Source organism: Ailuropoda melanoleuca, chromosome 14, assembly GCF_002007445.2.
Source record: "Ailuropoda melanoleuca isolate Jingjing chromosome 14, ASM200744v2, whole genome shotgun sequence".
In the NCBI taxonomy this organism is placed as follows: Eukaryota; Metazoa; Chordata; class Mammalia; order Carnivora; family Ursidae; genus Ailuropoda; species Ailuropoda melanoleuca.
This window is the reverse complement of record NC_048231.1, coordinates 6201259-6273347: the sequence shown is the minus strand read 5'-3', so window position 1 is coordinate 6273347 and position 72089 is coordinate 6201259. Positions and strand designations below refer to the sequence as shown.

The 72089-nt window shown below is 41.1% G+C and overlaps 1 protein-coding gene and 1 long non-coding RNA gene across 2 annotated transcripts in view; both read right to left on the bottom strand.

Moving 5' to 3' along the window:
- The window catches only part of SYNE2 (spectrin repeat containing nuclear envelope protein 2), a 267176-nt gene extending 248517 nt beyond the window's left edge, over nucleotides 1-18659 (bottom strand). Inside the window, 1 exon segment of the mRNA XM_002914161.4 lies at nucleotides 18408-18659. Coding sequence (XP_002914207.2) covers nucleotides 18408-18486 — 79 coding nt within the window. The 5' untranslated portion in view covers nucleotides 18487-18659.
- An 18051-nt stretch (nucleotides 18660-36710) lies between these two features.
- LOC117795960 lies at nucleotides 36711-68728 on the bottom strand. The gene is made up of 3 exons (XR_004620149.1): nucleotides 68510-68728; nucleotides 56941-57114; nucleotides 36711-37721 (listed from the first exon to the last, which is right to left on the bottom strand). It is a non-coding gene; the product is annotated as an uncharacterized LOC117795960 (long non-coding RNA).
- Nucleotides 68729-72089: the final 3361 nt, after the last annotated feature.

Below are 72089 nucleotides of genomic sequence, written 5' to 3'. Positions count from 1 at the left end.
GGTACTCTCCGATTCAACAAAGGAAACAAAGCCCAAATGAAATCTTCAGAAAAGGATTTAGAAAAGAAACTTCATGGCCTTTAACGAACTCATTGTTCACATTTAGAGAACAACTTGTCATCCTGGAAATCAGAACCCTTCAAATGCAACAAGGACCTTTTGCTGAAGAGCAGACAAAGATGTCCCAAGTACAATTAAACACCTTTGCAACCGCTGAATTAAATGGTTTAGTATGTGCCATTTTATTTATCCCTTGACACACTTTTCTCACATTTTCATACTGTCTTATCCCTGAAAAGCGGTATTAATTCAACAGGAACCAGAGCCAAATAGCTCACCCCATGGCAGGATAAGTAACCAATTGTTCTTTTCAAAGGCTGACCCATTAGGAAAAAAATAATTGAGAACCAACTGCTTTAAAGCAACTTAATTTGAGTGGGTGAGATTTTTTTTTAACTGCTGGATTTTATTTTGTAATTTCTGGGGTAAGTTTCTAATAAAATAATAAAACTCTTCTCAAAATGGCACATAGAGAATAGAATCAGCAGCTGTTAGGGATAAAAAAAAAAAGCGAAAGAATTAAAAAGTATAATAAAATCTGTTATAATGATGGATTTCTCCGTAAAATGCCAAGGAATGGAGAATGAAAAATTCCCTATCCTGATTTTTAAAGCAAATAAGAAATATGTATAATGTAGAAAAATGTAGTCAGTGAATTTTATTCAGGACCAGGCAGATATCCTTGACTATCATACTTGGAAAATATCTGACAGAATTTGAGAAGACAGAATGGGCAAAGGTTTTCTCTAGATGTCATTACCATAAAAATACATTTAATCCCTGAGTTCGTTCTTATTCAATCTGCCTTTTGTGAGCTGGCAACACATACCCTTAGCTGGAAGGCACCTTAAAAGAAAACAAACTGAGTTAAGCTCAGTTAAGAAGTATGGATTTTAAATTCATTATAAGGTTCCCAGGGAAACTACTGTGGCTACAAAGGAGCAGTAAGTTCATCTGAAATGTTGAGTCCCCCAAAATTAATTAACTAATTAATTAATTAAAAAATGTTGACTCCAGGGGCGCCTGGGTGGCACAGCGGTTAAGCGTCTGCCTTCGGCTCAGGGCGTGATCCCGGTGTTGTGGGATCAAGCCCCACATCAGGCTCTTCCGCTATGAGCCTGCTTCTTCCTCTCCCACTCCCCCTGCTTGTGTTCCCTCTCTCGCTGGCTGTCTCTCTCTCTGTCGAATAAATAAATAATATTTTTAAAAAAAAAAATGTTGACTCCAGCAGTCCTCCCCGGTAGTGGGAGTTCAAAAGCAGTTACCTCAGACATGAGAATCCTTAGTTTACGTTTTCACTTAAACACAGAGCAATGCGTTATTACCATGTGGCTTATCCAGGAATGTCCTCTCCTGCATGAGTTCAGCTGAGGAAGCTTTGCAGTCTCCTTCTATCCAGGAATTTCTTATTCCCTTTCTATTACTGGTTTATTGCTAACAGGTTTACTGCACTTGGCTCCAGATTCACTCTTTTGATCTGTCACTCCCCTCATTAAAATCTTTTGATCACTCCTTAATTCCTTAGTGAATAAATTTGAAATTCTTAGCCTAACCTTCTAGGTCATTCATAGTTTAGCTCCAAACTAATTTTCCTGACTCATCTCCCATGACTTCTCTACTGATGGCCTACTTTTCTGGCAAACTGGAAATCTACAATTTCCCAGTTAAGTTTCACTCAAAAAAATGATTACTCTTTTCTGCATTGCCATGCTATGTATCCTCTGGAATGGCCAATCCTTCCCATCTCCCTCTGCATTTATAAAAACCCCAGCACCCAGCACAATGGACATGATGGGCATTTACTCGACATTTGTTAAAATAAGACATACTCTGTTCTGGGGCGCCTGGGTGGCACAGCGGTTAAGCGTCTGCCTTCGGCTCAGGGCGTGATTCCTGCGTTAAGGGATCGAGCCCCACATCAGGCTCCTCCGCTATGAGCCTGCTTCTTCCTCTCCCACTCCCCCTGCTTGTGTTCCCTCTCTCGCTGGCTGTCTCTACATCTGTCGAATAAATGAATAAAATCTTTAAAAAAAAAAAAAAAAGACATACTCTGTTCAAATGTCCCCCTTCCTAAAGAGAAATAGATATCTCTTCTGGTTCTAGTCTCCCACAATGCTTTATTGGATTTTTTGTTGTTGTTATTAGAAAGTGATATATAATACTCATAAAACATTTTCCCAAGCAGTACTCAAAATTAAAAGTTAATCTTAACTTCCCTCAAACCTCCCATTTTCCTTTCCCAGAGACAACATTAGTTTCCTGTGCATCCTTCTAGATAGATTAAATATAAAGAACATAAATTCTAAAAGGGCAAGGATTTGTTTGGGTTGGTCACTGGGTCACAAGCTTCTAGAACAATATCTCACAAGTAGGCACTCAGTCAATATTTGTCGAATGAATGTATGTACACGTAAATTAAATGAAAACACATGACAACTTCATTTTTTAAGTTGGTCATTCAAAAAGCAGAGATTTAGCTATACTAGAGTTAAAAAGCATCTGCTAAGCTATAAAAAATATTTTAAAAGGAGATTATAACCCTTTCCAATTATCAGAAAGTAAGAAAAAAAAAATCTGGCCAATAAAAAGAACAAAGTAGATACAAATGTGCTGATATGGATATATTTTTAATTGAAAAAAAGCAAGTTGTAAAATAATATGTTTACTCTTATGTTATCTGTATTTTTTTTAAGATTTATTTTCTAAGTAATTCCTACACCCAACATGGGGCTCGAACTTACAACTCTGAGATAAAGAGTCACATGCTCTATGGACTGAGCCAGCCAGGCACCTCTCTATTTGTATTTTTATTAAAGGATAGCTGTATGCATGGCCCGACAGCCTCCTTCTACCTTATGATAATTACCACTTGCTGTTCATATACTCTAGTCACGTAAGGGCGTGTGGTTTCTCTCCTACTCAATATATGAACCTTAAAGTTAAACATTTATGCTTTTGTGGCTTTGCTTCCCCTTAGCACAGTGCCTGTAGATAATAAGTACTCTATAAATATTTGCTGATTGAAAGACTTAGCAAGTATTAAGAGTATGGAAAATCAAACTGTCTTACTGTATGGAGAAGTAGAATTTACTGACAATAGTTACTAGGCCTATGTCTTATCGTAGTCTTGTTTGAATAACCCCTGAATGATTTCTTTCTTCGATGAATAAAATGCCTTGAACAAAAGGACAGGTACTATAATGAGACCCTGGTGCCATTCCTTAAAACAGCACTGCCAACTCACTGTTCGCTGGGACAGAAATGGTAAGGATGATTAAATTCAAAAGATAAGGCGACACGTTTTAGCCATGTGTCCCAACAGCCATCTCAAAGAATCTTAATCAAGCTGTTATCGAATAGAAAGGGAATTAAAAATAATAAGGCTACCTCTCTAATTGTTTCTCATGGAGATGATAACAAACAGAAATAAATGAAGAAACAAATTAAGGGATAAAAGCACACAGGCATGCACAATCAGAATAAGAAAAGCCTAAAATATTCGACGAAGAAACAGGGAAAGGTGTGTTACTGAACAACAAAAGGGGAAACTATTAACTAACAGAAAAAGCAGGGGGACAATTTACTACACATTTTCTTGCAACCAACCATAAGCAAACAAACAAACCAGCAAGAAAGAAAAATAAATAGTACCAAGACTAAGAGCTCACTTACTGAATGAGAAGAGCTGAGTTTAGAAGGTAACTCCCAACTAACGACAAGGTTGCAAGCACAGCCAGCAACCATCTCCTAGCCTCAACACTGTCTTTTCTGAAAAAAGATTTATTTGAAAGAGAGAGAGCAGAGGGAGAGAATCTCAAGCAGACTCCCCGCTGAGTGCAGCGCCCGACACAGGGCTTGATCCCACGACCCATGAGATCATGACCTGAGCCAAACCCAAGGTCAGACACTTAACTGACTGAGCCACCCAGGTGACCCCTCAACACTCTTTACATCAGCAATCCTCCCCTGGAGAATCTGCTTTGGCACTACAGAAAAAACAGCACTCACCCATCAGACTCAGCATCCCAGAACTAAAATCACACCCTTCCTCCCTCCCTCTCCCCACACCAGTGCCTCCACCTCAGAGATTTAAACACCACCATCTTTCATCATCCCCAAGTACAGCCTACTACAAATCAGGCCAAATCTGCTCCCGCGGAGCTCTGGTATCCGCTTCCTTCCTACACGGCTAGGCTCTCCCAGCCCTCCCGCCCCATCTGCCATCAGCCATGGCCTGCTCCTCCCATGGGCAACCAGGTCTGCTGGGCTCCCTTTAATCCATTCTCCGCTTCGGCCAGTAGATCTTGCCTTATTCCCCTTTCCACTTTGATGGTTTCTCTCTGCTCTGGAGTTAAGAAGCCATGTCAGTAAGAGCTAAGGAGGTGCTCTGTGGCCCACCCCAGGGCACTTGTCCAGCCTCCACACGCATGGCTCTCCTCCTCTCCTTCGCACACGGAGTTCCAGCCACTCGGTCTTCTTCCTGGACCCTCACCAGCTCTGTTCCCTCCTGCTCAGCCCTTTGTATCACCACCCCTCCTTTCACCTAGTCAACCTCCACTTTCGCTCAGGTCTCAGCTCAGTGGTTCATCTTGAAGGAAACCTAAGTCAATCTCCCTTTCGTTATTGGTTTTCATAGAGCCATACTCATACCCCGGAACCATTTATCGCTTGCCTCAATCACTGACAAGGTTAAGAGCACTGGCTCTAGAGCCAGACTAGCTGGGTTCCCCTATCTGCCATTTATTAGCTGTGTGCCTCAATCTTCCCGACTGTAAAATGGGGATATTAGTACTTACCCTCAGGGTTGTAAGGGGGATTAAATACTTATACCAACATAAATCAGAGGTCAACAAACTATAACCTGGAGGCCAAATCTGACCCACTGCCTGTTTTTGTAAACAAAGTTTTATTGGAACACAGACATGATCATTTGTTTGTATATCGCCTGTAGCATGAAAGTAGCTCATGAACAAATGAACCTCAAAGACTAAAACAAATGAACCTCAAAGACTAAAATATTTGCTACCTGGCCCTTTATGGAAAATATTTGCCCATCCCTGCATAGACTATGATTAGTCTAACACAAATAGATACTAGCTATAATATAGAAGAAACATGAAATCATTATGCTAAGTGAAAGAAGACAGTCACAAAAGACCACATCTATATGAAATGTCTCGAATAAGGAAATTTATAGAAGCAGAAAGTACACTAGTGTCTGCCCAGGTCGGGGGGGAAGGAGGACGGAGGGTTTAGGGAGTGACAGCTAAAGGGTATAGCCTTTCTTTTTAGGGTAATGAAAATGTTCTAAAATTAGAGATGAAGGTTGCACAACTCTGTGAATATACTAAAAACTATCGAATTATACACTTTAAGTGGGTGAGTTGTCTGGTATGTGATTCACGTCTCACATTATATCTCAAAGCTGTTCCAAAAAATATTAGCTAATAATATCTGTAAGATTATTTGATTAACGTGTGCCTTCTCATTAGCCTACTGGCTCCATGACAGCCTGGCTCTAATTTTGCTCCTCATTTGCCTGCAGCATCTACCACTTGTGGCAGGAATTCAGAAAATGTTTGCTGAATGAATAGTTAAATGGCTGGGGGAGAAGGGTGAGGGGGTATTGTGGCTATATTTCCCCAGTCAATGTAGACATTTAAATACTGAATTTATTGGGGACATATGTGACATACAACAAACAAACAATTTCTACTTTGGGCCTTAGCGTGTGGAATCCAGCCTCTTCGTGTTGCCACCCGAGCAAACCACACCCTGTGCAACACCTGAGATTTTCACACAGCGGCTTTTGTTTCCAGCCTCCCCGGAACACAGCTCCTGGCTCTCTGTGTAAGCAAACCTCGTATTTCTAGCACATGCAAATGAGCCCACAATACAGATAAAATGCCTAGAATTTGGGGTGCTATTTGCTCTCCTCTTTCTCACCGTCTTCTGACTCATCTGAGTTGCTCAATAAATATTTGTGGAATGAACAAATCAAAGAAATGACTCCATTTCTTTCAACACGTATTTCTTACTCCTTACTACCTTTCATCTACTATATAAAACTGAGTGCTTTTCTTTTGAAAATCACGACCTGTGAGCCTGAGCCCTGACTTCTAAACATGAAAGAACCAGATCACACTGATTACAAATCTGTGGAATTACAAATCTAGGATTCTTACACTTTTGAATGCCAGCAAATTACTTAGGGTCATCGTTTGAGTTCAGAGTTCTAGGTCCCAACTCCCAGAGTCTCTGATTCAAGGGACTCACACAGCTCACTTTGAGAAACATCTCTGTTACTGGACTGATTTACACGTGTGACTTATTCTTGAGCCAATACAAGGGAACAGGAAAGGCTTAGCAAAAATAGTGATGAAATCATAAACTCTGAGATATTAATATAATGTAACTCAATATAAATCTCTGATAATATATGGATATCCTCACACTTGAAGGGGCTCAGAAGACTTGCTGAACCAAGTTGTGTCCAGGAGGAAGTAGGAATTCAGGGAAAGGAACAATTACATCATTTCATTAAAGGCTTCCAATGAAGTGGTCAGGTAGGCATTTTGTGAATGAGAAAATTGTAGCTCCCAGAAGATGAAAATTTTTTACTCACTCGTTCAATAAACACTTATTGAAAGTACACTATGTCCTATATACTACACTCTAGAGCTCACATTTGGTAGGAGATTCAAATCCAGACGTGTCTGATACCAAAATCCACGTTCTTTTCATCATAATTAAAATTCAGCTGAAAAGTCAGATCCATGGCCCCTCCAGGTTACCACCCTATCTCTCTCCCCCACATTAAACCCAAACTTCTTGAAAGTATTGTCTACACTGTCCTTACCTACCACTCACTTCTCAACTCACTAAAAAAAAAAAAAAAAAACTAGCTTCTACCCCAAGCACTCCATCTAATTCTCAGAGAGGCTACCTGTAATATTGCCATTGCTCAACCCCATGGGTACTTCTCAGAACATACTAGATATCTTGAAACTTCTGGTGCTGTTTACCACCCTCGCCTTCTTGAAACATTCTCCTTCTTTGGTTTCCATGATATCACACTCATCTGATTTTCTTCCTACTTCTAGTGACACTCCTTCTCAGACTCTGTTATAAGCTTGTTTTGCTTTTACTATCTCTGTAATGTTCTCTTCTTCTACTTTCATCTACTCCATAGGAACAAATTACTGTTTATATGCTAATGACTTCCAAATCTATATCATCAGCCCAGGTGTCTGCTTCTCTTGAGCTTTGGGGGAATCCCCACTTACTTATTCCACAGACACTTCAAACTCAACACTGCCAGAAGGGGTCGCCATCTCTCACCGAATCCCTCCCCAACCAAAGGTGTTCTGCATTTTTTGTCTGTGAATGCTTCCATCATCCACTCTTTTGCCAAGAGTAAATCTGAATCATCTTTAATACTTCCCTCTCCTCACTCTCCTATACCCAATCAAAAAGCCCTAATGATTGCCTCAATAAAGCTAAAAATAAGATAAAATTCAAGAATTTAAAACCCTTACAACTGCACCAATTAGATATCTCTTGATATCCATCTCTCCATCCTCACAGGCACCTCCTAGATCAGGACACCATTATCTCTCAGCTGACCTGAGGTAACAGACTTCAACTGGTCATTCTGTCTCCACATTCACTCCCATGAGATCATACCCCACACTGCAGCTCAGGTGATCTCTTAAAACCAGTTCAGAATATGTCTCCACTCACAACCCTTCAATGGCTTCTCCTTGGTCTTCAGAAACTATTCCAACCTCTATATATTCCCATGACCTTTTACAGCCTCCTCTCTTCACATTCCCCTTCAAACTGTAATCCTCGGTCTCACCAAGCATCCATTTCCCTGAATGTGCCCTGTTCGGCCCCATCTTCCACCTCTAATATGCTACCACTGCCTGGAGCGCTCTCCTCATCTCCATCCTGTCCACGTGCTAACATACTTTGGGTCTAAACTTACAAATCACTTCCTCTGGGAAGCCTTCCCTGACCCCTGGTGGGTGTCCCTACTGGTGGGTGCCCATACTCTGTACTTCCAGAGTACCACGTCTTCTCTCCCCTGCAGCACACCCAGATCATCCTGTGTTAGTCTATGCCCTTGGCTGTCTCCCTATAATCAGAAGGTACATTGTGGGACAGCACATTCTATGCGTCATCCCGCGTGTTCGGTACAGTGTCTGCATTCAAAAGCACTTGTCACATAATGAATGAACAAATAAATGAATTGGCATCTAAGGATAAATTGATAAATTAACCTATACTTAGAAAAAGCATAACAAATAATGGAGTATCTCTTACCTTAAAAAAGCCCTGTTTCTCTTCAACAAGTACCCAATATCTCTGCTCCCCTTCACAGCAAAATTTCTTCTAAGTGTTGATTAAGTCAATTGTCTCTACTTCCTCGCCTCCATTCTCTCCTCAACCCACTCCAGTCGGGCATCTGTCTCCACCACTTGAGTGTGGCTAACCCTGTTAGAGCCACCAACTAACTCTATGAGCCCAGTCCAGTGGCTATTTCTCAATACAGTTGATTTCACCCCCTTCTTTTTTTTTTTAAGATTTTATTTATTTATTTATTTGAGAGCATGCGCAAGCAACAGCAGGGAGGAGGGGGCAGAAGGAGAGGGAGAAGCAGACTCCCCGATGAGCACAGAGCCTGATACAGGGCTCAATCCTAGGACCCTGAGATCATGACCTGAGCCAAAGGCAGACGACTGAGCTACCCAGGCACCCTTCCCCACTTCTTGAAATATCTTCATCTAGGGGTTTCCAGGTCATCACACTGGCCTGGTTTTCCTCCTTTGGCCTTCGCTACTCTTTCTCAGTGTTCCGTGCTTTTCTTCTGCTTGACCTCTAAACACTGAAAAATCCAAAAGGTCTGCTCTAGCTACACACTCCACAGGTGATCTCTTCCAGGCCACGGTTTTACCTGCAAATATACCAGCCACATACTGATGGCTCCCTAATCTATACCTCTCCCTGGGACTCTGGATCCTCACATCTAACTGTCTGCTTGACATGTCCATTGGGGTATCAAATGAGCATCTCATATCAATCACGGCAAAAATAAACTCTTGATCTCCCCAAAACTTGTCTATCAGTCTTCCTCATCGCAGTAAATTATATAGCCAACTACTCAACTGCTCAAAGCAAAAATTTAGAAGTTATCCTTGATCTCTCTTACTACTCATTCCATACATCCCAACATTCACAAGTATCCTTAAAAAAAAAAAAAATCCATGATTCTTTATCCGATTCCTATCACCCTACTACTATCCAACCTACTCTGATAGTTCACCTGGACAACAAAAGCATTGGAACTGGCTTTGCTGCTTCCCCTCCCACCACTCAGATAATGCCCTCTCTACCCAGCAGCCAGAGTGATATTTTGGAAAATGTAAATCAGACCATGTTACTCCCCTAACTAAAACCATCCAATGGTTCCCCATTCACACGCCTTCCCTGAGAGCTGACAAATCCCTGCCTAATACAGCCCTGCCTTGCCTTGCTATCCAACACCATCTCATGCCCACCCCATTCCAGCCACCCCAGGCTCCATTATCTTTGAGCTTTTCCTTTAGTACTGCCTCAGCCTGAAATGCTCTTCCCTTGTTCTTTGCTTGGCAGCTCCTTTGTGTCACAATTATTCCTTAAATGTCTCCTCCTCAAAGACCATCACTGACCACCTGATGTAAACAAAGCACGCAATCCTCACATAAACACATTTTTAAGTCCTCTCCATAGCACAACCCATGGGCTGACATTTTTCTTATTTATTCTTTGTCTCTCTAATAATTGAAAGACAATCACCGTGGGTGTATGAAGCTTGTTGGAGTTGTTCACCTCAGTATACTCTCAACCCAAAATAGTGCCTGATACAGAGTAGGGTTACAGGAAACACACACTCATGAACGTATCAATGAACAGATTCACCTGTACTCATAAAAACCATAACTGTGTGATGAATTGATTAGTGTGAATCCACCCATACTTTTGAAACATTTTGTTTTGAAGCATCAAACCATGCTAGAAGTTCTCCCATGTAAACGTTCAGACTGAGGCAGACACACACACAGCAGAGCTAGTTCCCACTCTTAATAATCCTACTTAGCTGGAAGACAGGGCAAACAATGACTATGTTTTGGAAAGATCTTAAATATTATTCAAATCTGATAAAGGCTGTTTGTGTTCTGATTTGAGCCAGGTGCGTTCCATTTTATAACACTTAGCTGCTGATGCGACTGGTAGACCCTGTGCAATAAAGACGGAAAAGACCAAGGCATGACCAGTGAGTGCTGCTCCAGCCTGGGGGCAGTGAGCAAGCGTGCGTGGCCATTCTTCCGCCATTTTCTTTCTGTGCTCATTCAACATGCATCACCGCACAGGCTGTCAATGACTAGGACAGCTTATTTACCCAGAATCTCATATCTCTCCCCCAAAAACACACACATTTAGAACTTGGAACATTTCATTTCTCTGACAAATCATTCCTGTCCTTTTATGTACTATTTTTAAGTGGTTCTAAAAATACCTGGTGGTAGTAACTTGCAGTTCTCATACATATATTGAGAACAACAAATGCAGTTACCTTTTATCAAAATTTCCCTGAATATTTTAGAAAAACACAGCCATCAGCGAAACTGTAATCACCACCGCTGAAATCAGATGGGGGAGGTCATCTCTTGAAGATGCACATTTAGAATAACCTCTAATTTTTAGAGTGTAAAGTCACACACTAACCAACCCACCAAATGGCTATAAATTAATCTCTTATATTGACTTCTTACTTTCCCATTTTCAAGGGGAAATTATTTCGAGTTTTATTTTTCCTAATACACTACTTCACGTTCTGAATAATTACGCTCCCTCCCGAAACACACGCATACGCAAAAGCTCAGAAAAACTCCTGTATCTCCCATGGGGCTAATTAAAAAGGATTCTGATTTCTATAAGGCATGAATGCGAGCTTTGTTAACCTACTTGAACAGGACTCAAAATGACCCTGGATTTATCTTGCCCTAGTTTTCAAAATGTAACTGACCCAGAATAAAGTAAGCTTATCCCCACACTCCTGGCAAAAACAAAACCAAAGTTCCCAGAAGCCAAAACTGTATATATACAACCCAAGAAAAAAAATTTTCTTCTCTCTTAAAGAGACTATACAGTGCAAATACTATGGCTTGCAGAGCTATTTTATTTTTCACTTAATCGGAACATTTTAAGACTATAAAGCTTTTAGTATCAAGGCAAGTAATCTTCCAGGACAACACAGCAAAAGACACCATCAGCTACTATGATATCACGAACTCTCTGGAAGCTTTTGTGTTGGGACAGTACAGCACTGATAGTCGGTGAAGAACCATAATTTGATTATTGTCTCTGGGTATAACAATCACCTAATTCCTAAAAAAGACCCAGAGATGATTTGCTTTTATTCCTAATAACTGAGCAGTCTGAACTGGTTACAGAAGCAGAAATACTTCCTCATAGCGCATGTCCTTCCCTTATTCCTCATTCACCATTTCCATCAAAATTCCACACGGGGGGCCTGGCTGTAAAAAGTAGAAATTCCACCCAGAAGCCTTTTATTAATCCCATTCCTCTTTCTCAGACTTTACATGGTTTCATTCACTTGCCATCATAAAGTAAACAGAATTTCCCTTAGAAACACAATACTAAAACACTTCTGAGCCCACAAACACCATAAACACACCTCCCTGCCCCAGGTCTAAAGAGATCCATGTTTCCATCCTCTCTCATTGATTTTCCTGAACACTGAACAATTCTTCTAATTCAGGGTGCTTTATATTTTCTTTATATTTGAAATGACCACTCATTTATTAATTACACAGTTGTTTACTGCAAGCCTAAAATATGTCAGAAATGTCACTGGCACTAAAGATGCAGGAGTATCCTAGGCAGGGCACCTAATACACACTGGAAGGAACTCAGAAGGCTATTAAAGCGGGGGACGTCCAAAGACGAGAGGAAACTCAAGGATAAAAAAACACTCACAAGAGGTTCAGCAAGAAGTTTAGGGAAGTTCTTACGAAAATGCTTGATTTTTACAGTGAGAAGGACAGATAACTCACTTTGCAGATAATATTATATAGAATACACTTTCATTCTTCACCTCCCTACACCTGAAATGTGCAAAGATACTCCAGACAGCATATGCAGTCATATTTTGGTTAAATTTTATGTTGGATCCAAAACTGGGAGCAAGATGACTTCGTTACATAAGAGTAATTAAATCTGCATCCCCAGCCCGTTTTCCGACTTTCACGTGATACAGACCAGCGGAAGCTCAGCTGGATCACACACTTCTTGAAGGTCCAATCTATTCACACCGTTGTCCCCTTAACGACAAGCCTACTGTGCATGGTCGGTGTTGGTGTTTACTGAGCAACCGAATAAAATTAAACATTACATCACATTATTATGCTTATTGTCTAGCCCGATGCACATGAATAATGTCTAAAAATATCACATAAATTGAAAGCCTCCCTTAGATGGATACTCGGTAAACAATGAATAAATGTCAATGGAGTAATAACCTAACCACAGGGACCGGTGTTCCACTCTCAAGCCCTACCTAGTAATGTCTGTCCCGAAGGCATAGAGTTTTTTTAATCTTTTAAAATACATCATCTGGAAGATAACACTAAATCAAACATATGAGCATTGTTCGAAATGACACAGGAACTGGGCTGAACGTGGTTTTATACAGGTTCCCGCGGATGGTGAACCACTCACCTGCGTTTTGGCAGGACGGCCTGCAAGTTAACTCCTTGCCCACCCAGCAGTGGCAAGCGTCAGGGAAGACACACTCCTTCCTAGTTCTTTGTCTAATTAAAGCTAATGCTCTGTATTCAAATGCTATTTTCCGAAAGCACTGACCTACCTCATTGCTGAAAACAATTTGCTCTTGTTACGTAAATTGGTCATACCCCTTTGCGGCCAACAAATTATTCTATTTACACGTTCTAAAGAAATCACTGAAATCTGAAATATATCAAGAGAGTGTGCAAAACAGTTCAAGAGCGCCGTAGCTGCTGTTTACAATAGCACCGGGTGAGTCAGCCTAGCCCGGCAATTTCCCTTACTACTAATCTGACTTTTAAATGGGACCTCTACCTGTGTCGTGATTTCACTCTTTCCATGACAGGAAGTTCTCCGGAAAGAGCTTCCTTGTAAGCGGTATATTTAAGCACATCAATAGAAAATAACATCCCATGGCCGCCTTCTTTGATGCTATTCAATACTTAGTGAAAACACACTAAACAGAAAGAGAGTTCATGTGGACGTGATCGCTGCTATTGCTATTACCCCAAGCAGCTCAGCTTCTAGACCTAAGAGCCTCTCTGTTAGGATCCATATTCAGCAGTTTCAGAATCCCGCCGAGTCTTCCACCCTGATAATTTTCACATCTGTCCCTACTTTCGGATTCACTGCTTACCTCTAATCCAGGCAGATGTTACCCAACACCAGCTGTTTGCAAACCTTTCCAACTGGTTTCTCCAACTCCACTCTCTGGCCCGCTTCAAGTCTTCCTACACCGCAAAGCCATACTGACCTCCTAAAGTACAGCTTTGACCTCCAACCATACTCTCCCTCCCAAGACGGGGTAGCTACCCGCTGCCTAAAGGCAAAAATCCCCAGACTTCTTGGGCGTGAAGTCAGCTCCCTCAGGGATCTTAATCTCAGAAATACTACTGAAGAAATTCCTACTTTGGTCTCAAATTAAATTGAATGGCAAAGAAAGTCCCTTCCAACTTGAAAATTCTGTGATATTCATCCAACTTTATCCCTTACTGCTGCTTCCACAAACATATTTACCCAATACTCCGAGGAATTGTTCCCTCAACACATCTTTCCTCACCTGAAGAGCTCAGCCCAGGTGTTTCATACAAAATATGTATTTATTATTTTCTTAGGATAAAGAGGAAGGAAGCACCTGTTATTTTGCTAGATAACAAAGCCAATGGAAAAATTTAAAGAAATTCTATAATGGACACTTTGGTAAAGCAAATAATTTTTAAAGATAGTTGTTTATTATTTTCATAGCCTAAACTTTCATGTATCATTTTATTTAAAATGTGGACCATCTGTAGTAGTACAAAATGCACTAAACTAAGATAAATTCCATTTTTACATTAATCTGCTCAAATTCACCAATGCCATTTCTTTCCCTTCCCAACAATCCAATCGTTTCAATGCTATGCTCCTTACTAGACTGAGAACATAAATATCTCCCTACAATATGGGCCTTCAAAAATCCCTTCATACCATTCATAAGGACATTTGCTCAAAGATCACACAAAAAATGAACAAAAAGCAACATGAAGTTGCTTGTTTGTTGTCCTGCTCTATGAATCCCAGCACAGCACTGCCTGATTTCCTGGGCCTGATTCATCGTAGGCCCTGCAAACACGGAAATCTGTTTTCATAGCATATCAACGATGACTCACTACGTTTCAATGCAGACATCTTAATTTTTTCTTCAGTATATTATTCCAAGTCAGGGTATGGCATAATTATCTTATCTTAGATATGTTTGGCTAAAATAAAGTAGGCGTTATAAATTAAATAGGTCTCTGTCTCTAAAAAAATGTTCTGAAATTAGAAGAAAAAACCTTCCTTACGAGCAGTGACCCTGAACCTATCATATCACGCAAAATCTCTTTTCTCATATTACTCTAAGGATCATTAAGCACATGTGAATTTTGTGAAGTACAAGTCTGATAACATAATGTACAAAGCCAAATGCTTTTAAGACTATTGCCAACAGCCTGTCGTTCAGGAGTAGCTAAGGTACATAATACCGTCCATCAATTGTTTGTCCAAATAGCTATAATCCTGCTATGAAACCAAAGTTACCTTTAGAAATATATACAAGTTCCTTCTTCCCTCCCTCCCTCTCTTCCTTCCTTCACTCTTTCTTTCCTTCTTTCTTCAACTCAGGCTGAAAGAATTATAAATCTGCTAATAATAATATAGAACTTAACCTTGAGAAATCTATTCATTTCACAGTTAAGCCATCATTCTATAGTCATGGGAACTTCCGGGGTGACATCCCTGAGTGTACCTGGCTAATGTGAGCAGCACTTACCCGGTGTAAATCTGACTACATTACACTATTGGCTTTCCACCCCTCCCCCCATAGGGCAATGCGCCCAGCACCATGTTCCCCTAAATGGGTCATAAAGACAAATCATTCGCATTGGTAGTGCATGCATATCACATTCCCATTGCCACACAGCCCGTATTCATCTCTTACTGTAAAGCAGATTGTATTAACCTAGTATAATTCAAAACATGCTATAAGAAAACACTCATTTCTCAATGACTTGCAAATTATTTTGAGCTACTTGCAAACCTGAGATCATTAATGTTACTTGAAGATGCCCGTCCACCTAAAGGATGTAAAAGTTTGCTACGGATTAAGATTTAAGTAGATTTTCCGAAGACAGCGTTAGGGAAATTCCTTTTTCAAATTGTTCTTTGAAATGTGTCTACATGTGTTGGCACGTGAGGGGTATGGTGCAGTGGTAAGAAAGCTACCCTCCAGGTCAAACCCCAGCTCTGCTGCTCACCAGCTATGTGACTCTGGGAGAGTAATTCCATCTTCTTGAGTCACAGCTTCCTTCTCTGTACCTTGAAGATAAAAATATCTGAGGATTGAATGAGATCATGTGCCTAAGATTGCTGTGTAAGCTACACCTTGTGACATAAAAGTCTTGGAGTGAACTGCAATGGGGAAGAAAACATTATGAAATATAATTATAATGTAATTATAATACTATAATATAAACTTACAATACTATAAGCGCTAAAATAAGTACCTTGGGAGAACAGAAGGGAGTGTGAATCTCAGCCAAAGAGAGAGCAGGGTTCAGGAGGAGGCCAAGCCTGGCTGACTTTGGGATGGATAAGAGGTGGGTAAGGGGTAAGCAAGGTGGACTTCTTCCAGCGGGAGGAGGACGAAGGGGGCCTGCGGGGGGACAGCCTGAACCAAAGCAACAGGCAGAGGGAGTATGGCCCTTTGGGCAGCCAAACAGCTAGACCACGGGGTGCTGATGGGGGTGAGGCAGGAGATGAGGGCAGAGAAGAAGGAGCACTAGCCTGTGAACCACACCGAGAAGTCTAGATTATCCTCCATGTGATGGGAAACCACGGACTAGAATTGTCAAAACAAACAACAACAACAACAACAACAAAAAAAAAAACGGTAAAAACCAGACTCTGGTTGACAACTTTCTTCTATACGCTAAGCAGTTTCTACTCTAGCGGTGTGCTCCCAGACAAGAAACCTTTTGGGACAAAGATTTCGACTGTAAATCTATAAAAAGAAGTTACAAGGCATTTGTTCAACCCCTTCTCTGTGTCAGGTACTGAGCTAGGCCCTTCGTGTGCATTATGCATAATTGTTCCTCTTCAAAACACAGGTGCAACGTAGGCATTACCATCCATATTGTAAATATGAGGAAACTGAGACTCAAAACAGGTGAAGTCTTTTGTCCAAGTTCAAAAAACTAGTAAGTGCCAGAGCCAGCAACAGAAATTAGGTTTACCTTACTATTTACTGATGCGCTCTCTTCCTGATATGTTTCAGGTCACATGAGTTATTACTCACGTGCAACCAAAACTTCAGAGAAAAACAAGAACATCAGGGCTTTCTTTCCAGTTCAATGAAAACTGTTTTAATGTAATTTTATTTGAAGTTCCAGTAGACTTAACGTACGGTGTTACATTAGTTTCAGGTGCACAATACAGGGACTCAGCACTTCCATGCGCCACCCAGCGCTCCTCACCGCAAGCGCCCTCCTTAATCCCCAGCGCCTCTTGTACCCATCCCCCCACCCGGTTAAGTGAAAGTTGAATTCCAGTCACTTACGGATATTATATGACACTATAAAAAATGTACTCACCGAAAATTTTTTAAATTCTTACCTCAAGTAACTACTTCAACACATCACACGTTTCTTAGTCTACACAAATTACATGATATTTATTTTTAAAAGCCTGATACATGTAGCCATAGCTTATCGCAATAGCTCTTGACCCCAAAGTCAAGAAGCTAATCATTCAAAACATATTTTTAATTAAAAAGAAAGTATCAGAAAAGAAAGTCATTTTGGGACCGTTGTCATGAATGACTCAAATACAAGGAATGTACAGCAATGGCAACCGTAGTTAGTAATACCGTATAGAATACTTGAAAATTGCTAAGAGAGCAACTCTAAAAAGTTCTCAACCTAAGAAAACAAAATCTATAATTATGCATGGTAATGGATATCAACCAGACTTACTGTAGCGATCATTTCACAGTATATACAGATATTAAATCATTATGTTGTATGCCTGAAACTAATAAGATGTTGTGTGTCAATTACACCTCAATAAAAAATAAAGTAAAAAATGAAATAAAAATAAACAACTCAAAATCCATGGCTTCTAAGTAACATTCTAAGAATGGCCTATAAAACTGTACATAATCTTGGGGTGCCTGGGTGGCTCAGTTGGTTAAGCATCTGACTCTTGATTTCTGCTCAGGTCATGATCTCAGGGTCCCCATGCCAGGCACTGCACGCAGCATGAGGTCTGCTTGTCCTTATTCCTCCGCTCCTCCCCCATTCTCTTTCTCTGTCTCTATCTCTCTCTCTCTCTCTCAAATAAATAAATAAATAACTGCACATAATCTTAAAGATTACTTTAAAATACACCGCCTCATAAATATTTTCAAAGGCTTACCATGGCCTTATTTCTTCTACACTAGCTAACTTTACTCAGCTCCAAGATTTGCCTTATCAACAAGGGTGAAAAGTCTAATGAATTTTCAAAGTACAAAACAAGTATTGTCAAACGCATGAGAAGTACTAAAAAAAACCCAATACAGAGAGCGTTGAGTCTGCATAGATGCACAGACGATTCACAGGACTGAAGGGCTTTCGCTTATGATCATACTACTTACTGTTCTTTTCTTTTTGGGCAACATAAGGATGCACATCTAAAAGAGGCGATGCAAAAAGATGCAAAATAAGTGCAAACAATTCTAAGCAAACCACGGTTAACTGTTTTCAATACAAATAAAATACATACACTCAGATTGAGACACCGTGATACCAAATTCCTTCCAGGTATCTCTGACTTTCTTAGAGAGCTGAGGCAGCAATAAAGACATTTACATATACTGAAAAGCTCTACAATTGGAAAACTACCTAAGAGAGACAGAAAGCAGTAGATGGAAAGATGAGGGTAAAGTTTCCCCAGCTACTACAGGTGTTACCCCCACCCAATCTTCCAATCGTAATTACCTTGCAGTGAAATATGGCGATCGTCGATGCCCAAGGAAACCTGTTCATCCTCGGTGGGCAGCACAGGACTAGATGCCATCCTTTGACTCAACGGAGATTATATCATGTCCATCTCAGTTAAAGAAGGGAACTAAAAGTAAAAGGAATAAATGCTCGTTAGTGACTCTGCAAGCCTGCATTTCTAGTAAACACGCATTGCCGGAGAGCAACAGCAAATGAAAACTGCCCTTCGAAAGAAGCAGTTTCTAGTGAGTATTTCCGTAGTTCATGAGGAACAAAGTGACTACGCCTTCTTTTTTGAATCATAATCAAGATTTTGCCCTGTGACCTATCCGAGTTGCTGGCAGGACTCCCAACGAGCTAGTGCTGTGGATTCTTACCCTGGTGGGGAGAAGGAAAGCTCCCCAGTGAGATTCCATAACTTGCTTAGAGGGAGTAAAGTTGACACAAACTGACATCTTAGGCGTTTGTATGTATTTTATTGTTGCCTTCAACCTGCAAGGATTTTCTTTATCACTTTTTATTTAACTTAGTTCCTTTCTGCTCCATAAATGTTGCCATTCACTGGAAACAATAACTGAGCTTGCACAGCTGGCAAAGTGAAACTAGAAAAAAAGTATATCAAAAAGAATGTTTTGATGAGGTTATCTATTATATTGAACTATTTTCCCAAGCACTTACTTTTCCACACATTGCTTTCTCAACCCCCACTTTGACTCTTAAAGAATCCTTCCAGGGGCGCCTGGGTGGCACAGCGGTTAAGCGTCTGCCTTCGGCTCAGGGCGTGATCCCAGCGTTATGGGATCGAGCCCCACATCAGGCTCCTCCGCTATGAGCCTGCTTCTTCCTCTCCCACTCCCCCTGCTTGTGTTCCTTCTATCTCTGTCAAATAAATAAATAAAATCTTAAAAAAAAAAAAAAAAAAAAAGAATCCTTCCAGTAAGAGTTTATTCTCGCCCTGCAGCTCTACTGCTTCCTGTATGTATATGCCACTATTTGTATCCTGGCAGCTGGAAACACTTGACTTTTCCCACACAGATGATGACTCTCTTATCAAAATAAACCTAACCAAATATATAAAAATAAAAAACGTATTAGGGAGTGAATAGAAGAATGGATAAATGTACGGATACCTGATCAAGCAAATATAGCAAAACATTAGTGGCAGAATCTATACGTTCAGTATATTACGGGTGTTTACTGTAAAAGCCTTTACCTTTCCTGTATGTTAGAAATTCTTTATAATAAAGTATTGGGAGGGAGACAACTAAAAATACATAAGCCTGAGGCTGACAGCTAGATACAATCAATCATACCCAACGGACCATTTTATGCAAAGAATAAAAATTATCCAACAGTTAATGCCAGAGCCAGACTTCAAAAATCTTCTGGCCCTTGAGTGAAGAGGTTGCGGCATTGGCGGGTTTCAGGCATTTCCAGCTCCAGACAGGATGATCAAGGTTGTTTGCAACGATCGGCTAGGGAAGAAGGTCCCCGTTAAGTGCAACACTGATGAAAAAAATGGAGGACCTTAAAAAGCTGATCGTAGCCCAAAATGGCACCCATTGGAACAAGATCATCCTGAAGAGGTGGTACATGATTTTTAAGGACAACATGTCTCTGGAGGGACTACGAAATCTAGGATGGAATAAACCTGCAGCTTTAATACCAACAGAGAGTGCCTTCCGCCTGCCTGTCCTGCTCTCTCCTCTTCTCCCATCCTCACCCCCATGCTGGTATGGATGCCTGTTTTTAAAAACTCATGTTACTATCTTAGAAGTTGTAAAAACAAACAAACAAAAAACAACAACTTTCAATTTTGTTTTCTCCATTCTGTTTATCATCCAAATCTCCTCTATTATCTCTCCCATGGATCACTGTTGTTAAAGATTTTTACCTACCAAATAAACTATTAATAATTGATTTGTTTTAAACTTGGAATGAAGATGAATTGGAGCCTGCCTGACTTAACAGTGTTACTGCACTGAGTTGATATGCTTCCAACCCAAATGAAAAGGCTGTTCAAGTGAGCCTGTGCCGCTTGATGATTGAAAAAGGTACAAACGTTCTCAACTTTTGACATATTGTGGACCTCAACTACCCCTTCCCATACCCAAAGGCTCCTGAACCCAAACTGAAGACAAAGCACTTTTCATGATGACAGGACAAAAACTGAACTCCAGGATGAGTCTCCTAAGGGTATCCTCTATCCAGTGCCAAGACTATATTTTTAAAGGGGGGATAACAGCAATGGTAGCAAACACTTACACAGCACTTACTATACATGTTCTAAGCACTTTGCATATACCACCTCATTTAATCCTTACAACAACTGTAAGAGTTGGGTACGCTAATTATCCCCATATTTGAAAAACCAAAACAAAATGTCACATACAGTTGTCTATGGACACATAGCTAATAAATGATGGAACTAAGTGAATCCAGGTAGTTTTGGCTTTAGTCTATGCTCTTAACCAATACATGTTGGTCAATACCTCACAGAGCTAGCTAAAACAGCCATATTTTATTTATTCTTTTTTTCATTCATTTACCCAACATGGGTTTAAACATGCTAGCTCCTGCTCTCAAGGAATTCAATCTTTTTTTTTTCTTTTTCTTTTTTTTTTTAGAGAGAGAGAATGCTCATGCAAACAGGGCCGGAGAGGGATGGGGGGAGAGTAGGGAGAGAGAATCTTAAGCAGGCTCCATGCTCGACACAGAGCCCAATACAGGGCTTATCCCCACAACCCTGAGATCATGACCCAAGCTGAAATCAAGACTCAGTCCCCCAACCAAGCCTCCAGGTGCCCCAAGGAATTCAATTTTCTGAGAATGACAAATGAACACAATACTGAGTGAAATCCTCTAAGAAATGTATGCAGAAGGTGCCGCGGAAGCAAAGGAGAAGGCACGTCCCACACTTGAATCCGGAGAGAGATGTGACTGTGAGGAGTGCACTTATTATAAAACAGCATTGCACTCCAAATGACCCCATTAGCATTATTCAAATAATACCTTGAATTTAATAAGAATGTCTCTGAGAATCACTCATTGCCATTCACTGTTAATCAAATATAAGGTATTAAATGGAGAGGAAAGACTTTAAAATAAAAACAGAACAATAGAGAACAAATTGATAACCAAAGAATCAACTGTTCCTGTGCTAGACGGGTAGGTGAGATTCATTACATTGTATATGAAAGTTGAAGAAAAAGAATGTATTAGTTAAAGAAGTCTAGACCTTAAAATAACTATATTTGACCCTTGAACATGGGTTTGAACTGCAGAGGCCCACTTGTACAAAGATATTTTACAGCACTAAAAATATATTTTCTCTTATGATTTTTTTAACATTTCTTTTTCTCTAGCTCACTTGATTATAAGAATATAGTAAACAATACATATAACATACAAAATATGTGTTAATCGACCTTGCTATCAGTAAGGCTTCAACAGCAGGCTATTAGTAGTTAAGTCTGGGGAGAGTCAAAAGTTATACATGGATTTTCAACTGTGTGTGTGGTGGGGGGGAGGGAGGTCAGCGCCTCTCATCCCCATGTTGTTCAAGGGTTAACTGTATTTGCCCAGGGGGTTTCTGTTTTTAACAGAGAAAATTTATTAGCAAACAAGTCAATAAAATATAATAATTTTTATTTACTGAGGAATTTCTTAGAGCTTCTAAAATATGTCCAGCAAAAGTAAAACTAAACTGGGATGCATGGCTCAGCTGTTAAGTGTCAGCTTTTGGCTCAGGTCATGATCCCAGGGTACTAGGATCGAGCCCTGCATCAGGCTCCTTGCTCAGCAGGGAGCCTGCTTCTCCCTCTGCCTGCCGCTCCCCCTGCTTGTGCTCTCTCTCTCTGACAGATAAATAAATAAAATCATTTGAAAAAAAAGTAAAACTAAACTTTAAAGACTGAATCAGTTGGAAGTGTTAGATTATTAACCCAAACATTGTCTTAGTATAATTATTTCTCAAAACATGCTACAAAGGTCATAAGGACCTGACTGAAGACAATTTATGATGGTATTTCCAACACAACTGTTTTTGGTGAGAAACAGTCGACATCTCCAAAGAGGAATTTACTTGCAAAAAAGAGCCCTTGAAAAACTGGAACAAAATAAAAAAGGAAAGCTTTAAGAGATTTCTCAGGATCTGAATTGAGAAGCTAGAATGGGTGTGAAAAAGGAAGGTGGAAAGGGGAACAAAGGCATGTCCACGGGCTCACAGGAGTCACGAGGGTCTAGCAACCAAACTCCCCAAGACCGTCTCATTTGTGTCCCAGCGTCCCTGTGCAGATAGCATTCTTCCCTGTGCAGACAGAATCGGCACAGAAGAGCCCTTCACAGCGGTACCTCATAGCTTGACTGTTCCTTTTCAAATAAAAGCTACACCCAATTAAATGAAAAATCCAGGGATTAGAATGAAAATAATGGACCATCTTCAGGCACATACCCAAAGACTGGGTATGGAATTAATGTAGTGGCATTAAAGACTCTAAAATCAAGTGGAATGGTGTGGTATTGCATTTTATAAAATTCATATAAATTAATAGGCACACTTTTATAAATGGCTTAGCTATTTTGAAACGACTGTGGTTTGTTTAGGCAATAGATCTTAATAGTCTTCTGGTGTCTCTAAAACCTTGAACACTAGAGAATTTCCATTTTTTAAAGAAATGTTGGGGGGCGCCTGGGTGGCTCAGTCCCTTACGCTTCTGCCTTCCACTCCGGTCATGATCCCAGGGTCCGGGGATCGATCCCCACATATGGCTCCCTGCTCAGTGCGGAGTCTGCTTCTCCCTCACCCTCTGCCCCTCCCCTGCTTGTGCACCCACGCTCTCTCAAATAAATAAATTAAATATTAAAAAAAAAGTTGGCATTTACTTTGGATTATTATGATTAGAATTTTTTTTCAACACAAAAATAAAATTTGGAGAGATTATTGAACAGAATTGTGGATGGTTTTGATTTCCTTCCTTTTGCTTATCTGCATTTTTGAAATTTCAAATGGTGAATGCGTATTTCTGCTACAATAAGAGAAACATGTTTGCTTTCATTTTAATGGAAGGACAAGGAATTATTCAGTTCAGGGTCAGTTCTCCAAATGATCTGCTATGAAACATGCATATCTATGCCTTTATAATGAGGGAAATACTCTCTTGACACAAATTAAATATTAGAAAACTTTCATGGCTTTGTCAGAAATTTCTAGAAAAGATTCCTAAAACTCTTTTTCATAGCTCAACAGGTCTCTTATTTTTGAGCACTGGAAAACACACTGTGTCAGCAGGAGGAAAGGGATCTCTACTTCATCTTCAGAGGCAGGTCAGAGGGTATAGCATGGCAGGACCAAGTAGGTACACTCAGGGACTTCTTACACAGGATGATTTCCTAGTCTTTATCTGCACTGCGTTATTTATGATCCACCGTGTTATTTACGTTAATTCCAAAGGATGTCCCTTTGTTAGTCGAGTTACAGAGCTATTCCTAGCAACTGACAGTTACAGCTTTGATCTGCTTACAAGCTCACGGAAGAAAGCTGGTGGCACGTACACAGTACGTTTCTTCATCTTTTTCCCATCAACTTCTCTCAATTCTGTTACCGCCTACCCTTTCATCATCACTGAACCAGAAGCTATTGGCACAAATTCGCAGACCAGGTGATTTGTTTAATTGAAGTACAGTTGACATACAATGTTACGTTAGTTTCACATGTACAACACAGTGATTCCACAAGTCTACACATTATACTGTGCTCGCCACAGGGGAGCTACCGTGTCAGTACACAACCTATTATAACACTGTTGACTACACTCTCTCTGTTGTCCCTCTCACTGCCCTGTACCCATTCTGTGCATCCCCCCACATCTCTCCCCTCTGGCAACCATCTGTTCGTTCTCTGTATTTATGGGTCCGTTTCTGCTCTTTGTTTGTTTGCTTAGATTCTACATGAAGGTGAAATCATATGGTATTTGTCTTTCTCTGACTTATATCACCAGCATAATACCCCCTAGGTCCAACCATGTTGTCTCAAAAGGCAAGATGTCATCTTTTTTTTATCACTGCATAACATTCCATCGTACTCTGCACCACATCTTTATCCGTTCATCTGTTGATGGACACCTGAGTAGCTTCTGAATCTTGGCTATTGTAAATACTGCTGCAATAAACGGGTGCTTTTTTGAATTAGTGTTTTGGTCTTCTTTGGGTAAATACCCAGTAGTGGAATTACTGAATCATACGGTGTTTCTATTTGTAATGTTTTGAGGCACCTCCATACAGTGGCTGCACCAGTTTGCGTTTCCACCAGCAGTGCGTGAGCTTCCCTTTTCTCCACATCTCCACCAACACTTGCGATTTCTTGTCATATTGATTCTAGCCATTCTGACAGGTGCGAGGTGGTATCCCATTGTGGTTTTGATCTGCACTGCCCTGGTGAGGAGTGACGTTGAACATCTTCTCATGTGTGTGTCGGCCCCCTGGATGTCATTGGAAAAATCAGACCCAGTAATTTTTAAGCTTCGTGCTGCTATCTCTTTTCGGGCGCTTTACTTTTCTTTTCTTTTCTTTTTTTTTTTTTTTAAAGATATTATTTATTTATTTGACAGATAGAGACAGCCAGCGAGAGAGGGAACACAAGCAGGGGGAGTGGGAGAGGAAGAAGCCAGGCTCAAAGCAGAGGAGCCTGATGTGGGGCTCGATCCCATAACGCTGGGATCACGCCCTGAGCTGAAGGCAGACGCTTAACCGCTGTGCCACCCAGGCGCCCCATGGGCGCTTTACTTTTCTAATGACCACCACAAAATGTCGGCACAATCAATTCTAACTATTCACTACACTTTCGGAAAACAAATATGTAGCAATTCCCCGGATATAATACTGCTGTGCTTGTTAGCTCACAACAAAGCAGCATCGCGCACCAGCCAATAGCAGCTGTGCGCTCACCCACCCACGCCAGCCGCGGTAACAACATTCTGGCTGAATGTAGCCACTTCCTAAAAGAGCCTTGTGTTGGCCTTGACCAAGTCCCAACTGCTCTGAACTGCAGTGTCCACGCTACAAAATGCAAATGATAGTGTGTATCTCATAGGGTAGCTGTTGGAATTCAATTAAAAAAGCTCATGAAACTTAAAAACCACAGTAACAACTAACATTTACTGAGTGCTTACTGGGATAGATGCACGACAGTATATAAATGGTATTTACTATGATCTGTGAAAAGAATTTATCAGGATTCTAGCATTTCTTTTTTTTTTTAAGATTTTATTTATTTATTTGACAGAGAGAGAGACAGCCAGCGAGAGAGGGAACACAAGCAGGGGGAGTGGGAGAGGAAGAAGCAGGCTCATAGCGGAGGAGCCTGATGCGGGGCTTGATCCCATAACGCCAGGATCACGCCCTGAGCCGAAGGCAAATGCTTAACGACTGAGCCACCCAGGCGCCCCATGGATTCTAGCATTTCTTATCAGCAGTAAAAATTAAAACCTCATCACAATAGTAAAATGAAAAGTAAAAAAAAAAAAAAAAAAAAACAACTAAAGGATGACAACTTCCCAAACTATGAACGCTGATGTGTTAAATTAGCACAGATCTAGAAAGCCTGCACTAAGTGATTATTTTTCCTTTCCATCAGTACCTTCTAACCTTGAAATTCTGCCCTTCTAACACACACGGAAATTTTCTAAAGATCATAATCCCCCCAGCAAACTCTTCCTGCTTTTGTTACCACCAGGATGCCAATCTCCCCAAAGCCCTGGATATGTCTTTAAGTTATAAGTATGGACAATGGTTTGGGTTCCTTCTTTCATATACACACACACACACACACACACACACACACACACATATATATATATATTCATTCCTTTAGTCATCACCTGTGTCCATGACTTCATTATTTTGCCCCTAAATTGCTACCAAAGATTCCTTGCTTTCCTATTAACTCCTGCTTCCCTATCTCTGTCTTTGAAGAATCCCTAAGAGGAGTGGAACATGGTGGCAAGAGATAGAGCAGAAGTTGAGGATGAAACATAGGTCTAAAAACAAACAAAACAGTATGTTGGAGATCAGGGCTGATAGCAAGATTTTAGACAAGTCTCCACAGCAACAGTAGGACCCCCAGCTCTTCCAAAAGCACCAGCAGCCAGACCTATTCTCCAGATCCCTAGCTGTACCCACAGGTGGGGTTTCAGAGGATCCTGTCCTGCATCAGGATCCACCCCCCCAGAAAAGACCTCCAGACACTGATATATGGGATTCCTAAATGGAAAGGTCAGTTCCCTGCCACATCACCCTACTGTGAAATTCCATTAATTGGCTTTTTCATTCCTCACTCTTAAATATGAGCCAAAGATTACCAGACATCGAGAGAAAGCTTCCAAGAATGAAAGATATCAAAACAAACACGAAAGAGGAATCTAGAGGCAAATGTAGGAAAGAAAAGAAAACTTAAGAGAAAAAATAAAAACTGAAATTGATCATAGTTGACTTTTTTTTTAAAAAAGGACCCCATAAAATGAACTTTATTTTAAAACTCATAAAAGGCTTCACAATATCAGTTACAAATAGAATCACCATTTCTTCCATTTTACACCTTCACATGACAATGTACATATAACAAGAGATATATTTTAAAGGTTTTGTTTTGCATACCACTAACACATTTCACTAGCTTTTTCTTTACTCATTGGATTTTTAATAATACCAAAGCAGCAAAAGAGTCTTTCCTTTGCTGTCCTACCTGCTACTCCCTTGCAGTGTATTCAATAAACTTCTATTTCCTTAAAAAAAAAAAGTACCCAAGCAAAAGTCATATTCTATCAGACAGAATTAATTTTAGAAAGCCCTTATGAGATCAGACTTAGTCTTGTTTATAAACATCCACACCCACACACATGCTGAAATGAAGAGCAAAATGCAAGCAAACTACCTTGGCAGGAACAAACGTTTGAAGATTTTAAACATATCCCTCCTGAACGGCAGTCCAGTTCACTTTATTTCCTCCAAAGACAAAAGCCAATTTCACCCTCGGTGACGCCAGTGCACGGAAGCTCAGTATGAATTCACGATTCCACCGGAATCTGTAAGTTACCAAGGCTAGCTCCCCGTTTGGGACCATAAAAACTATAGCGTTAGTAGTAGTGAAATGGGCAGCTGTCTGAGGGTTCTGAGCAGGGGGGGAGACATGATTTGACTTATGTTTCAAAATGATCACCTGGACTGATATGTTGGGAACAAAACATGGGACTAGGAATGAAATTAAAAGGTTATTACAGGATGAACGGATGAAGGGATGGGTGGATGATAATAAATGAGAAGGCAAAGGTGGTAAGATGTTAAGGGTGGAATCTAGGTGTCAAGAATAAGAGTATTTGTGTAAAATTCTTTCAACTTTGTTGTACAGTTGAGAATTTTCAAAATAAAATGCTAGGAGAAAAACACATTACAGAAATCCAGATGATGCTAGCTGGGACCAGGGCTGCAGGAGTAGCAGTGATCAGTGGTCAAATTCTAAATATATTCTGAAGATGGGACCAACAAGATTTTCTGACGGATTTGATGTCATGTGTGAGAGAAAGAGAAGAATAAGAAATGACCAAAATTTTTGGCTTAAGCATGAGGAAGGATGGAGAAGCCATGAATTGAGGCAGAGAACAATGAAGGTGGGACAGGTCTGGGGACAATGTAGGAGTTCAGTTTTGAAATTTTAGATGTACATCACACAGCATAGCTTCAGTTCCAAGGGAAGGTTCCTGCTCTATTTTGAATTCAGGTAATTTGGGCATATTCCTTTTCCCTCCCCTCAAAGTAAATGCTTCCTGCCTGGTGGAAAGGTAAACTATGAACACCAAGTCAGGACCAAGAAAACGGAGCTGGGCAAGGCAGTAAGAGAGAAACAGGGTATTATGAAAAAACAAACAAACAAACACTTTTTCATGTCCTATTTTAAAAGATCAATGAAAGGGTTAGAATATAAAATAAGGACATCTCCTATAAATGAAAAAGAGAAAAATAAAAAAGAAATATAAAGCTTAAAGGACCAATCCAGTGGGTCTAACATCTAAGTGAGAACATAGAGAAGGAAATAATCAAAGAAGTAATACAAGAAGATTTCCAGAAGGACAAGTGTTTCCATCTTATAAGAGCATACTAAGTGTCCCCAAAAATGTTTTTTAAAAGACTCTCTGCAAAGCACATTATCGCAAAATTTCAGAAGAGCTAGGATAAAGAATCTCCCAGAGAGAAAAAAAAATAGACCACACCCCAAGAAGAAAGAATCAGAACAGCATCAGACTTTTGTAGAACTATACTGGACAACAAAAGAGAGAGAGGAATACATTAAAAGTTCTGAGAAAACCTAAACATAAAAGCTAAAACTATAAAACTCTTAGAAGAAAACACAGAGCAAAAGCTTCCTGACACTGGATTTAGAAATTATTTCTTTGATACGATTCCAAAAGCACAGGCAAGAAAATATAAATTGAAGAACATTAAGATTAAAAACTTCTGCACTTTGGGGTGCCTGGGTGGCTCAGTGGGTTAAACGTCCGACTCTGGATTTCAGCTCAGGTCATGATCAAGCCCCGAGTTAGGGTCCACACTCAGCAGGGAGTCTGTTTGAGAGTCACTCTCTCCCTCTGTCCCATGCCCCTCTCTCTCTCTCTAAGTAAGTAAATCTTTAAAAATAAATAAATAAAAACTTCTGTGCATCAAAGGATACTATCAACGGAGTAAAAAGGCAACCCATGGAATGGGAGAAAATATTTGCAAATCATATACCTGATAAGAAATTAATATCCAGAATATATAAAGAACTCCCATAACTCAACAACAAAAAAATAACCCAACTAAAAAATGGGCAAAGGACTTGAGGGCAACATCATCAATCATAAGGGAAATGCAAATCAAAACCATGATGAGCTACCACCTCAAAGTCCTTAGGATGACTACTATCAAAAAAAACAAAAACAAAAACCACAGACCATAGCAAATGTTGTTAGGGATGTGGAGAAATTGGAACCCCTGTGCACTGTTGGTGGGAATGTAAAACGGTGCAGCCACTATGGAAAACGGTGTGGAGGTTCCTTAAAAAACTAAAAATAGAATTAGCATATGCTCCAGCAATTTCACTTTTGGGTATATCTACAAAAAAAAAGTGAAAGCAGAGGTTCAATGAGATATATATAGACCCATATTCATGGCAGCATTATTCACAGTAGCCAAAGGTTAAAGCAATCCAAATGTGCATCCGTGGATGAATGTATAAACAAAATGTGGCATGCACATATGATGGAATATTATTCAGCCTCAAGAACGAAGGAGATTCGGACATATGCTACAACATGGCTGCCACGGAAGGAAGGAAGCCAGTCACCAACAGACAAATACTGCCTGATTCCACTTACATGACATTCTGACAGCAGTCAAATTCACAGACACAGAAAGTAGAATGGTGGTTGCCAGGGGCTGTGGGAGGGGGAGCAGGGAGTTAATTGTCTTAACTTTCAATTAATTTTTAATTATTTAATGCGTATAGAATTTCAGTTTTGCAAGAAAAAAGAGATCTGGAGATGGATGGTGGGGATGGTTACACAACAATGGGAATGCACTTAATACCCCTGAACTGTACACTTCAAAATGATTAAAGTGGTAAATTTCATGTCGTACGTATTATTTTACCACAATTTTAAAAAAATCAGAAGATGATTTTCAACCTGTAATCTACATCCAGCTGAAGTATTAATCAAGTGTTAGGACATAAAAAAAAAATCCTTTCCAGACAAGCCAGTTTCCAAAAAATTCATGTCCTAGGCACTTGCTCTTAGAAAGCTACTGGCAGACTTACTCCAACAAAATAAGAAAGTAAAACAAGAAAGAGAAAAGCAAGTATTCCAATAAAGGAGAAAAGTCAACTAAAAATGAGAAAAACAGACACTAGATCTCAAACACAGGAGAAAAAGGAAAGTTCCCACATGACAGCCACGCAGATCGGTGCAGAAATCAGCAGGGCTCTGATGGAGAGGTCTAGGGTGGGTACTGGCAGGAGCAGGACATTGAAAGAGAGGACGGGCAGACAGGAAGGGGTGAAGAGACAGAATGAAGAGCACCCAGACTGACGTCTCTGTGAACCTGAAGAACCATGCCAGTGGCCATGAAGCTAGAATTGCTGCAGGTACAGCCAGAACGTATTTGAATTAGTGACTTTGAAGATGGGGCAGCTCCTGGTAAAACAAAATTGCAATTTTAGGTCTGAGAAGCTTTAAGAAAAATAATTATACCTCCATTCGTTCCATAAAGAACTTAGGGTTTACAAAGACATGTTCACCATCCTTCTAGGTGGAAATGCGGAGAAGTTTGGGAGAGAAGGGTTTAGGAAGCTCTCATCAGATGACCTCATTTTTCTCAGGAAAATAAGTGAGGTCATCTCTTGGGAGCAGGGGGAGCGAGGGTGGGGTAGGGTCCTTGAGAAATTAACGGTGCTTGGAACAGGCCACAGTCGAGAACCTGAACAAACCGACTAGAGACATACAAGGAGCTAGAGGGCAGGGCAGGGGCACTGAGGCGTGAACAGCGTTGGCTGCAAATGGACCCAAATGGCATTCTGGGTGGATGCAAGGTTCTCCCAGGAGGACTCAGCATCTGACTGCGGCTCAAGTATGAGCAGCAACTGTTGGTGACTTCAACTTCTGCCAACTAAACAATGCTCTAAAATTGCACAGAGAGGCACCTGGCTGGTTCAGTCGGTGGAGCATATGACTCTTGACCTTGGGATTGTGAGTTCGATCCCCACATTGGGTGTAGAGATTACTTAAAAATAAAATCTAAAAAAAAAAAAAAAATTGTACAAAGACACAAAGAGACCTATTCAAGGTTGTTCATGGCAGAACCATTTACAACAGAAAAAAGTAGAATTAATCAAGTCAGGGGGTAAACTGTGGTTGATTCATGCAAGGAAGACGATGCCACAGCTGAAATGAATGACCGACCAGTATCAGCATGGTTATATGTCAAACTATAATGGGGCGGGGCGGGGGGAGGGAGCAAGTGCAGAAGAACTGATATACTATGAAGTCATTTATGTACTTTATATACATTTTACACACACACACACACACCACACACACACACACACGGTAGAAGAACAGAAACAGGGCCAGAAATGACACCCGCCAACTGCATGCAGAGTAAGGGCAAAGGAAGGGGGGGCGGGGGCNTATATGTCAAACTATAATGGGGCGGGGCGGGGGGAGGGAGCAAGTGCAGAAGAACTGATATACTATGAAGTCATTTATGTACTTTATATACATTTTACACACACACACACACACACACACACACACACACACACGGTAGAAGAACAGAAACAGGGCCAGAAATGACACCCGCCAACTGCATGCAGAGTAAGGGCAAAGGAAGGGGGGGCGGGGGCGCTTCAGCTCCACAGTTCATACCTTCTTTTACCCAAAAATTAAACATTGAAGTTGGGAGTGCATTTTGGATGTTAAAACAGCTAACATTTCAAAATTCTAATAGAATTCCACTAAAGCTAGAGAAGAGAGACAAAATGCTTGAAAGAGCCCTAGATTCAGAGTCAGAATAATCTGGCTTTAGTCCCCGCTCTGCCACGGACCACACGGCCTTGGATAATCATCAACTTCCCCCAGGTCCCGTTTCTTCAGCTGTGAAATGAGGATAATGATTTTGTCTGAGCCAACTCATAGCCTCTCAGGCTCTTGCCAAAGACTCTAACCCGAGTTCTCGGCTGCACGTTTTAAAACAGTGGATTACAAGAAACAACAGTCATGGAGGAATGCCTGAAAGACCAAGCGTCCACCCATTCCTGGATGTTGTCTTTGGATCCTGTCCAGCCTCAAGGAACCATGAACTTGAACTGCATTGTCATAGCCCCTCCGAGAACTGCCTCCATTAAAATGCACTCTAGTATAATCCCGTAAGCCCTACCCGGCCGGATGTTACCGGGAACAGGCGAGAGAAACGTACCATGCCAATTCTTCCCCAGAAATTCAGGAGTACCGGGCCTAAGACACACCGTGTTCCTTTTATGAGAACACGCCGTGGCGCATTCTCTCAGGTCTCTGGACCAAGAAAAACTGTGACCCTGAGCATTTATTCTTTTCATCTAATGACCATGTTATTTTTATAAACAAAAGTTTCCCTCTCTTTTCTGGCTGGCATAGCCCAGCTCTAGCAATTACAAATGACTTTATGGAAACAAGTTGCCTTCCCACTGGCTTTATTCAACAACATCTTTTTTTTTTTTTCCTTTTTTGCCTTCACTGCAAGGTCCTCCTCTATNTTTTTTTTTTTTTTTTTTTTTTTTTTTTTTTTTTTTTTTTACATTCTGTTTAATTCTATGTTGTTCTACAGATTACTTCCAACTTTCTCTGGGACACAAGAGGGTACGAATGAGCGAGTTAAATGAACTCAGACTTTCTGTACAGGCAAGAAAGAGCATGTTGCAAATCACAAAATGAGATGCAAATGCAAATTGTTCTCTATTGGTGAAAAAGGAAAATTCACTGTGGAAAATGAAATTGTATGTGCCTTCAATAAATGAGACTTTTTAACTACTTCTGAATGCCAAGTCACTTGAAGATATCCGTATTCCAGTTGTAAGGTCTAGGAAGTTCACATCACCTGTAGTCTCAGAGCCATGGAAACCCCCAATTGATGAAGACTCTTGGCTAGAAGCAATAGATTCACAATGCCTCCAGTCGGGCGTGGAACAGTGAGAGAGAGAAAAAGAAGGTACTGAGGGGCATAATAAAGGCTTACTATTATTCACAAGAAAAATATCTTCCCGAGAATTCTTGGCCCTCAAGAATATATGTTTTTACTGACTGTACTCCTCATGAATATATTCTTACTCTGCCTCTCCCCTCGCTCCCCATTCCCTCGCCCTCGATCTCCTCTCTCTTCTGGATCAGCAGTCTGGGTGTTCTGATCTCTCTGCCCCTGCCCTCTCCCATTACAGCAAGGCAAACACAGATTGAATATTCCGTAAAATGCCAGCACACTAATATGAAAAGAGCCACCTTAAACAACACACACATCCTCAAGAAGCTGTTAAAATCATTGTTATCTTACAAGAATTGCTTAAACTCTCCTAGTGAAAAGAAACAAGTACTTGGGTTCATTTGCCATTCAGTAAATTGGCTTCAGGTGAATTGGCCTTCTTTCCCAGAGAAGTAGCTATGTAACTAACACATCACTTCTGTCTGGTCCCCACTCCAGGAATATCCTCTGCCCTGCTTGACTCCCATCGTTTAGTTCTTGTTAGCCCCCTCCTGGCATCTATGCTGGAGCATACTGCAAGCATCCTAGCATCGATCTGGAGGCTGTGGGCCCTGAACATCACTTGAAATGCCAGCTAACTGGAGAAACCGTTCCCTTTGAAACTCCACTGTGGACCCCCCCGTCCCTTGGAGCGGTTCCCTCAACCCTGCATCTTCTGCAGATTTTAGACAGTGAGCCTGGGGAAGGGACTATGTCTTGTTTACTGTTTATCATCAAGCGCTGTGTGTGGCATATAGTGGGCACATAATAAATGTTTGAGGAAAGATTAAAAGAGTGAACAAATGAAGGAACAAACTGGAGAAATGTAGTTGGGGAAGCTGTTAGCTCCAGCCCCGCTTAGAATTTAGGACTAAGAAATAGGGGTGCCTGGGTAGCTCTGTCCATTAAGCACCTGCCTTCTGCTCAGGTCGTGATTCCGGGAATCCTAGGTTTGAGCCCCACATCGAGCTCTCTGCTCAGCAGGGAGTCTGCTTCTCCCTCTCTCTCTGCTCCACCCCACTCGTACTCTCTCTCTCAAATAAATAAATAAAATCTTGGGGGAAAAAAAAAGAACTTAGTACTAAGTAATACTCCACTATCTTGGAGGAACAAGTTGGGTTTTGGTTGTTGTTTTGTATTATTTTTGTTGCTTTTTTTTCCTGAAAATAAGAGCCATACAGTTCATGTTCCCTTTTCATTTGGTGTCCAAAAACACAAAGCTCACTGCGAGGTCAAACTGAAGTAATTATGTAGGCCCTCCTATGTCTGTTTTTCCCTGGACTTGGTCTTGTTTTTCTGTTTTTACTTTTTATTGACATATAATACCTCATCTTACACATAGTTGTTGTGGTCATCTCAAATCCTTCATGAATAAAGTAAGGAATGAACAAATTAAAAAACTAAACCAACAAATAAGCAGGCAAATGAAAACGCAGAAAATACACTTTACAAGAATTTTTTTATACACACTTTAATAAAAATAAAAGTGATTTCGAAATTCAGGTCTTCCCAAGTCACAGGATTTTTTTTTTTTAATTCCAACGTCCTCCTTCAATATCTCCACTTGAATTTGCTCTCTTTCCTTTCATTTTTGACAAGATTTTTTTTTCTCACCAAATGCCCAGAATTCTTAGCCATAGAAAACTGCATTGCCCTCCAATGTCTTCTTGGATGTATTTTAAGGTCAAATGCCTACTTCTACTGGTCATGATTCTTTTCCTTGGATTTTCAAGGTTTCAGGGAACTTTAGTCCCAAACTCTCCTGGGGAAAAAGGGATTGAGGGACCAGAGGAATTCTGTTAAGTTTACAAAGTTCAACTAGTGTTGCTGAACTACAGTCAAATGGCTGCATGTTCATGGTAAAATTCTTGGAACAGAAATGAAGGAAATGTTTGGGGAAAGATGTGCAGGATCTCATTGTGACCATACAAGCATTTTTGTCTGGTGGTTCAAGTAACGTAACTGCACGTGCATTTTTACGCTTGTTTCTGTTGGGTAGCATTTTCCCAGTGATGAGGGATGTGCTGTCTTTAAAATTCCAAACATGAGTCTTTCCAAGATATTTAAAAGAAATATTTCTAAATGTGAAATGTTTGCTAGCAAATACAACAGCGAAAAATATGTTGGCTGTTAAAATGAGAAGTTTGTTTCTGAAATGTACTATTTCTTTAGAAAAATATTTGTCAATTTTAGTGGCAGCTGCAAAGTCGTTTTCACACTCAGAACTTAATTTACTATTACAAACGGGCAAAGGTAGAATGATTGGATTTTTCCTTTTGGACTGTGTACTACTGCAACTGACCCAATCACACACGCCCTTATCACCAGATGCACCAGCTGCTGCTTGGCCAGGTACCCACGCTTTCTCTTTAATTGTGTTTGCTTACAGAGGAAACCAACGAAATCCACCTTTCTCAGGTAATGGTCTGATTTGTCTTATAATGGCCAAGTCCCACCAGAGCCCTCAATCCCATGTATATGGTTGCTAAGTTTTTTATTTAACCTAGAAGCTTTCGGGTCCAATTTTCTTCTCACACCCAGGCTTAAGATAAATATTATCTAAACATGAAGCAGAGTCATGGAAAGTTGAGAGTTCCAGATGGGATTGTATTCATTCATTCATTCATTTAACGAATACCGGTTGAGTACTTACTACCTGTCAGACACTGTATCAGGCACTGGGGATGCAAAGATGAGTAAGTGTAAAAGATTTTCCAGAGACAGGAAGAGCATGTTTAAGGAGCATAAACAACAGCAGGAACTAACTGCCTGGGGGAATCCAAAAAAAAGCAGGCTTGTCATAACAGGCTTACACAGAAAAGGACCAATTTCCAGCATCCTACCCTTAAGATTTCCCTGCTAAAGCAGGTAGGACCTAGCAAATGTAGGCTGGTGGATGAGAAGGCTGACCAGGACAAGTGAATCTGTTCACATTATAAATCACTAGTAAGTGCAAAACTAAGTGTATTCCTCCAGTCCAGCCCAACAGAGTCAAGGGTTAAAAAATGGATCAGTATTTTTAAAGGGTGAAAAAAAAAGATCCTTTAAATCTAAATTTTATACACCATAAGGATAAAAAGTCAAACTATAGTCCACATTTATTTTCTACAGAATGGGCTATACATTTTATTTACTTTTAAGAGAATTTTTTGTACTATGTAAGTACTATGTGCTTATTACAGTGATTTTTTAATAATACAGAAAACAAAACAATGAATAAAATCTATCCATAAAGTTTTAGACTCTTTCTGTCTCCAGCATAGGTTTTTTATTTTGTTTTTACAAAGTTGTTAATTATACCATGAATTTGTATTCTGTTAAACATTAAGCATTAGCATTTCCATGTTATTAGTCTCCATAAATGTTGTTATAATGCCTACATTGTATCCTGATGGTATATAAAAACTTGAACTGGAAAAGAACAGCAAGGGTTAGTCTCCTCAACTTCTCAAGAAAACCAAAAAAAAAGAGAGAGAGAGAGAGAAAGAAAGAAAAAAAATTCTGTTATTGTTTAACCTCTGTTCATTTATTATTGGTCAATAAATTACCCAAAAAGTATTAACGTACAGCTTGCATGTTTCAGGCATATGGGTTAGCAAGATAATCGATCCTTAAGAATATGGACTCCGAGACCAGAGGGAAACACGTTTCCTCACCTTCCTTGATTCCTGGCTATTGTTACCACTGAGCTCCAGCTCTGTTCTGGGCAGATTAAATCAAATAATTACGTGAGTCATATCACCAGACTAATGTCCAGCAGGGCAGGAACGGTGAGTGGTCAGCAGTAATAAGGACCCAGGCTCATCTGAGCCAGAATATAACCAAGTCTGGCCTGAATATCCCCTCCCAGCGTAAGAGAAGCAAGGACTAGCATACATCAGCTGCTGCTGGTTATCGAGTGAAGGACAGCACTTCCCACGCAGGCCTGGGGCACCAGAGCCACAGCAAGTCTAGTCTGGGAAGCTGAATGGTCTTGTGAGGAGGCAATGCCACGTCACAGAATTATTCCTGGACTAGGGGTTTAGCAGACCTGAGTTCCAGTCCTCCTTTTGGCCCAAGCGCAGAAAATGCATTTTACATATTTGAACCCTACTCTTCTCACCCATAACATAAAGGTGGAGCTAGACGTTCTCTAAGAGCCCTTCCAGGTGGGTAAATCTGTGGTTTTGCAATGTTACAAAAAGCAGGACTCACTGTCCCCAAAAGTACCAAACTCAACCATCTTACCACTTCTCAAGCATTATTTCAAACACCAGGAATGAAGAAAAACCAGTTCCTCGCTGCTCTAGGAGTTATATATACCCTTTCAGTTCAGTTACGGAGGTATTCCGGGTAGTAATCACTCTCCAGTCTGGCTGGCAATGCCAACGAGCCCGGAGGCGGGGGAGGGGTCGCTGAGAGTCGGCTTCCTCCTGAAGGACAATCACCGCGTTCTCTTCCATGGCCACAAGCTGACCACCTATCCCATGGACCCACAGAGAGCAGAGAGGGTCTGATCAGTTCAAATCTGCCTTCCTAATAGAAAAGTGCAAAGATTCACGTTAATGACTGACGGTCATTACATATTTTCATTATACCGCATTCTCTGATGGTATGAAAACAGAGGATAAATTCTTTTATTATCAAAAATTATTTTCATTTTTTTCTCAAAATGATTATCATTTCCATGCTGTTAGGGTTTTCTTTATAACTTCTTTAATAGAGAATAGTCCGTGCCACTTTTTTTAAAGATTTTATTTATTTATTTGGGGGAGAGACAGAAGAGAGACCGCGCATGAGAGCACAAGCAGGAGAGGCAGAGAGGGAAAAGGGGACTCCTCCCAGAGCAAGGAGCCCAACCCAGGGCAGAGGGAGAGGGAGAAGCAGACTCCCCACTGAGTAGGGAGCCCGACACAGGGCTCGATCCCAGGACCCTGGGATCATAACCTGAGCCAAAGGCAGACACCCAACCGACTGAGCCACCCAGGTGCCCCAGCCCACGCCATTTAAAAACAAAATCAGGGGCACCTGGGTGGCACAGCGGTTAAGCGTCTGCCTTCAGCTCAGGGCATGATCCCAGCGTTATGGGATCGAGCCCCACATCAGGCTCCTCCGATATGAGCCTGCTTCTTCCTCTCCCACTCCCCCTGCTTGTGCTCCCTCTCTTGCTGGCTGTCTCTATCTCTCAAATAAATAAATAAAATATTTTTAAAAATAAATAAATAAATAAATAAATAAATAAATAAATAAATAAATGAAAATCAGTAAGACTACTGCCCCAATAAGTACAAAATATTTTTTTTAAGATTTATTTATTTAAGTAATCTCTACACCCAACTTGGGGCTCAAACTCACAACCCCGGAGATCAAGAGTCACATGCTCTGCCTACGTAGCCAGCCAGGAGCCCCAGTACAAAATATTCTATCAAACAATTAAAACCGATTTATGAGCTATAAAATTGATATACATTCAGTAGGTAAACAAATTTTGCACTTAATAATTGATTTGGCACCTAATAATCTTGAAATTACCTCTATTCTACCTATCTCTGAAAATCAAAGTCTATGATTTAAAAAGAAAAAAAGGAAGAACATTCCGTATAATAAAGTGGACAATAGAGCATGCATTCTACCCTGCATCATAGGAATTATAGTCAATTATTCTTTTTTATATTTTTTTTAGATTTCATTTATTTATTTGACACAGAGAGAGAGAATAAGCAGGGGGAGCAGAGGGCAGAGGGAGAAGCAGTCCCCCTGCTGAGCAAGGAGCCCAACATGGGGCTCAATCCCAGGACCCTGGGATCATGACCTGAGCCAGTCACCCAGGTGTCCCGGCCCATGCCATTTAAAAACAAAATTAGTATGACTACTACCCCAATAAGTACACTTAACCAACTAAGCCACCCAGGCGCCCCTATAGTCAATTATTCTTAACAAAAAAACATTACTTATCTGAAGATCATACAGCCAAAAAGAAAACAAAGGTACCATCAACTCTCAATTACCCAAGCTCACATATTCCTTTTGGTGCATTAGTCAGAGTCCCATCTCTTGGCTGAGGACATTAAGCGGAGGTGATAAAGTTTGTGTATCTGCCGGTATACATGCTTTTGTAAGTAGTGAGCCCTCCCAGCAGTTCCTCGGAATTCTGTCCACGGTGGAGGCAGTGGGAATGTTAAAGCTACTTTCATCCTGTGAAATGGCACCATTCTCTGCTGGTGCTAGTACAACACAAGTGGCTCTAGGGCCCAGTCACCCGACTATAAAGCGACAGGATCCCGCGTTGGCAAGGGAGGGGGGAGGGGCAGGTACAATTAAGAAAATCAGCATCCATTCAACTTGCTGATTCTCGCACGTCATCCCTCAGCTTCAGGCCAGTGCTGGATAAACGTAAGCTGAGTACCTCAAACGAACAGCACTGGCTGCCCACCGAACACCTCTACTCCAGCGGCTCGCAGTTCAACATCTTTGAAATAGAACAGATGACCTCACGGACGGCCAGGAGAGTTCACAGGGTCCAGAATTAACTTTCTACTACAAAATGGTTTAAAATAGAGGAAACAATTATTTTGAGACTGCAACAGGCAATGCAAGAGTGTCATCCTTCTGAGAAAGGAAACAAGCGAGGGGAGCCTTAGGATGGCCAGTGTTTCCTACCAGCAGACAATGTGCAGACCCTAGCACAACAAGGGGAGCACGAAATAGAGCCTGAGCCTCACTGAGATCAGAAATCAGTAAGACCCAGGCGGCTAGAGCAGAGAAGGAAGCAGGGTGGGGGAGACGCTGAGGCTGCAGCCACAGTGAGCGCTGCAGGTTAAATGGCCCTTCAGAGTTGTCAGCTGGGCCTACATGGCCTTCATATTCCCACCTCATCAGTCGCTGGATGTGAAACCCCATCCCCACCTCTCCCCAAGTGAGAGGGTTCACTGCTGCGGAGGCAATGCCCAGAGGCTGGGCGAGTCCTCCATTAAAGGAAGATCTGGACAGCACCTCGGTGTCTACTACAATGCGCGCTTAAAATCACCTGTCTGGTTATTTTACTTCCCTGCCTAAAACACTTGAAAGGCCCCCCAACAACAGCACTGCATTCAAAGCGCTTCAGCATCTGGCACTTGCCCCCTTCTTCAACCCCATCTCTTAACGCTGCTGGCATCAGCCCAAGGCTCCACACACGGCAAGTGAATCAAAGCTCTCTCTCAGGGCCCGTGTTCTCTGTCCCTGCTCTGCCTTTGCACATGCTGCTTCTCCTGCCTGAGCCCAGGAGAGGGAGGCCCCTGCCTTCAGGCTCCCCACGCACCCCACCCCTCCTTCCAAGTTAGTACAAATATCACAGCTGTCAGGCCTGCGTGTCTGAGATCCCAAGTGGACCATGAGCTCCTCGAGAGCACCACTTTCTTCCTCGTAGCCACAGCACCAAACACCGAGCCGGACGCAGAGTAGGTACTGAACACACGTACGGGGAATCAAGGCAGGGAGGGATGGACAGAATTACGGAGCGCTCTCACCAAGTACCTCCTACCTCACATTGTGCCGAGAGCCACTTCTCCTCTGCCCCCACAAGGCTGCTGTTCTCCCCCTGCCCTCCAATCCTAGAGATTTTGCCTTCACTGTGGTCTGCGACAAGGCCTGTTTGCCCAATTTACCCTCGTCCGATATGGTCGAGGGGAAGATGCTCGCACCACCTCTCTGGCCCTGCCACCCTGGCTGTGGCTCTCCTCTCAACTTTGACCTGTGCACCTGTTTTCCATCTCCTGGGCCAGATGAAGGGGACATGCCCCTCAGCTCTCCACTGGGCCATCCACTACCACCCCAGGACCCCTTCACAAAATTCTCTTCCCCAAGCCACAGGACATATTTTTTATTTCAGAACAACTCACTAGCTTCCGTATTTTAAGCCATAGAAACAGTGCTACATTTATATTTTATGACAGAAAACATCAGGCTCTGGTCTAGGACAACCTTCCCGAAATTCCCTACCTCTACACAGAATGAATAGTTTCTAATATAAATTTTTTTTTTGCATTTTCAGCCTTTATTAACTGACACTTCTTCGCATCTAGAGTACAAGGAAGCTTGTACTTATAATAATATAAAAGTACTGATAATAATATACTTACAATACTTATAATGTACTTATAATACCTATAATGTACTTAAAATATAAAAATATAAAATAAATTTTGCAATATACCAAAAGATTATGAACCTCAAAGAAAACTTCAGTTGTGTTCAATATGTTCATAATATTCGTAATTTAAGTCTCTAAAAATAATTTAGCTATCCAAGTATGCAGGGTCTAGTTACTCTCCATTAAATAGAATATGACACAATATTGGTCAATTTATTCCTCAATTACAGCAGAAAACTGAGGAAGTTAAAGGCACAGACCTATATCCCAGAAGACCCACTCTAGACAAAATTATATTAATGAAAGTTTCAGGCGGATTGGTAAATGCTACATACATCCTAGACCAGTACATTAAAGCTAATGCTTGACACATCTAAGAGTAAAAGGGTCCAACAGGGAAAATATGTCTTTCCCATCTCATTCCCTAGAAAGAACAAGGGAAGAATGAAACAGACAAAGGCTTGAAGAGCAAGCAAGAACACAAACATCTACAAAAACTAGGTAACTAATCCTTGAATAATCTAAAATGGATTATAATCTCTCCTATATCATACATGTTCAAATAAATTCTGCCCTTTTCTGTGTTTATTGAAACTGAATTTGGCTATGCCCACATCATTATTATAAAATGTAATAAAATATCCACAAAAGCAAAGCTCATTCCAAATATCAAAGGCCAAAAACTGCTCTCAAAGATTCATGTACAAATGGAATTCATGGAATGTAGATAATTCCTGAGGCATGACTCATAAGACTAAACATGGATGAAAGGGCAAGATCACAATAAATATCGACCCACAGTCAATACAAAGTGTGTCTGTCCAAAAACACACTTACTCACTGCCTGCAATTCTGTTAAAAAAAAAATAAATAGAAGGTTATATAAAAGAAGTTATAATGAATCAGGATTATGTTAAAAAACCAATTGTTGTTTCTTATTTGTAACCTTTATGCTGTGATAAAAATTAGAGTGAAGAAATGCCTGCTTGACACTGAAGTTTTAAACGTAAAAGAATAAAGAAAAACTAAGCATATTTACCAACAAATAACACCTAATCATGACAAAATAGAGTGCTTACTATGCACTAAGCGTTTTACGTACACGTGTGACTTCAACCTCATAAAACATCTCCGACAAGGATACTAAACCACTAGTTTACAGACAAGGAGGGCTCCTTCTCTAGGTGGCTCAGCCTGGGGGCTGGGTCTCAGAGCCCCCGCTGTCTCAATCCTGAATCCACATTCTCAACCTCTATTTCATATAATCCCCAAATGAGACGGTCAGGATAAGCTAACACTTCAAGTAATTATAAAATTCACTCTAACATCAACATTTGTTCTTAATCAGTCGTGATGCAAACTCCTTGACTCACTACATACAATATCTGGAATATGATTTAGGATTTCTTGGGTGACTTAAATGCACCATTATTAATGTGAATTTTACTGCCCTTATCTCTAAGCAAAACCACGTATGGGACTGTATGTAGCTCCTCACTGAATTCACCCCAAGGGGTACATTACTCAAGTTGACATTTTTCGGGCTGCACGAAGCACTCACTGCCCCTCGCCGGGCTCTGCCATGTCCCCGGGCCATGACCATGAGCAGGCCCTGCCCCTCCCTGGGCTTCCTTCCTCTGCTGTGACACAGGGACCTCGGCCTCCACCTGCCTCGCAGAGCTTGCTAAAGGCTCAAAGCAAACACAACGCAGACAGGATCAAGAAACTGTCAACTGCAAACAGGATTGGAGGCTTCAGTATTTCCCTTCGATGAAATGCCTGGATTATATAGTCTTCCTCTCAGATATTATTTTAAAAGAGGAATGAAACTCACATGCGGCTAACAGTCTCCACAATTCAAGAGCAGTTCGTCAAGCTGGCCAGTCAGAAGCGCAATAAAGTTTCCAGTGACAAACATCAGTAATTGTGCCTTTTGCTCTGATGGCATCTGCAAGGCCCGGCACTTAAGGCTGTGAGAAGTCTGTGTGCCTCCGAGTGGGGTGAACACTTAAAGTATCTTAACCACTGGACATTTAGCACGAAGTACCATAAAGAGAGGAATGAATCTGGACTTCTTCCATTCCTTCAGAGAAAGTAATCTGTGTCATATGCTTGACACCAAGGATCAAAAGCTTTTATGGTGGGGCGCCTGGGTGGCACAGCGGTTAAGCGTCTGCCTTCGGCTCAGGGCGTGATCCCGGCGTTCCGGGATCGAAGCCCCACGTCAGGCTCCTCTGCTGAGAGCCTGCTTCTTCCTCTCCCACTCCCCCTGCTTGTGTTCCCTCTCTCGCTGACTGTCTCTNTCTTTTAAAAAAAAAAAAAAAAAATTTTAAAAAAAAAAAAAAAAAAAAGCTTTTATGGTAATATCCCAGAAAGTAACCCAAGACAAGAAACAATCATGGGAACATTGGAAGACATCAAGTTTCCTCTAAAAAACAAACCCAGTTCTGACACATAGGAACAGACAATTCACATAAGAGGAAATGCAAAGACTAAACAAACACGTGCAAAAAAGTTCACCTAGTAGACAAAGAAACTGACATGCATCTACACTAGATAGACAATCACTGTTTTGGAAATCAATTTGGTGACATATACCTTGAATCAAAAAAATACTCATGCAATTTGACTCAGTAATCCAACTCCTGGGAATTTATTTTAAGAAGTAATTTGTTAGAAGCAAAAAGATATATAAACATAGATACACATATAGACAGGTATATAGATTCTCAAAACACTGGAATACTTAGCAAAATTTGGTATGTCAATTGAAAAAAATGTTTTTAATGAAAACAAAAGCAATCATTATTCTATGCAAAATATTAATTAAGAAAATACTAAGTAAGATAAACAGAATACAAATGTGTCATGGGAGTGTAACCACACAAATGTATGGGCAAAAAGGTAAAGTGCACAAATAAAAATTGTTGTGTTGGCATGATACCACTTAGAAAATTCTCATTCAAAATCTTTAAGCAGGGCTCCCAGCTGGCTCAGTGGGTACAGCACACAACTCTTGATCTTGGGGTTGTGAGTTTGAGCCCCACATTCGGTGGAGAGATTATTTTTAAAAAATCTTATCAAAAAAATCTTATTAAAAAAAATCTTTAAGCATTATTGCTACTTCACCTTCTAAATGAAAATTACGTAACTCACATCATTTTTTTTTAAACCACTTAAAAGTCGACATTTGCCACATCCCTTCAACCAACTAAAATAAGGTACATAAAATTTAGAAGGTTACCTATACAATAAGAAATAACCAAAAAATATTCCCTTAAGAATGCGATTTGTATTTACTAAAAATAAAAATAATAACTCTAAGTCCTTTCAGTGTCCCTGTGACATCCATCACACAATCCCCGCAATAACCTTTGCTAGTTTGAATTCTCCTTGCTTGTTCAAACTTACTGAAGAATTTAATTTTGCGGTAGTCATAAAAATATGTAATCTGCGGCATACTAAAGGGAAAACACAGAAAGATTGGTACCTTCTGTTGCTTATTTATCTGAGTACTTTTAATGCTCTTCCTTTGTCTCAGGCCCTGGAAAATAAACTTGGAGAGCCCTTTCCTTCCTGAGTGGCCCTACATCTGACCACTCTCCCTTTTCTCCCGGCACACAATTAAACAGTCTATAGTAAATTGGCTTTTCCACCTTCCCAGCTTCCTTTCTAGGATACCTTAGCACCCTGGAGAGGCTTTCTTGTAGGAAATGAAAACCAACAGACTGTTTATGGTAACTGTCTGAATTCAGGGCGTGGAGCTCTGATCGCCCCTCAGGGGCATTTTCTGCCTAGACCCGCCTGTCCCCTCCCTCTCACAGCTCAGCATTCACGTTCATGGGGGTGAACTCTGGGGCAGGTTGCCTCTCAACGGCAGAAGTTCATTTTTAGGGGTGCTGTGCCTCCTTTCCCTGCCTGATAGAGGAGACATATTTGCAACAAGGAAAAGATTTTGAAGTTGATCTCCTGATAAAGCTTGCATGAAGAGAGGCTTCCAGATAACTTTTATTATTGAGACAAATTAGCCCTGCCTCAGTTTTTCTCATTACAGTCTTCTTGGTTTGTGAGGCAGTAGGACTCTTTATTTAAACTCCCTAGCATTTTCCAGATACAGGACAGACTTCTTGTAGATACATCCCTTCCCCTGATGGAAGACAAGGTCATTCTCCTGGAAGGCTCTTGAACTCCCCAGTCTGAGGTCAGGTCCTTCTATCACTCTGGATGTAACAGATTCTTCCATGCCCTGTGCTGCAGCCCTCCAACCCTTGTCTATAGACAAAGGCCCTCCCCCCTTTTTTTAGGCCTTTTTTCTTAGGTTTATCATCCCCAAATCAAGGGTTGCTATGGTCTGCATATTATAACCTTCGCAAATCCATTAATTCCTTCTGTCCGTATGTAAAAGAAGATTCCCCAAGGATTTGGGGTGCTTTTACACTGTTACAAGAACCAGCAACATGTACTGAGCCAATGAAGCAAACTGCATTATTTAAGTGCTTGGGACAGGGAAGGGTTGGTTATACCGGAATGTTCTTGTTCGATGCTTTAAAAAGGAACTTCGGCAGCAGAGAAATTCAGGGAGAATGGGTGTCAGCAAATCATTATCTTGATTCCTGTGTGGCCCCGAATAAAAGCGGTATTAACCCACTTGCCCCCCACCTCCCTGCCTCAGGAGATAAGGGTGTGCATCGCCCCCCACAGCAGGCCTGTTAAGCGCGACTGCGGGCCTCGTTGGGCGGTGTGGATGTATCAGGTGCAGACCAATGAGATCCAGACACGCCGGCCCCATGGGGCAGAGTCACATTCAAGTTCCCACATGTGCCAGTTCATATTCACCCACCCACTCACCATCCAGAGAAGACCACATGAGCCAAGTCAAACGGCCCAGCCTGGAAAACGCAGAAAGCCACACCTTAAAACACTCAGTCATAAAATGACATAAGCAACATCAGGGAAGAAAAGAGGTAGACACGGAGATTAAGAAAACAAAGCAATAAAAACAACAGGAAAGCATGGATACACTCCTTATGAAAGATGAAACATGCCTCTTTGATCCCAAACACCACTGGTAAATATCCAGCTGTGTGTGCTGGTTCTTAACAACACCGTGACCAGTCCAGAAAATCAGAGCTGTGACAGTTAACACCAGTGTAGACCTCCACAGCGTTCTGTAGTTCTATTTCAATCACAATATTAAAATATTAGAATGAAAACGGTTCTTCTTTCTACTTCCATGGTTTCCTTAGTTTCTATGAAGGCAAAATGTGCATGCAGACAACCAAATCAACACCTTCTCAGCAGGAAAAGTGCAAACTCTCAGAGACCTCCCGTTGATACAAATCCTTCCCCAAAACCCTCCTGCTAAACTTTTGACCTATTGTTTCTAAGCCTACCAATTCTTGGCAGTGAGTGGTAATAAACTTAAAAAGTGAAGTTTGGGTCGGGAATTATAGTTCTTATTTTGACTACAGTTTAAGTTACAGACTCCCCAGCTTCTTCTTCAAGGGGCCTGGGCCTGCTATTTCTACATATGAAAACAGTCATGATGCACCTCTTTTCTCTCCCTGAGGGTTTCCTACAATCTATTTATAGGACTGGACATTTTCCAAACCCAGACATAATTCACTGTGCCATTTTCGGTGACTGATAATTTTGGTTTTGTTTTTCTCTTATCCCAAGGGAAAATCAATTGCCCAGCAAATTAATGGATCCCGCACCCTTTCATCCTTAGAGACCAACCATCAGAACTGATTTAGGTCTCAGCTGGTCTATTTCCAGCTCTGAGGGGATGTTAATCCTCAATAACAGGTCTGTTGAACAAGCCACAGGCCGGGCATCCAGGGATAGCAGATCTGACCCCTTCTACCTTCCCGCTCACTCACTGCGGGGCCTCAAACAAGTCACTATATTATCTTAATTTCTCTGACCATAAAAGATGATGACCAAAGCAGTTGAAAGAAGCATATTTTGCTGGTTTTTGAAAATAAGAAAGATGAGGCAGGCACCTGGGTGGCTCAGTCAGTTAAGCATCTGCCTCTTAGTTTCAGCTCAGGTCATGATCTCAGGGTCGTGAGATCGAGCCCCGAGATGGGCTCTGCATTCAGTGCCGAGTGTGCTTGAGATTCTCTCTCTCCCTCTGCCCCTCCCCCCATTCACACACATGTGCTCTCTCTCAAACAAATAAATAAAATCTTTAAAGAGAGAAAGAAACTAGGAAATAATTCAAATATAATGGTATCCGCTATCGCAATTACTTAAGCTTTAAGCAACCAGCTCCATCCACAGCCACCAGATGCATGTCTACCTTCACGTAACACAGTCCCAGCACACACTGGTTAGGGACCAAGCTAAGATGTTGTAGTCGAACTGACTCTGAGGTGTGTTTCCCTGAAGCCCTACAATCAGTTACACAAGCAAGAGCCCCTACAGCACAAGAACTCTGGGAAATCTCTTCCCCAGGTTCCCGTCAGGATCCGCAGGCCTCTGAGAAGCTTCTAGTGCCTCAAGGCTGCTGGAAGCACCCCAGAGATTTGAATTAAGTCAGGCCTTGATCTACTTCAGGCCTTAGGCATGGGGTCTACCCTAAAGGTAGAATGGGAGAACTGGGAAAGTCTGAGCCCCTGTGTGAACCTTTATAAAATCTTTTTGGAGGAAAGGAAGAAAGAAACCTCAAAAAAAAATGAGATATTTTAGATTTCTAAGGGCAACCCATAGCAAATTCTTGGGATCAGCTTAGGAAAAATACAGGACTGTCAGGCCCATTGTAATCTGAATCAGAATCTTTGGGACGATCCTGGTCCACAGACCTCCCTAGGGCAGAGCAAAGTCAAACAGACAGATCTGCTAAGATACAGTGTCCTTGCAACAGGCACTTTGGCCAGAAATTCTCTTCCAACCTGAGGTTTCTGGCAAAGTCTGGGAGCTCTGGAACCCTGGAGAGGCCATCGGCCAGCTCTTCCACCTCAGCCCCCAAGCATCACCTGGGTGACACACTGTTAGTCCCTCAAATACACCTGCCTAAGGATTCATGCCAAAAAAAACAAGAAAACTATTTACTGTAAATGTTGACATTTTGAAAGTTTTATTGGTTATTGTTTAAGATGTGAGGGGTTTTTTTTCCCTCCCATGTTCTGGCTGCTATTAATGAGTATTTCTTAACTCACTCAATTTTTTTTCCCCATTCTGTTAGTCTAAATCAATCAAAGTATTGTCACGTCACCAATCCCTTTGTGCAATGTCCTATAGAGGGCTGTGTTTCCACAAAAGCAGGCGACAGCTTGAGTGCGCTGGTCCAGTGAGACCCATTCACCTCCTCCGCCCCAAGCCCGACTTCCCACTAGAAGAAGGAAGTGATAAGATTGGAAGACAGCCCTAAAATGCTGTCATTGTTATTGTGAACCTTTAAATAGACCTTTGCATCTGTAAAGGGTTTAGGGTTCTGCTTACAAAGACCCTGCGGGAAGGTCTGGGCTACTAGCCCCCTCTTTGATTTTTATCTACATTGCACACTAAGTTGTTCCTGCCAACTAGGACTAATAAATACAGTGAAAACTAGTGAAAAACTAGTGAAAACTAAAGAATCATGAAGCTTTAAAAATCAAAGACTTGAAAGCGTTCTTTTTACTCATGTGATCAGGAAGGTAAAAATTAATCTGGATGACACCATCTCCAAGAATTTTGCCTATCTGCTAGTTTAAACACCATGCCCTTTGCCCTAACAACAAACTTTCTTTGAACACTTTTCTCCTTTGACATTTTTTATCTTCTATATTAGGACAGCAATTTCATAGGACAAGACATGCAAGGAAATGGAACATTTAAGAACTGTGGTAATTAAGCAAAATCTTCCTTAATTTTGATAAAGCAAATACGGAAAGCTAAAATTAAAACACAGCTTGTTTACAAAATGTTTATATATATTGCTAATTCTTTCAGCAAGATTTTTGTTTTCACTTTGGGATTACCCACTTCAAGTCCATGGTTTTTGTTTCTTAAAAAAGCAGTTATGGCAAATGGCTCAAAATATTTTCTGCCTCTAAAAATAAACATCTTTGTTTTGAAAAACATTCCTAACTTTAAAGTTCCGGCTATTCCCAAAACAGAAGAGATAGTTAATCAGCAACTTTTAAGAGAAGAGAGCTCAGGCAGGTTACAGAAATTCTTGCAGGAACCCCTTGTGCTGTCCTCCATCCACAATATCCAGCAAATTACAGTACTTTGTTAGCTCCCAACAACAAAAGAGGCCTACAGAGCGGGGAGGGTGGGAGTGAGGCAGAGCAGAGGTGGGGGGCAGGGCTGCTGGGGGATCTTTCTACTAATAAGGCGGGGAGGAGGGGTCAAATGGGATACTGCAGGAGAAGGCAACCTCTAGTACGAAAGGTACCTTTACATGTTTATGTCCTATTGTACAACAAGAAGTAGGTTAAAAAAATTGAACAAAATGTTGGGTGCTCTGAAGGATGGCTATGGAACAGATGCGAGTGATTTGTAAGTAAAAAGAAACAAGGAAGGAAGGGAAGGAAGCCAAGGAGCCAGGAAAGCGGAATGAATAGGAAGATTACACTTCCCCGGCCAGCGAGAAAGGTTTAACCGTCCTAATCCAGGTGTTTAAGATCCTTGAAAACAATAACCTTCTAGAAAGCAGATACAAGTAGTTGACAAAAGAACAGAAAGCCTAGCATGTACCTCTATCAAGTCAAGTCACCATTCACCGGGGGACAAAAGAGGCAGAGAACCAAAACCATGAACAACCCAGACAGTTTAAATAGATAAAGTTCTAGAAAGAATTTCCCAAACTGTGGCCTCAGTCCCCCGATTGACTTTATAGTTTTCTTTATATTCTGTGGCCCATCTGTGGTTCACTGTGGAAGCAAGGGTGCCACCCATTATCCTGCTTTATTTAGTAAAGGAAAAAAATGAGAATTTTATAACTTCCCATTAAGGCTTTCCTCCCACATTTTAGAGTATAATAAGTTCGACACCGTCACCTGCATGACCATGTAAATATGGGAAAATATTTTCATAATCAAGAATTTTAAGACTATGCCAAATCTATTTTATATAAAGGAATATGTCCATATCTACAATCACAGACATATTAACACTCAGACAATTCCATGGATATAGTTGACATCAGTCTGGTAAGGGAATATTGAAAGAGCCTTTTCAAACGTGAACAGCTGTATATAGCTCCAATAATACTGGAAAGGCAAAGCTATGATAGGTTTTATGCAGCTTAAGTAGAGATGTTAATGTTATTTGCTTATTAAAAAATACTTTCCAAAAAATAAAAAATAATATACTCACAAATCAATAAGGAAAAGACAGACAACCTAACAGGAAAATAAGCAAATGATAGGAATGGTGGGTCCTAGAAAAGGACCAGATATCCAAAAACAACTGAATGGATAAATACACTGTGACACCCTCATACAACTGAATATTAAACAATGAAAATGAACAGATCAGAGTTACACATATCAATATGGATGCAGCTCACAAATATAAAGTTGAGGGAGAAAAAAGCAACTTGCAGAAGAATGCATACAGAATGCCAATGACATGCAATCTTAAAAACATTTTGCTTAGGAGGGGCCCCTGGTGGGCTCGGTCGGGAGAACATGTGACACTTGATCTTGGGGTCCTGATTCAAGCCCCATGTTGGGCTTACAGCTGACATTAAAAAAAAAAAAAAAAAGTGCTTGGGAGTCCATGATATTCAGCCAATACACCTTGACATGGCCGATCTGCGGTTTAGGGCCAGCATCTGCTTTGAGTGGCCATGCCCATACACTGTCAGTTGTTAAATACTTTGAAAAGCACCCTTAACAGTCATATGCAAAATTATAAAGAAATGCATAAGGATGATAAATACCCAAATTCAGGACGGCAGCTACACTCAGGAGGAGGTTAGAGGTCATAACCACGTTAACAATATTTTGTTTCTTAATAAAGCACGTAAGTACTTACTGTCTGATGATTTATACCATTTCATAGATCTTAAATCATACATAACAATTTAAATATATATACACATACATAGGTTGGCAAGAGCTTTGGGCCACAAATCTGGAGATAGCCATTTTATTCCTTGTTCTGCCGATTACCTGTGGGACCTTGCTGTCCCTGAATCTTGGTTCCTATTCTGTGAAATAAGAGGATTCAGGTATCATTCAGTTCTAAAATTCTTAAGTGAATTCAACATGATCGCTGTGGAGCTCTCTGGATTCTAATAAAACAGCCCACCACTACTGCCCCTATACAAGCGTTATAAATCATACATGAGACAAGACTTACTGACTCCTTATGGAGAGCGCATAAACAATTTAAAGTACCCCAGGAATGCTTTTTAATCCCACCACCCTCCCTCTCCTTTACTGTCCTTTCCGATGAACGGAGACCTCTGAGAGCTGGCTGGCTGGGTTTAGGAAAGCAAAGCAATGATTATCAGTAAAGAGGGGGATAGCGTAATTGATCCAAGATTAAACGTACTTTATATTTAGTTGTGCTTATAGGTTATTTTACACTCATGATACTCCTAAGGCGGGGGAAACGGAGACCGTTAATGTTAATGATTTATTCAAAGGCATACAACTGTCTGGGGTAAGCCCAGGATTAGAATTCATGACTGGTACCTTAGAAGTGATGTTTTTACTCATTTTTAATGTCTCGTATGACAGACCATTAATTTCACACACTCTCAAGACTTGTCTTAAAGAGTTCCCCTTTCACCCCTGCATTCAATAATTTACCAAGACTTGCACAGTGACAAAGCAAATAAACTAGCAAATTCTTAGATCACTCAGTAAAGCACTGTATATTTTAATAAATAGATCCCAGATTCTGGTACATAAAATTTTGCTTAAGAAAGTGTTATGTCTTAAAAAAAAAAATTGCATTTCTTCTAACCACTTTAGACTATAATTTGCATACTAGAATTTTAAGGAAATTGTTCTAAGGGAATTTTTTAAAAATTCAAAATCTTCCCCAAAATAGAGCTCCTTTCTGTTCTTTGAGTTTGTGTTTCTCTTTAAACCCTTTACTTCCAAAGAAACACTCATTACTGTGCAATTGCACTGATAAATAGGGAGTTCTGACTACTTGACACCCAGTCTTACCCAACCAGTAAGTCTTAGCATTCTGACTGGTTAGTGGGAAAGTAGACAAGGGGAAAAATTAAAATAAATAAATAAATAAACAGCTGAAAATTAACTGCCATGTGATTTAGAAGCTGTTTTTTCTAGGGTACCAGCCAGCCGTGCAATCTAACAGGTACTCATTTGTTAAAAAGTTGCTGAATCAAGCAACTATGGAAACAGAGGGTGTTTCTGAAAAACAGATTTGATTTCTGAAAAAGCAGAACTTTACACTGTGAAACCCTCCCTCCTTTCAGGCTTCCCTTCTGACTTGCTGAGAGCTTGCAAACTAGTTTCCTTTTTATTTCTAAACATAACAGAAGTTTCTCACCTGAAGATAAACAACAGAACTTATTTGTTTGAGTTTTCCCCAAGGATACATACTTGCCAATTCTGTGGACACAATTTTGAGATCTGATTTGAGGTCACATCATCTCAGGAAAAGAACAGAATGCATTTCTATGTGTACTAAATTATCTTCCTTGTTATTTATAACATGTGCGGTGCCCCTATTAGAAATTTGTCCCGCTTTTAAAAATAATAATATTTCTGTCTAGTTCTGAGATCCCTTTTTCTTTGCTATATCTCTTAATTCTTTAAAATATTTAGACATTATGTACTTCCTTGTGACAATAAATTTCCTAAAACATAATCCTTCTGACCCCTTACCTCCAAAACTGGGATTACAAAACTCTTAAATTTTCTTTTCATGGAATTTTAGACTACAGTTTTGAGATTTCCAAGAAATATTTTTTTCATTTTCTCAAAGCTTTCCCACGGGGCGGGACAAGCATCTAACTCTTGATTTTGGCTCAGGTCCTGATCTCAGGGTCAGCCTCCATGCTCAGTGGGGGTCTGCCTGAGATCCCCCCCAATCTTGGGCGCTCGTGTGCACACACTCTCTCTCTCTAATAAATACATAAACCTTAAAAAAAAAAAAAAAGCCTTCCCCATGAAAATATACCTGACCTGTTCGCAGCCCCTAAAAACACAGAACATAAATCATCCTCAAAAAGAAACACCACCTAAATTGTTTCCTCCTCGTCAGTGAACAATTAGAACTCTCCCCACAAAAATGTCTTATCACTCCACAGTATTTTCTTGAGCGGACCAAAACTAGAACTATCAAAGGATCTTGAGAAGTAAGACCACTAAGACAAAACAAAATCTCTGTATCATCCTTTGGTTGAAGCTCCTCCAACTTAATTTAGTTAGGAAGCTGGCCGACTAAGAGAGGTAGTGAGATCAGTATCTGTTTAGAGAGCATATCTCACTATTTGCACATTCCTTTTGACACTCGACAGTGCTAGAAAAGTGAGGTAGTAGTGACTTCTTTGTTATAACTTGAAAGTAAGAACAGGTAAATTCTTACATCGGTGGCTGAAATTGCAGATTCTCTTTTTGGTAAGAATGACAAAACAGTACTAAGAAGCGTTAATATTTATTTAGTACTTCATTTGTGCCAGATATTTCATACGTGCCATCTCTTTAGTCCTCACGAGTCTGTAAGATAAACACTATCCACCCCATTTAGGAAAACAGAGAAGTAAAGTAACTTGTCGGAGACCATTCAGCAAGTCACTGGCAAGACCTGGTTGAACACAAATATGCAGGCTCCAATCTCCGTGCCCTTAAAAGAAAGTTCCTAACGGGCAAGGTAGGGCTAAGCGACTCATGCATCCCGTGATTCCGTAATTCCGTTAGAGAAATCTACCAGAACACGTATTATCTGAGCATTCAACCCAGGAAGTGATTAACAGATGAATATAGTGACCACACTAAAATGGGCTTTTGTGAGTTTAAATTGTCAGCTCTTTCTGCCCTTTCTCCTCTTTAAAATAAATAAGAGGAAACGTGTGTTTTGCCCACTGCTGCAGCTAGCTGGCAAACTCGCGTAATAACTAACAGAACTGGTTTAGCAACAAATAAGCTCAAGGTCTCTAAATTCTAATCATAGGTACGTCACTGATTGGAAAGATGATCCAATAGCTTTTGACTTAAGTTAAATTTGATGTTTATATGGCTTTCAGAACACAGAATAAAAAGCCCATATGTGTGAAGCCTCAAGAAGAAACCCTGATACCAAACATCTAGGTGGAAAGGGAAACGCACAAATTCTAGCTACTCTGCTTAATTACTGCCAGGGTTCCAAGTGTTCGAAAACATTCAGATGGTATAAACACACAATGGTCCGCAGTGATGATCTCTAGGGACAGGGACTATAGGAATGGAAAGTGAAAATAATATGAGGAAGGGCTTTCACTTTTTAATGTGTGTTGTTCCATTTTTCTAAGAACACAAAAAAATTTTTAAAGAAATGCTCAAAGTTCTGCCAGACTTCATTTTTTTTTAAAGATTTTATTTATTTATTTGACAGAGAGAGAGACAGCCAGTGAGAGAGGGAACACAAGCAGGGGGAGTGGGAGAGGAAGAAGCAGGCTCCCAGCGGAGGAGCCTGATGTGGGGCTCGATCCCAGAACTCTGGGATCACGCCCTGAGCTGAAGGCAGACGCTTAACGACTGAGCCACCCAGGCGCCCCTGCCAGACTTCATTTTTAATCTGCATCCACAAGCCTGACATCAGGATTACGCATTTCATCACCTAATGAAGGGGATTACTATTAAGGAAAAGACCATCATTCTCTCGTCTCTCCAGCTCAACTAAAACAAGACTTATTTTATAAACTGTTCGCCCTTTGGGGCACCTGGGTGGTCAGCTGGCTAAGCATCTGCCTTTGGCTCAGGCTGCAATCCCGGGGTCCTCAGATGGAGCCCCTCATTGGGCTCCCTGCCTGACGGGAGCCTGCTTTTCCTTCTCCCTCTGCCTCTCCCCTCATCCATGCTCTCTCCCTTCCCCCACCCAAGTAAATAAATAAAATCTTTTTAAAAAAGGGGTGTTCATCCTTTCCTACCCAAATGTGTCCATTTTATCAGAAGAAAGAGGAAAAAAAATTCTAAGGGACTTCAGTCTCCAAGCAGCTCTAAAAGGAAAGAATTTGAGAAAGATTGGAAATGAAACTCCCTCTACATTCTTCAGGTAACAAAGGGAAATCTCACGTAGAGGTTTATTCTCTCCTCAAGGTAAAGAATACGTATTGGGAGCCTCAATGTGGAAATTGTGAAAAGTGCCACGAAGAGCAGCCCTCAGAAATCACACACTCATTCTTCCCAGTTCTGGTTGGCCTTGGGCTCCAAGGAGCCTGAAGAGAAAGATAAAAGTGAGAAGTGCTTTGTAATGAAGGTAAATGTTGAAATACTTCAGGCCTCTTCTGAGTTATTTCTTCATCGATAAAAATACCATCTGCTTCCAATAATGATTTTTGGAGATGCTTAGCATAAAATCTCAGACATAGGAGATGCACAATAAATGTTGGTTTCTTTCTGGCAGAACTAAATTTCCAACTGCCAGCTGTCCACTAATCGTTGGCTCAAAAGATTAGCCCACTAGGCCCACCCTACCACCAAGACCATCCGTCCTCTCCCACACTTCCCCTCCTGTGTTCTCAATCTCTCTCAAGTAATGGCACAACATTCTCTTTGGCACCTTAGAATTCTCTCTCTTCCATCTCCTTTTAATACTTTCTGATTTCTGTTTTTCTTCTGTCCTCTGGATTTCTTCATCATTCACCTGGATTTCTGAAAACACCTTGGAGAGAACTCCCTGCTTCTCCAATACATCTTCCAGAACATTCCAGAACATGAAACAGAGATCACACCAAGCTCGGTTCCCCTCTGACAATACAGTCCACTTACGTGTTCAAAAGTACCCAAGATCTAACCGTGAAACACCTATCAGACCTCTCCCACTGCATCTTGCCATCAGCCCTGTGCTTTAGTCTGGACTAGTCTTCAGCCTACAATCCACTCTCCTCCATTCTCTCCACCCATGAAAGCCCTACTCTACATTCTAGAGCCGGCTATATGCCCAAATTTAATGTTGAGGCTCTACAATTCCAGCCCTAATTTCCCCAAAGCAGACATTAATTACCACCGATGGTATGCACCCACAGCACCTGGCCTCCACTTCCACTGGTATCCCGTTCATTCTGAATCATTTGAGAACAATGAGTTTATAAGGCTATCTCCCCTAGTTCCGGAAGAACAGGGGCCATATCTGATCACTTCTTATTGCCACTTCCACACCTGCCACTCAGCCCCTAATTCACTATACCCTTGAACTGACTGTAACAACTAGCATTTATTACATTGTGTTCTGCAGTATTCAACAATAAATGCTGTACTGCCCACTAAGTGTATTACTGCGGAAATATTCATTACACTCCTTTAAGGTAAATTATATATTGGCCTCCACGTGACAGATAAGGAAACTCTACTCAGAGAGGTTATATCATTTGTCCAAAGTGATACAGTTAGTATATGACAAAGCCAGGATCTGAACCAAGGTCAGTCTGACTTCAGAAGATATACTCTTAATCATTCCGCTATGGCACGGACATTTCCAAAATACACTCGTTCCTTTAGTACTTACACACATGGGAGTATTACCCAAGACCAGGACTTCAGTAAATTCTGTTTTATCCTATCAGCACATGGAGGCCATTTTGGTTGTACTCTAGCCCAGGGTCATACACAAGCAGGTCCAGTCTCCCAGATTCACTTATTTCACTTATTTTTCTCTGCTCCTACCGCCACCTCCAAACCCCTGAAAAGCAAATCAGAAAATTAAAATAATAATTTGGAAGGCAGGGACAGGAAGACGATTAAATCTTCCCTTCTTTGTGGAACATATAGTATTAACAGTGAGTTTATAAGGTTTGACAGGTATATATAACCTGAAAGAATATGTTGGATCATTCCAAAACATATTTGCCCTGCTCAAACCTGAAATCGGCAAGAGTTACTAAGAAAACACATAGCCAACTGGGAGACGACACAATGACTCACAAGAGGGGCAAGCTTACTTTCCAAGTCTCAGAAACCATCACCAACAGAGTCTTGTCACCAAATCATCAACCTGTGGTTATAAACAGTCTGGAGTTTCTTTTCATCTGGCCTAGAAGGAATCATAACCAGTTCTGGACTGAACACTAGTTATAAAATTAATTATTATGCAACTAAGTTGAAGCTTCCTATAATGAAAGAAAGTACAAAGACTACAAAGGTAACAGACTTTCTTTTAAATAAAGGTCTATTAACAGAAGTTCTTACTCAGTGTGGTCAAATGAATGACTTTAAATGATATTTAAGAGAACCCTTGTGACCCATTTTTCTTGTCAACATACAAGTGCAGATAATAAAACACATCTTTAACAGTTTTATAAACAGAATTTATAGTAGGCATTCTTTTTCTCTTTCTGAATCACTTGCTCAAAATTTTGAACTAAAAGCTCTAGCATGCATTATTCTACCAAATGATCCCATCGTACGTTGGCTATATAACCTACCAATAGCTTAGATTCATTTGAGTTGTGGGGGTTTTTTCCTTTATTATTTGTTTTGGAGCACGGGAAACAGTCTTTATTTTGTTTCAATTTAAGATAAAGATTACTTCTGAGTAATTAAATCTTTTGTAAATGAAAATTAGCTAACCTCTATGGTATGACCCATGAATTAATATATCACACAGAAGCAGCCAAACCTGAAGATCTCAGCCATAGTACGATCATCTTTTCCTCAGAGTTGCCCAACTTGTACTCCAAAGCCAGACTAGGGAAAACAGGTAGTATGTCTGTGCAGATTAATTCTGCATCACCCCCTCCCCCAAACACGGAGGATCTCGTAGCCTGAGCTCTAACTAAACAGGTTAACTCTAAACTTGATGAAAAGAGTATGTGTAGCACATGGACTAAGATGAGCGGATTTTTTTAAAAGATGTATCGTTCATCCCTAAATGTTAAATACCCTTTCTTTTCAAATAAAGCAGCATAATTGCTGAAATGAGTAATAAGAATTTTTAATTTAAGTATATTAAAAAATGGGGGCGCCTGGGTGGCTCAGTCGTTAAGCGTCTGCCTTCGGCTCAGGGAGTGATCCCGGCGTTATGGGATCGAGCCCCACATCAGGCTCCTCCACTATGAGCCTGCTTCTTCCTCTCCCACTCCCCCTGCTTGTGTTCCCTCTCTCGCTGGCTGTCTCTCTCTGTCAAAAAAATAAATAAAATCTTTTTTAAAAAAGTATATTAAAAAATATGCCTAGAAATCTACAAAACCTCCCTTCCCCAAATCCTCCCTTTCAAATTAAAGGCTCCCCGTCAAGCATGATATTTCAATTTTGACAGCACATGGGTGTGTATATTCTTTCTCATTTGTCTGGAAAATTATCTGTAAGTATAATGTATATATTGCTATCACGATGATGAAGGTTTATAAAATATTTCGACAGAATGTATTCACTGTTGTAACCTGTATATTTATTTTTAGTGAATTTTAACAGGAATATATGTACACGTCTCCACACCACTGTTTTGATTTACTATCTTCTGTGTAAATGAATTCCAGATAAACTTTATCTATAATTTAATGTGTGACCATGAAATGTCTATTTATGATTCAGTTTCATGTTCATCTCTAGCATCTTAATAGCTCAAATAATTTAAAATCTAATTATGGATGAAATAATATGATGTGTGGAATTTACTTCAAAATAATCCAGCGTAGGGGGGTAAGTGAGGGTATAGGTCAAGCCACCTTGGCAGAATTTGATAATTACCGATACTGAGTAATGTTTACACAGGAGTTCATTTCACTATTATCTCCGCTTTTGAATATATGTGAAATTTTTCATAATACTTTTTTTTAAATCCGATTTACTACTACTCCAATGTCAGGCATAACTTTGTCATTTTGAATTTGTTTTACCCACATAGCAATTAATGTTTTACATGACATTTCATTAGTGCCAACACTGCTTTTTAAGTTACAATGGGGTCATAAATCTCTTAGACATCCCTGGCTACACCACCATCAGAGTTGGCTTGACCTTAGAAAGCTTGAAACGCACATTGGGAAATGTTATACGAATGTGACAATGTTGCTGGGAAACACAAATACACATTCAACCTTGTGCACCCAAAGCACTTCAATATGGCTTTCAACTAGATGATATGGAAGGAAATCCTCAATTATCAATGAACTAACTTCAGTAAGGAAGGATTTCATTTTATGAATTGATAGTTTGCTGCACAATGTTGCTCTTTGTAGGCTGTCATCTATGAGGATGCAAAGACATGAAGATATATGATAAGGAATCAGTGACCCCAATACTGGAGTTCATAATGAATAGGAGGTACGAGCGGGGAAACTGAATAATAAAAACAGAAATTGGAACTAAGATGATGCTTTTCATACATTTTTATAGCGTCACCAAAAAGAAAAAGTACAACGGAGTAAATATCACATTTCTAAATCATACTCATAGAATTTTGGAGCTGGGGAAAAAAATCTCAGAGACCATCTAATCCTCCAGACCAGTAGTTCACAAAACTGAGTGCGCATCCGAATCACTTAGAAGGCTTGGTAAACACAGATTGCTGGGCTCTGCCCTCAGGGTTTCTGATTCAGTAGGTTTGATGCTGCCGGTGCCCGGAGCACACTTAGTGAAGCACTGTTCCAAGCTTCCTCCCATCGCTCTGTTTGTATCTCCATTGTAGGGATCGCCAGTTACCACACGGGATTGCATGCTCCTCTGCTTGTGGGCCTTTCTTCTACTAGACAACTGCCTTTGTAAGAGCTAGGGGCATACATTTTCATCAAGGTTCCAGAGTCCAGACTCAATAAATATTTACAAAATAAATTAACTTGTTCAATGAATTGATTTTTTCCCCCTCCTTTACAGTTGAGTATTTGTCAGTGTATTAATATTTAGAATGGGGGTACACTTACATAACCAGATGGAGACGAGCTACGCACTGATGACAAACAGCAAATGCTGGCAGGACCCAAAGGAAGACTAAAAGTCAGCTGGAACCAGAGCACCAAGTGATGGCAAATTCTAGAGAGATCCAAGAACTACATCTCAGACTGGAGTTTTCAGTCCAATACCTTCCACTCTGATACATGGAAGCTTGAGGCTCACTGCTGTCAAATCTGTTACTTTGATGGGGCTCCTGGGTGGCTCAGTCGGTTGAGTGACCAACTCTTGATTTCATCTCAGGTCATGATCTCAGGATCCTGGGATCGAGCCCCGAGTGCCCCCACGCTCAGCATGGAGTCTGCCTGTCCCTCTCCCTCTGCCTCTTCCTCCTGCTCTCTCTCTAATAAATAAAATCTTATTTTAAATAATTAAATAATTTTTTAACGTGTTACCTTAACTTGAGGAGCTGTAACCAAATACATTTCATCTCACACACCATCAAAAGAAAAAAATGCTTCCAAACTCATGTTTCAGAGTTTCTCAGGGTCTGGAAAATATCAGCACAGGTGGACTGATTTCTGCCCCCCATCCACCTTCATCCTCCTAATGTTGCCCAGAGGAAGGAAAAGCAGCACAGCACACTCAGCAGTGCCTGTCTAGAGAGTTCTCCAAGGGCAGGTGTTCTGAATGTTGTATCCTCTACAGCATCCTCAAACATCTTTCTATTACAGTAGTGATCTGCTCAATGGCAATTCAACATAGTTTAAGAAAATGAACTGTGCTCTGATTTCTGAATTTCACTACTTCTTTAAAGTTTATTCTAATGTTAGAAGTTAGAGTCCATATATATTTATATATACATATATATGAATCCAAATAACCTCAATATATATGATTTCCTTATTTCCGTTTAACAATACTACAATAAAGAATATAACCGGTACAACTGTATGGATATATAAATGATTTTTTATTATTATTTAGATCCCTTTAAAAAATAACTGACTGTGTAGGAGCACCTGGGTGGCTCAGTGGGTTAAGTGTCCAACTCTTGATTTCAGCTCAAGTCATGATATCAGAGTAATGGGATAAACCCCCATATGGGCTCCATGCCAGGTGTGGAACCTGGTTAAGATTCTCTCTCCCCCTCGCCTTCTGCCCCTCCCCCACTCACATGCCCGTGTGTGTGTGTTCTTTCTCAAAAAAAAAAAGTAAAATAAAAAATAAAAAGGAGCTTAACTTTAAAATTTTTTAAATAAAAAATAAAAAATAACTGACTATTCAAACAAAAATAATAATGTAGTGTGGGGTCTACAAGACAAAAAGTAAAATACATGACAGTAACAAAAAGGTCACAAGGAGAGTAATAGAAATATACAAACATGGTGTTCATACTGTACATGAAGTAGGATACTAACACTCGAAGCTAAACTGTGATAAGTTAATGGGGCCTGGGATCGAGTCCTACATCAGGCTCCCTGCTCAGTGGGAAGCCTGCTTCTCCTTCCCCCCTGCCTCTGCCCCTCTCCCTTGCTCAAGCTCTCTCTCTCCCCATCTCTCTCAAAATAAATAAATAAAATCTTAAGAAATAAGTAAATAAAAAACAGAGATCATCACACTGGGGGCACCTGGCTGGCTCTGTAGGAAGAGCACATGACTTCTGATCTCAGGGTCATGAGTTCAACCCCTATGTTGGGTGTAGAAATTACTTAAATAAACTTTTTAAAAACTAAAATATAGGGGCGCCTGGGTAGCGCAGTCATTAAGCATCTGCCTTGGGCTCAGGGCGTGATCCCGGTGCTCTGGGATCGAACCCCACCCACATCAGGCTCCTCCACTAGGAGCCTGCTTCTTCCTCTCCCACTCCCCCTGCTTGTGTTTCCTCTCTCACTGGCTGTCTCTGTCAAGTAAATAAAATCTTTAAAAAAAAAAATAAAAATAAAAAATAAAATATAAATAAAAGACAGAGATCATCAAATTGAATAAAAAAGCAACACTCTTCAAGGAGGTGAAGCATAACTCTGCATTCCTTAAGTGTAAGCTGCACGTAGTGACTTCCTTACCAAAAAGTACACCATAGATGGGGGAGAAAAGAGTAGCTTTACAGTGGAGAAACCTGACACCTCAGCCAGGTGGTCAAGGTTAACATGAATAGGGATAAGTCATGTTGATATCATGGTCCTTTAACATGGTGTAATTAAAATACACATTCTTTTCAAGTGCCCATAAAACATTTACTAAAAAAAATTATATTCTGGGCTATAAAATAACTCTTGATAAATGTAAAAGGATTTGAGCCATACGTAGTATGCTTTTTGACAACAATGGAATTAAATTAGAAATCAGTAACAGAAAGATCTCTAGGAAATCCATAAATATTTGGAAACCAAGTAATATGGGTAAGTCTGAGTCAGAGAATACATCACAGAAAACGTTTTTTAGTATTTTGAACTAAATAAAAATGGATTTACAACATATCAAAATTTGTGAGATGTCACTAAAGCAGTACCTGGGAGGAAATTTACAGGACTAAACATCTATGTAAAAAAAGAAATAAGGTCACAAAATCAATGACCTAAAGAAACTAGAATAATGGGGTGCCTGGGTGGCTCAGTCAGTTATGCATCTGCCTTCAGCTCAGGTCATGATCTCAGAGTCCTGGGATCAAGTCCTAAGTTGGGCTCCCTGCACAGTGGGGAGTCCGCTTTTCCCTCTGCCCCTCTGCCCCTCTCCCGCTCATGCTCTCTAATAAAATAAATAAAATCTTTGGGGAGGAAAAAAAAGAAACTAGAATAAGAAGAATAATAAGGATTAGAGTGAAAAGTCAGCTAAATAGAAAATAGAAAAACAAAAGGAAGTATCAACAAAACCAATAGCTAGTTCATTGGGAAGGTCAATAAAATTGATAAACCTCTAGCCTACGGTTTCTCAACCTTTCTCACTACTGACATTTTGTCTGAATGATTCTTTGTTGAGAGGATTGTTCTTGTTCATTGCAGTATCTTGAGCACCATCCCTGGTTTTGACCCACTGGATGCCAACAGCAAATGCCATACATCTCCCACCCCTAACACGTACAAGACATCATCTCCGTACATTATCTGTCTCTTGAAATTGCCAAATGTTCCCATTAGCAGTAAGATAAACTTCAACCCATACTTCACTCTATAAACACATACTAACTCAAAGCAGGCTGACCTAAATGTAAAACGAAAACTTTATAGTTGTGCATTCTTTTATAGTTTTCCCAAGAGTTATAAATAACTAAAATAAATAAATAAAGAGCTATAAATAACTCTTAGAAAAAGATCTTTGTTACCCTGGGTTAGGCAAAGATTTCTCAAGGTACAATGTCAAACGTACAATTCATAAAAGGATAAATTGATAAATTGGACTTCATTAAAATTTAAATCTTCTGATCTTCTAAGATACTGTGAAGAAACTATAAGATGAGGAACAGACTGAAAGTAAATACTGCAAATCACGTATCTGATAAAGAACTTGCATCTAGAAAATATAAAGAATTCTCAAAACTCAATAATAAGGAAGCAACCAACCCAATAAAAAATGGGCAAAAAATACAAACAGAAATGTCAGTAAAGAAGATATATGTATGATAAATAAGCATATCATTAGCCATCCGGAAAATGCAAATTAAAAACACAATGAGATACCAGTGCACCTCTAGTAGAAAGTCTACGGAAAGCCTGACCATTCTAACTGTTGACAGGATACAGAGCAACTGGAACCCTCATACACAACTCTGGGAATGTAAAATGGTACAACCCCTTCAAAACATATATCTACCATATGAGTCAGCCAGCCCACTCCTAAACATTTACCCAGGGGAAATGAAAGCAGATGTCTACACAAAGACCGTGCATAATGTTCACAGCAGCTTTATTTTTAATAGCCAAAAATTGGAAAAAGCCAAATGTCAATCCATGGGTGAATGGATGGATGAACTGCGGTATATCCATACAATGGAATACCATTCAGCAACAAAAAGGGATGAATCACTGATTTATACAACACGGATAAATCTCCAAATAATTATGCTAAGTGAAAGAAGCCAGACAAAAAAGAGACCTTGCTGTATGATTCCATTTATATAAAATTCTACAAATATACACTTCCATAGGGTCAGAAAGCCATTTTCGGTTGTCCAGAGAAAGAGGATGTAGGGTAATAGGTGGGGCCAAACGGAGAGATGGTTTCACAGGTCTTTATACAAGTAAAAAACTTACCAAATTTTACACTCTAAATATGTGTGGCTTACCATTGTGTCAATTACATGCAACAGAGCCAGTGTAAGAATTATCACACTAACCTGCAAAATGTAGACAGTTGAAGATAACAATCAGAAAAGAACATAACCTGCGCAATTCAGTGAAGACTTACAGGCTTTAAACATAAGTGATTTTACACTATTCCAGACACAATCTTTCATTTGGTAGAAGTAGGAAAGGGGGCATTTGACACAGGTCATTGGGAGACGTGAAAGCAAACAAGTGAGGTGCTGAAGCATCGGCTGTTGCATTAAACATTATTTCTTAATTAAGATGTAGCCAATATGAAATATTTCATAATAATAAAAAAAGGAAAAATGATTTTGTTTTTTCAATTTGACCTGTTCCACTCCTGGGCAGAACTAGGAGCTCCCCCCCTCCCCCAGCACTGCCATGTGCATACTGCAATGGCTCGTCCATCAGGATGGGGACTCTGTCTTTGATGCTGGCAGAGTGGTCAAATGTATTTTGAACTCAGAGAGCCTGGCTTCCTGTCCGCGGCTCTGCCATTCACCTACCAGGTAGCCTCCGAAAATTACTTGATGCCCAGTTTTAGAAACTATAAAACAGGGCTAAGAGGGAACATATGGGGATTCGATGTGAATTTATCTAAACCTTGGCCTACAAGGAAGGCCCCGCAGGATCTTCCACCTGATACTCCCTCTTCACTTGGTTCTTTCCCTCCAGCTGACCGTGCTCAGGCACAACCGCCTTCTCCCAGTTCCAGCAAAGCCACACACTGCCAAGCTCTCTCCTGACTCAATGCGGTTTCCCCCACTGATCTTCTGCCATGCTTCTCTCCTCCCCACAACCTCCTGCCCCAACAACACGGCCAGCAACTTCTTAACAAAGATGCAGCTTAAAGAGCAGCTCCACAGAGAAGCCTTCTCGCTAATAACACGGCCTGTTTCAGCCCGCTATTGTCTCCTTCTTTCTAGTCAACATTCATTCAATGAATAGTTCTTAAGGACCTACTGCAGGTGAGGCACTGTTCCAGATTCTGACGATACCACAGTGACTACAACAGCCTTGATGGAGTACAATCTAGCGGGGGAAGACAGACCATTAACAAATGAGTAAAGCATGGAGTATGTTAGTTCTGTGGTCAGAAGGGCCATGGAGAGAGACACCTGGGTGGCTCAGTCCGGTCAAGTGTCTGCTTTCAGCTCAGGTCATGATCAAGGGTCCTGGGATCGGGTCCCCCAACAGGCTCCTTGCTCAGTGGGGAGCCTGCTTCTCCCTCTGCCTGCTGCTCCCCCAGCTTGTGAGCTCCCTCCCTCTCTCTCTGACAAATAAATAAAATCTTAAAAAAAAAAAAAAAAGTACCATGGAGAAAAACAAAAATCTTAAAAAAAAAAAATAATAAGTACCATGGAGAAAAACAATAAATCATGAACAGGGGAATGGGAGTTGCAAGAGGGGGTGTGATTTTTAAATCTGGGGTTTTGCCAAGGCTAAGAACACAATATTGAGTAAAGAAGTGAACAGGGTCAGGGAGGGAACCAGACAGATATGGAGGCTGAGCAGGGGGCATTCCAAGCAGAGGAAACATCAAGTCCAAAGGCATCTCAAACAGCAAGGAAATTAGTTTGGCTCTAGAAGTATGAGCAAAAAGCAGAGCAGCAGATAAGATCAAATAGGTGAAAGAGTGGAGAATGAGGAGGACCTGATGGGGTAAGCTCTGGGGGCCAGTCAGGTCTGCCTTTCACTCAGAGGCAGATGGGAAGCCACTGAAGGATTTTAAACAGGGAAGTGTGTGATCTGATTGACATTTTAAAATCTGCAATTAGCTTGCTAATGTTTTTCACGTTCTGTGGCTCTTCCCCAGCTCTTCCCCATTACTGGCGGGAACCACAGCAGTCCCGTGCACTGTTAAAACCCCAGCACCTAGCACAATACATTGTAGGCACTCAATAAATATTTATTAGATAAATGAGGTAATCTATGCAAAGCATTTACTGGCACAAAATAAGCACTCCATAAATGGTAACTATTATTATTTGGAACCCCAGATTTCAGCATAGTGGCTGACATACTGTAAGAGCTTACTTGAGTAAATGAATAATTGTGATATTATTAAAAATTCTTTATTAAAAACATATGACTAATGACAAATTAATTACTTTTCACTCTTACCCTTATTAAGATATGGCTAATTTCATTTTTGAGCTTTACTTTAAACTGTTAAGCTACTGAGGGCACTACCTGGAATAATCCCATTGTGATTCAGTTCTCTAAACATACTGCAATATTCTGCAAACACAACTAGCACTAATGTACTGAAATGCTTGTAAAATTTCTAATTGGGTAAACTTACTCACATGATTTTTTTTAAAGCAATCTTAATGTACCAGGCTAAGCTGACCAAACTGGTTTGATTTTTATTTTTGTTGAATTCAAATAAAGTTCAGTTGCTCAAACATATGAACAAAGAACGAAGAATTTCCACTTTTTACTTATTTTGACATCTCCAGAGTCTTCACACACACACACACACACACACACACAAACTTAATGAGGATTACACCTGCTCCCTGCTCCCTCGTGGTGCTTTAGGGGTAGGGGGCGTAATGGCGGGGCTAAGGCCGGTTAGTAATTATCTCCGGAAAAGCACTTGAAAGTCCCAACAGTCTTCCAGAAAGAAGACTAAAAAAGGAGTCATGCATTAAAGTACCAAAACACGCCAAATATTCCATCTCATCAAAGGTGAACACCCTCTCCTGGTGATATTTACAAGGTCTGAATGAGTGGTGAAGGGCCAGGTACGTTCATTGTAACCCGGAACCCTAAAAGTAGCCGAACACATCCGAGCACAACCACATAATAACTGGAAGGAGGACTTAGGAGCTAGGGAAACTTTCAAGAAAGCAGATGAAAGTTGCTTGAAATCAAACAAACTTTAAAAAAAGAGAAAAAGGGATGGCAAAGTGTTGAGCGGCTACAAAGAAACACCCTCGGTTGGGCTCTGACTTGCTGGTGCTTGTACACAATCGTGCCTGCTGGCATCCAGCTCAGACGCTCCTTTCCACTAGGGGAGGGGAAAATAATAACTTTCGGAAATAACAAGCGTCCACAAAAGCAAATGTTACACAGGACTTCTCAAGCCCCATCTAATAAGGTGGCACATGTTGTTTCGAGCATCACTGATTCCACGCAAGTCCCCCCCCCCGCCTTTTTTTAACAGAAGAAAAATAACCTAAGGAGAAGAAGGTGCTACCGTCAGACCCTCAAGGCAATTTCAGACAACAAAGACACCAAGCAATCAAAATGGAATTATAATCCGAGCGGCCCCCGGCGCGGGGGCGTTTGGCTGCCGCGCCCGCCGCTGTTCCTCGAGCGCTGGGGCCCCCGGGTCCCCGCGCCCTCTCCAGCCCCGGTGCGCCCCGGCCCGCCGCCTCTCGGGGACGCGGGGCGAGCCTCGAGCCGCCCACGCTTTGGCAATCTCCGCGCCGCGGCTCTCCGCGTTCTATCTCACGCGGGGTTCAAAATCTTTCCCGCCCAGGCGTGACGCGAGGAACGAAAACAATCAGCGGATCCGGAGCGCTGGGGCCTGGGCCCGACGGGGGCGGCACGGGGATCAGGGCCGAGCCCCCTGCGCAGCCCCTTTCTGAGCCGGGCGGACCGGCGGGCTGGGGCCCGGAGGTGACACAAAGAAGCCGGAGAGACGAACGCCACCCGCTGACGCTCGCTCCAATCCCCGGAGTGCCCCGCCCGCTGACAAGTTTGCGGCGCCCTCCACGCACCCCGCTCTCCCCACCCGGGGAAAGTTTCCGGTGACCGGGCTCGGACCCCGGCAGCGGGTCGGTTCTCGTGCCTACCGCCCCCGGCCCCCGACTCAGGGACCTTTCCCTCCCTCGCCCCCGCCCCTTCTCCTCCCTCCCTCCCGCTCTCCCTCCCCGCCTCAGCCCGCTGTCTCCGGGGCGCACCGGGGTGCTGGGGGCCCGCGACCGCACTCACCCGCTACTGGCCGGGCTAGGGGCGAGGGCGCGGGCTGGGGCCGGCCCAGGTCGGCGCCCCGCTTGCCTTGCTGCCTCGGTAGCGCCCTTTGCTCTTTCTCCCGCTCGCTTTTTCGGTCCAGCTGAAGGCTCGGGACGCAGCAGAGCGCGCTCCGCTCCTCGGCGGTAGGAAAGCTGCAAACCACGCCCCGCGCCTTCCCCGCCCGCCGCCTGCCTCTGAGTCCCGCGCTCGCCGCTCCGCGGCCAGTGTCGAGCCCGCCCGCGAGCGCCGGAGGCGGAGCCGCCCGCCTCCCCACGCAGGCCCCAGGGCCGCCCCGGTCTGGCAACTTTCTTTCCGTGCTTTGGGACGTCAGAGATGGTCTGAGCGAGATGCTAACTCCATGCAGGTTAACGACAGGGGGTAGGAAGAATGTCACAAATTCCCTCAATAAAGCTTTTCTACCCGATTTCATCAAGGAACTTCTCCAACGTTCCTGGTCTCCTGGGTCTTTGAGGTGGGAGTAAGAGAGCTGATGTGCAAATTAGCTATCAAGCCTTGATCAAGTCATCTAACCTTTGTGAACCCTTTGTAGAATGAGGATTTGGGATCAGATGACCTTTAAGATCTTGGTCGGTATTTCTCATAGCGGAGTCCGGACTTCAGGATCACCTGGAGGGAAGGCGAGGCCCTTGTTAAAATGCAGAGTACTGGGTCCTTCCCTCCCCCCGCCCCAAAACGGCCTCAGTCTTATGACATCATATACATTTTCCAGATCTGAAACTCACTGGAAGCTGGATCCTTGGGAATCCATCCTGCAGGTGCCACTTTGATATACCAACAAATTACTCAATGCCCTTGGACTCAGGATGATGTCGATTGACTCCCACTTACCTCTTGTACTGCTACGGCAGCATTACTAAGGCACTCGAAGTCCTAAATGAAAGGTATTGTATGAATTCATTATTACGAAATAAATAAGTGACTTTAAAATATTTATTGTGTTTGTATTGCAATCAAGTTTAACTTCTTATAAATCCGAGCTCATATATATTGTATGGCTGTAGAATCTTGTCTGCATTACTTAGTTAAATTTGGCGGTTATGATCCAAACCAAATGGTAAGGAGCAGACATTAGAGTTTTGATAATACATTCAATTAACATATATTAATGGAAAAAATCGTCGTAAATTTTACCCACAGTTTGGGACAATCGTTTCAAAAACTTGTACTCACAAAAACTTGTACTTCTGTTGCGTACTGGATGATTCAGTTAAGTGATTTGACATGCACTTTTTATTGATGGTCAATAGCTCAACCCAACAAAACAGCACAGTGTCAATCTATGTGCCATTCCTTGTAATCCAAGATAATCATTCTGATAGTATCACTTCTTCTTAGACTACCAGGTTTGCATTATTTATTATTAATGGTGTGGGTCACAACAAAGGTCAATAAAGCAAAAAGATCCTTCTGGTCCTACGGTGTCTTTTCATAGAGCCACTTGCCCTATATAATACATACAAATCAAAGAGCCAGTTTCAGGGAAGTCTGGGCTCTAGGGTTTATGGAGCTGTCTACATAGCATTGTCTGTTATTTTCCTTCTCTGTTCTATTCATGCTATTCACTTCCATTTTACATTGGTTGCTTCCTTTAGAGTAAATGCTGCAAAATCATCATGGCAACAGTCTCTAGAGAAAATATTATGAATCATTTCTTAATTATTGTTCCCTTCTAGGCATCTGTGCTACAAGTCCTCAAGTGAAAGGACTATTGTTCCATATTGTATCTAGCGCACTTAGGAGAGTCCAGAATAAAGTGTCTCAAAATGTTTTCAGATGTCCCCAGTTAGAGTCTTTTAATGATCTATGATGTCTCCTAGCCATGCCTGTTTGGATATAAAAGTAATACCTACTTTTAAATCAGCAAATGAGACTAATGACAGGAGCACTGAAACAGATCCTCCATACTTTGAAATGAAAGTAAAATGTAATGCTAAGCCAAACAGAGACACACCCGGTTCTTTTGAAACACAACACTGAGCATGTGAACGGATGGCTCATATGCTCACATCCCTGACTGACAGAGGCAGGGTTGCCATGAACCCAGCCCTGCCCGCATTCTCCCATGCACCAAAAATCAGAGCTAGTACAATAACATAGTATGATGTCATGTGATGCCTCTTAGCTATTACTCACATCCAGCATCTGTATTTTTAGCAGAAGTTCCCATTCAGCTCAACAGCCCACCTGAGAGACTTTGCCAGCTCCAATTGTGCTAAACACAAGTTTTGCAAATTGATCCAACCGAAAGCACATCTGTGGCTTGGTACACATGCATGCTGTGGCATACGGTGAGAACTACCAAAGCAAACATTCAATACGTACTGGCATGTTGTACTGAGAAGGACAAATAACATAGTCTGAGGCGCTCTAGCGAGTTGGACATCCTCATGCCATTAAAGGAATTAAATTCACCACTCTTAAAGTTGGGCAGCAGCTCCTCTCTGTCACAGCATGGGTTTCTCTGAACTAGAGATGTTGTTTACATTCCTGTGTCCCACAGTAGGCTGTCCAGTTCCTTGTCCTTGCATCCAGAGTGCCTAAATAAGAATGGCAATGGATTTTATAGTGGGAGCAAATGCTAGTCTTGTTATTTGGGTGTCACGTTGAGAAGTTTGGCAAGAAAGGATACAAATTGGATAATAACTGAGTCTCGGCCAGGGGCACAGAAGTAGACACTAGTATCATCTATTTATCAACCCTGATGGTAAGAGAAGATAATAATGTTACATGATTGACCAGATGGATAAGTGAGTTTAAGAACAACACAAAGTATCTGTAGCTGAAGGGGCAGGAATTATGTTAATTAATCTGAGGCAGGGTGAGAAGAGTTACTACTAAAGACAAAAGGAGATTGGCTTAGACCTAACCACTCCTTGTTAGGACGCTAAGTCTACTGATGTCAAGGAACAATCTTTCGCCACATTATTTTTTTTAAATGATTTTTTATTATATTATGTTAGTCACCATATAGTACACAATATTTTTTAACATTGGGAGCACTTGTATGAGCCTGGAATGAAAATAGCTGGCCAGGAACACAGCTCTGCTCCTCTTTGTCCAAGATTCCAATCACACCCTTTAAAGGTCTGAGCTCCTTATCTCATTCTGGTCTTGTTCCCTGCCAAACCTGGAAACTAACAGAAATAAATATTGCCTAATTGCTCCCTTGACCAGTGTGATCTCTCTGACCATTGTCCTGATTCAAGTAAAAAGTTGGGTCTGACAACATGCAAGTGTCTACTGTCAATTTATGCAGTGGCTGGTCTCCTAAAATACTGAGCCAATCAATCAAGTTTCTGCCAATGGGGTCAGAGAGGCCAACATTCTAGAGTTTGAAGAAAAACTAAAACAAATATGCCTGGATTTAGTGAAAACATACATGTGAAGTGCTACACATGGAGCCTGGCAGGCAGGAAGCACTTAACAAGTAATTGCTGTTATTGCAATAATTTCAGTCAGTAACAGCAGGTACCATTTCAAAAGCACTTTTATTGTATTGATAAATTATAGTATTGGATTAAAGAAATATCCCATAACT